The 72,089-nt window shown below is 42.8% G+C and overlaps 1 long non-coding RNA gene across 1 annotated transcript; it reads left to right on the forward strand.

Annotated features, from left to right (window-relative positions):
• The first annotated feature begins 15,970 nt into the window (after window positions 1-15,970).
• On the forward strand, window positions 15,971-47,419 carry LOC144584394 (uncharacterized). The gene is made up of 2 exons (XR_013538611.1): window positions 15,971-29,088; window positions 32,192-47,419. It is a non-coding gene; the product is annotated as an uncharacterized LOC144584394 (long non-coding RNA).
• Window positions 47,420-72,089: the final 24,670 nt, after the last annotated feature.

Below are 72,089 nucleotides of genomic sequence, written 5' to 3' on the forward strand. Positions count from 1 at the left end.
GCATATGAATCCTACAGCTGGTAAAGGAGACGCCACCGCCGGACCTACAAATTTCCACTTTCATCCAGACGCGGTCTGTATTGCCGGCTTGGAATAAGTGCGTGCCTGGAGAGACAGCGCCGCGCCTTGTCTCCCCCCCCCCGCCTGTGAACACTGGTGTCGCCGATGTTTGTTTACTGCTTTTACGCCCGAAAGCATTTCTTTTCAGATCCGTGCAAAAAGAAAGGAAAAAAGGAGTGCACCTTAGAATAAATTCTTTCCTCCTTGAGAAGGGCCTGCCCCAAGGTTTCTCGTTATTGATTTTGCAGCTCATGCAGGGGGGCAGCGGGAAGCCTCGCCCTGGCCCTGAAGTTGCCTTCACACCAGAGCCTTCCCGGCCCTGCCCACACCGTGGCTGAGGATGATGGGGGCAAAAATACGGAGAAGCCGCCGATGACCCACTTTCTCTGTGAGTTCTCCAAGCCAGCCGGATTTAGGGACAACGCCGGTCTGCCGTCACACGGTTTGGGAGTTAGCATCACAACCCTAGGCCTGTCTACTCGGGAGCAAGCCACGTTGCGTTCCGGGAGTGAACGGGGAAATCCACTGAATACCCGAGCAGAGAGAAATAGGCTTGCTCGCTAACAGATGAACTGATTTGTTTAAAAACTAATTTTCCAGCCGTACATATTGCTTATATTATAGTAACAATAACACCACTAACTACGCATTAAATTGGTCCTAAAATTAGAACGAAGCAATAGCTGCCCCCCCACGTGTTTGATCCACCAAGGGCCAAATATTTGAATATTTTGCTTTTCCTACTTTAGAAAAACGCTTTATTCGGGTGACATCGCCCCCACTCTAATCCATGTTTACTCGCAAGCAAGTCCTCCTGAATGCCTTGGAATTTACTCCCGAGTAACTGGACGCGTAGCCTTGCCACTGGCAGTAAGGAATGGAAAGCAAAGTCTAATCGCCGAGAGAGAAAAATTGAAGAAAACTCAAAACTTTCGTGCGCACGCACGCACGCACACACACACACAGAAACACAAATATTCTTGACGAGTTAGGTCTGCTCTTCTACCCTTCCTCACCTGGAAGTAAGTCCAACGGAGCTCAACCTGTCTTATTTCTGAACAGATCTATATAGGAATCGCTGTGTTTCTGTGGCGTTCACCTTAAGCCGCTCTGGGCACTGTTTGCATTGAAAGGCGACGCTGACCTTCCACAAATGAAAATAAAACGGCACAGGATCGCATTGGGCTTCCAACTAGAGCGAATGCTGATCCTAACCTTAAGGTCTTATTTCTTTCACCGGGTCTACCGCGGTTGGGGTTAACATTGGATGTTCAATATATATGCATAAATCCGAGAACGGTACACCCTATCTACAAAGGGTTTACAACTTCATCTTAAAAGCACAGGTTTTCCCGGTTTTATGGAAATCAGTCCAATTGACTTCAAAGGAAAAGAGTTTTAGGGGAGGTCAATAGGAGGCCGCCTCGGTTGCTTTTCCCTCCTGCGCCTTTTTGCTTCAAGTGTTAAATCTCCCATGGGTCAGATCCAGCCTAAATCTAAGGCATAAGAAGGGCTACGAAATGCCCATCCTTGGCCGCACGACTCTAACCTTGTTAAACCCTAAGAGTCACTCGGAGAAGCCCGAATTGCCCCCGTAGATCAGCCTGTCAACTTGCGCGGAATCCTACACGCGTGCAACCCCATCCACATCTGCCCAGGCGATCCCGCGCACGACTGCTCCGAGGTAAGTCCCGGTAAAAGTTTGCTTTCCTTTCTCCTGACTTGAGAATATAAGTCCCACTGAATTTCAGCAGGCTTACACTTGAGGAGGCTCACGCGGGCGAGGCCAAGGTAAAAGGCTGACTTTCTCACCCACATTTCAGAGGCAGCATCTCCGGAGCCCGAGGAGAGCTCCTTTCCCGAACTTCCAGAAGACCTCAGGGAGCAGATTTCCTGCGCAACTTTTCCAGGCCTGCGCGTCCACCGGGGTGTGTGTGTGTGTGTCCTTCTGGCTGGGGGATTATGGGGATTGTAGTACGCGAAGGCGTCTTCCCGAGCTCTGGGGAGGGGGCGGTGTCTCCTAAAGTGCCTGTTTACCTCTCATACTGTCGTCCAGTGTCGCCACCACAAATCGTGACCGGGTGCCTGCCTGTATTCACGGACTACAAATCCCATCCTCCCTAACTGGGGGCCCAGCAAGCTGGGGCTGACGGAGGCCTCTGGGAAAACCTAAACTGGAGAAATCTCCACGGGATGATGATGATGATGATGATGATGATGATGATGATGATGATGATGATGATTGTTATTATTGTTATTATTGTTATTATTATTATTATTGGGCCGGCTTAGTACCCCTCCCTGGTTTTTTTTTATGTGTGTTTAGTTTTGTTTTTGGGTCACAACAAGCACACCCAGAGTAGCTAAGCTTTTTGCAGAGAAGGGACGGCCTTTTCCCTCCTCGCTCGGCTCCGCTTGAACTGCGCCTCACCCTGCCTCTCCCCGCGCGCCCCCTCCGTCCCGTCTAGCCCCGGTGCTCGTCCCCGAAACGCCGCCTCCGGCCCTCCCTCCCTCCCCGCATGGACTCCGTTCCAGCCACTCAATTACTCATCTGTTGTAATTAACTTGCGTGTTCAAACTTGTACCCGCAGTTGTGCTCGGGGACGCAAACCGGGGCTGCTACTGCAGAATTTGGAGCTGTTGATTTATGTGTCTGCATGACACGCACGCACGCACGCACACACACACACACAGAGGGACAGAGTATTTATTGTTGATTTATTCATCTGTAAAACACGCACACACACACGCACACACGCTATGCAGGTGAATAAATCAACAATATATTCGTCTACACAACACACACACACAGTATTTGTTGTTGATTTATTCGTCTGCACAACACACACACACACACACACACACACACACACACACACACACACACACACACACGCTGTGCAGGCGAATTAACCAACAATTTATTCGTCAGCACACCCTTCCCCCCGCATATGCTGTGCAGGGGAATCAACAGTTCCAAATTAGCTAACTGTATTAATATCAATTATTTATTTCTATCAATTATTTATCCGCAGATGTTCCTTGTATTTATACACTATATAATGTATTTGTTTTATATTGCTATCAAATGCGGAGCCCCCATTTCCATCGCTTTTCCAGCGTATTTTTTTTCCCCCAACATGCATGCCGACTCATATTCTTTGTACATCTCTATTTTTATGGTTTTCTGTCTGTCCGGTTTTCTCCAGACTGTAAACGAGTGGCTCACGTTTGGTGGAAACTTTTTATTTTTTGCGTCCCCCCTTTCCAAACCCGGAGCGTACTCTTCTTCATTTTAGGTTATTTTCCCCCTCCTCCTCCCACGCTCCTTGGTTTATTTAAATTTTTAAAGCAAGAGGAGGCAACAAATAAGACAACGGAGAACAAGCCAAAGAAGCGAAGCGAGAAAAAACATATGTGACGAAGCTGCTCGTAATTCACCGACGCCCGCACGCCAAGAAATGTATTAGTTTTCGAAGTGCCGCAATATTTTTGATCTCCCCTCCCCCCCTTTTTCCAATAAAGTAATAATTCCTGCAGGCAATGGTGTGGCACTTATTTATCTGGCCCTTTATTTGTTTGTTTATTTATGTGTTTATTTATTGAGCGACGACATTCTCCTGCGCAAAGATTTCGCCTCTGCGTCCCCCCCCCCCCCCACCGCCGCCTTCCTTTTCTCTCCGCGCTCCTGCCTTGATGGCTACAAATGTAAATATCCACGCATTTAATTGGATCAGGTCCCGTGATGAAAGAGATAAAGGCTTCCCTTCTGCCAAGTTATTTTCAGAAGCAGGCGGTCAGGCGTAGAGGGAAAGTGAATGACACGAGGAGGAAAAAATAAAATAAAGTAGACTTAAATGACCCTTTTAGATCCAGACGGTTGCAAAAAAAAAAAAGCAGCGCGGGCTACTTTAAAAAAACAAAAAAGCAAAACAAACCTGATTGATTGATTGATTTGTAACGTATTTGAGTCGAATCATTGTTCCTTGTTGAGGAGAAGAAGCGGAGCCGGGAGAAAAGGAAGCTGGTAACTCCTTTTCGGAGGCAACAGTTCCCAACGCATGGAGGAATGCGTACCCGAGAAAACCTGCTTTGAAGCTGGCTTGGAGGGCGAATTTAAGAAGCCAGTTACTTGCCTTTTCCCCAAAATTTCCTCCAGGTCGTCCCTAGAATGTCCCTATAACATATAGTGGAACGCTAGGGGGCGCGACTGAGCCTTGGCTTCTGCAGCGTTGGTGGGAAAGGTTGTAATTCCGTTACTTCGTCAGGAACGGCGGGGGGAGGGGGACGGACGTGGAGGCTTCTAAAGCAAGCTTGGGCTGGCTCTTTACCAAAATACATTTCCCCCCCCATTAATCCTTTCTCACATGAGCTGGTGGGATCGTCCAAAGCAGGGGTTCCCCAACCTGGTTATCCAGATGTTCTCCCAGAAATTCTGTCCATGGTAAAGGCTTTGGGGAGTTTTAGTCCAAAAACACCTGGGGACCCCAGGTTGGGGACCATGGGTCTAGAGCAGTGGTTCTCAAACTGGCGTCGCCAGATGTTCTCGGACTACAATTCCCAGATGCCTTCACCACTTGCCGTGTTGGCCAGGATTTCTGGGAATTGCAGTCCGAGAACATCTGGGGACTCCAATTTGAGAACCACTGGTCTAGAGCACAGTGAAGCTTTATTATTTATAATCTTTCAGCTTTGGGCACTGCTGTACACTTCCTTTTAGTGTCTTTCTCCCACCTTCCTTTAAACAGTTAATTAATACTCCCGCCCACCCCTCCTTGCCAGCTTTCCCAGTTCTTTCCATCTTTTGCCTTGTTTCTTCCTCTGTTGTACATACTTGTGCGGGAAAAGCTAACAGATGGTTATTCATACAAACACTGTTTCTGTTGCTAAAGGCCCTCGCCGAAACAAATTTTGCCGGCTGAATGCCAATGTATGCACGTTGGCTGGTGACAGCTGATTAGGCTAATGATTTAAAGCCAAGATTCTCCCCTCCTTTCGCTCCCTCCCCCCTCCCCCTCTTTTCCTTGCCAGCCCCTCCAAAAAGAAGAAGGAAGGATCCTGTCAGAGGTGGCAATTTGGGAGAAAAAGATAAGACAGCCATACCCCGGAGGCGTTCTGTAAAACCACCCAACAAATCTAAACCTACACTATAAATACCTTAAACACTAGAGCAATCAATTGGTCGCAGATTAAATACAGTCCCTATTACGGCTTCCCCTGGTAATCTGTTACTCCTGACAAAAGCAGCCTCTAGATTTATGTAACCGCCCCTCACCTGTCCACACGGCTAAGGAGACATATATTTCAAAGCACGCCAGGAAGGAGAGATTGGTTGCATTTTGCTATCTTGTCCTCTTCCGCTGCCTGGCTGCTGGAATGAGATGAAGGTGGCAATGGCCCACGAGTAATTTCCACTTTGGAGAAGGTTTACACATGTGTAAGTGGAAAAACAGAGAAAAGAACAGAACAAGGCACAAAACTCTTAGAACTCCAGAGCCGGAAGGGACCCTATGGGTCATCCAGTCCACCCCCTCTCAAGGAGGGAAAGGGGAGGAATCGAACCCCCAACCTCTGGCTTTGTGGTCAAATGCCTAAACCATCGAACTATTCAGCACTTCATGAATGCCACAATGCTGGACCAAATGCGGGCTGTACATTTGAGTAGCAGAAGCTACCGGGTCTGAAGTGAGGAAGGCTGTGAATTGCCCTGTGTACAAATCTGAATTTTCGGGAGGATTACTAAGGTGTTAGCTGGCTGGAGAGCTCGGTGGTTTAGGTATCTGGCTGTGGAGCCAGGGTTCAGAGTTCGATTCCCCACTGTGCCTCCTGGTAGGAGAGCCAGCCTGTGCGGCCTTGGGTAAACTCCACGTCCCGGGGTGTCCCCAGAAGAAGGGAAGGGTAAACTCCTTCTGCGTATTCTCTATCTAGCCTTGGAAAAAGTCACCATCAGTCTGAATTGACTTGACCACACACAATCATTGTTATTACCAAGGTGTTGGATCTATGGGGAGATTGGGTTCAGCACCCGGGACAGCTCCTCTCAACCACAAGGTAAAGTCGGGAGTGGATTCCCCTGTCCTGCTGACACTGGAGCCAACGGTGTTTGAGCACCTTGTGGGCTTTGTCATCTGTGGTGGTGATGGGTCTGCCTGGAAAAACGAGGCATCTTGGGCTAGTCACAGCCAGCCCATTCCCACTTCCCTCTTTATCAGAGGTAGAAGATGGGGATCCTACCTGTGTTCACCTCCTGTTGTTCCCCAACCTCACTAGATCGATGAACCTGAATAACAGGGACGGAGTAAAAAACAGCAACAATATAATGAATATGAATAACAAACAAAAAATAAAATAAAGATGATGACCCATTTTTAAAGAAGTGCAGAATGAATGTGTGCATAACACGGGAATGTCTGCCAGCCAGTGTGTACAGATGCATGCATTGGGGGACAGGGGTGTACGTCCCTCATATTTATTCCTGGCTCTGCCCATCAAAGTGGCTTTGTCCACTGTTGGCTGCTACACCTTCTGCTCCCGCAAACCGCAAGGGTCAACCCCCACCAATGGTGACTGGCCTGAAGCTGCACACATTTTCACAAGCTTGGCCAGGTTTATGGTGTAAGTAGACCAGGAAACCAGAGCTGTCCACAAGGTTCCGACCGCTCCCATATTATTATGTGAATCAGCCTGTTTTGCATGGACGTGTGTGAGATTTGGAACAAAGTGGAGTGGCCGGAATGGGACAAAGTAAATTTATGAATGGATACCGAGCACCAATTGAACTGGATGGGGCATAAATTGCTTCTGCTTCTCTCTTTGTGAAAGGGATAGCAACATTTCTTTATTTGCATTGTTCATAGGCCATCTTCCTCCTGGTGTGGTAGGAAGTCCTCTACTCCACAAGCACCTTAAGCTAGTGGTGTGAGATTCAGATGACGTCACCCCTTCTCTAGGATCTATCATGCCAGCAAATTTCATATGCATCAGTGCAACAACAAAACAAATCCATGAGTAAATCTACAGCTGTACTGGTTTTGTAAGAAAAGTCAATGGGAGACTTACAATTTGATCCAGATCTAGGATGCAAGTTCAATCTAAGGGGGCAGAAATTGGTTCTGGACTATGTCTGGATACATTCAAAAGTCTTAAATGTCCCTTCTCCATGATAGCTCAAGACAACATACAGACAACACAACATTACAAATACTGGCTCTTCCTTGCTCCATTCCCTACCTGTATTCTGTCCCATCTTACTGGTGAAGTGACTGAGAGACCTGAAAGCTTTTACAAGTTTTGTGCTCTTTCACCATGAGACCAATTTTAGGATTGGTCCCATGGCCAACACAACCACTCTACTATTCATCATTCATTATTACACAACAAGTGTCTAGACAAGTGCTTTGTGATGCAGGAAAACTCACAATAAAATAAATGTGTTTGTCTGCAAGGTGCCACTGTTCCTCCACACCCCACACTCCACCTTCAAACACTGCAATGAGTAACAGGAACAATTTTATTTTTCAAAAGAAAAATTCCAAAGACTGCTTTAGGTTGGAATGGCTGGATCTCAAGTTGGCAATGAAGAATCACTCGCTTTCCAGAAGCTCTGCTCCTGGCGGACACGGGAGCTGTTACAACTTGTTTTGTGAATGCAGATCAGCACAGGTGCCTTATATTTTCAGTCTTTAGGTGGGCGGGCTGCCCAGCTGTCTTGAAGAGGTTTTTGCATGTCTAAATTCTCCACTCTACCTCTGCTTCCCATCAGCTATGTTGTATTATGGATGGGGAGACAATGATGTCTCCCTGGGGCTCCTCTTCAGATCACACATAACAACATAATGTATCAACTAAACAAGTATCTCAGTGATGGGAGCCAGTGGTTTTCTCCAACATCTGGATGTGGAAAAGTTAGGCCTTGTTGCCAGAAGCCCAATACCTGGAGTACAGCTTCATGCAGGTGATGTGGAATGCTTAAAGAAGATCAGAGGACATGTGGGAGAACCCACAAATCTGACCTTCTCCTCCTCAGCAGGTGAGTGGGAACTGAGAGTGTCAGGGACCCCACCATTGCTCGGTCGCTCATTGGTGGAATATAAACTTATGGAGAAGATTCTGTGTTCCATCACGAGCTTTTTCAGATAAAAGGACCAGAGAGCCATGGTGGATGGGGCAACACTGGTTGGTGGTGTGGCCATCCTTTGTGGAGGTGACTGGGGGCACCTCTGTCTCTCTTCCTCCCTCCCTCTCCTACCCTGGCCACACATACAGGCAAGCAAGGAATCGGGGATGCATACCTGCACACCCAGAAGCAGGTGTCTGCCTTTACCTGATGCACTCACCCCACAGTTCAGCCAAGTAACTGAAAAATACACTGTGTTCCCAAATTAGGAAAAGTTTCAACAGTTGCTGCGTGGTTTCAAAACTGGCAAGTTGACTTAGTCACTTTCCAGTTAACTAAGTCAACCGGAATGAATTTCCACATTCATTCTTTTGCTTTATTTCTTTATCCTTTCTTCTGTGCATGTGTGCGTGCGTGTGTGCAAACACACACACACATGGAGGGAGAGAGTACACCAAGGCAAAAATTTCAGCAGGAGGGACACAGACACACAACTGTACCTACCTTTGGTAAGGAGGCAGGGATGAGAGATCTGGCTAGGTGTAGGACCAAAATAGGCAGAAAGCTAGGTGGGTCTGAGACAGGCTTCCGTGTTATCGAAAGGCAAAGGTGGAGCTTCCTGCACCCGAGTTCCAAGGCTGGAGACGAGGAAAAGCAGCGAGGTTCACAAGGCTGAAGAAGGCCACCCTCTCTCAAAAGCCTGCATGGCAGCACGGTGAAGGTGGGGTGCGGATCACAGGCGCTTCCTCAGCCCCCTCTGACAACGTCAGTGGGACCCGAGGACAGGTTGACAAGACAAGAAGTTGGTCCCAACTGGTGGAGGGATGTGTGTCTCCACGGCTCGCCCATCCTACACTTGGCAGGGCCTGAGGGGAGGCAGATAACCAAGGACCCTCCCATCACTATTCCCCAGTGGAACAACAACAACAACAACAACAACAACAACAACAACAACAACAACAACCCTTTGCCAGCTGAGAAAATGAATTTTGGGGGGGAACAGGTACTGTCCGACCTATTAATTAGCTCTCTGTGTTCCCTTCCTATAGTGGGCACACCCTAGAGTCAAGCCCCATCATGATTGCTATAGACCAGGTTCTTCGCGCCAGCCTTGATGCTCATAAGAAACGCAGACAGAATTCTCCCACGCCTCTCCTTGTCAAGCCCAGGCCTCCCCTCTCCTCCCCTATTTGGCCTCAGCCCCTTCTTCACAAAGAAAGGTTTTGCCTGGCAATGAAGTCCGCAGCTCTGTTCTTCAGATCATCCTCTTTTGGGCTCTTTCCAGCCCGAAAAAAAGGAAAAAAAAAAGGAAATTAAATAAATAAATAAAAAAATTCCAGGCGGCAAATCTATGTGAAGTCATTGTTCACCCTAAGCTGTTCTCTGGTTCCGAAAAGACCTGATTTATTAGCTTGTCAAGGGGAGCATTGTTGAGGAAGGCAATCAGAAAGCACTTACTTCGGGGAAACTGAAATTACTGCCTTTTCACTGGCTAATTTGTATAACTCCCATGGAGGAACTTGGGGAGGGTTTGATGAGCCATAAAATGATGATTAATGAATTTATTGGCCCGTTGCTCATCAAATAGAGGTAGTATATCTTTCGCCTATTTGGGCGTCGGTTCCAGTGACTACGTGCAAGGCCAAGACGATATCACTGTACGTGCGCGTCTGTTTTTTCCCCCCTTTCTTCTCTTTCTTTGCTGGAGTCTCCCTCTGTTTAACCTAGCTGACCTGAAGAATACCTTACATGTAACAGAGGCAACAGAAGGGGAAGGTGGAAGACAAAAGGCCCGTTTGATTCGGGGCGGTAAATGAGAAATGTGCAGAAAAGTGGCTGGAGGGGACAGTGTGATCTCTCCCACTCAGTTTTCAATCACTTTGACTACTGAAGAGGAGAAGAATGCAGGAACCAGATCAGGTGTGAGAAGGGAGGGAGAAAGGGGGAGGCTGGAGGAGACAGGAGGGGAAAAAAAACCCCGAGAAACGAATTTTAAACTTTCATAAAGGCACCGGTAAAAAAAACCCAAACCCACACCAGATTGTCCCTGGAATGAAAGAGGAAAAGAAAGAAATGGAATTCGGTGCCAGCATCTCCTTTTTTCCACAAAGCTTATCTTCTTCGATGTCACACAATCCTGTCCAACTCTGGCTCCAGTATGGAGATGATGAAGGCTAGATTCGTGACAGCGAGGTGCTCGCGGATAGGAGCCCGGCTGCCTTCCTCTCCCATGGCTGGGTGCTTTAGCTCCAGTAGGGATTGGTGCCCTCATCCTTACCCCTTATTTTTGCTTGTAGCAGCCACCGAAGGCAACAGCAAAAATAAATAATAAGAATAATGGGCCATCCAGTCACTTCTGATCTATGGCAAACCCCTGCACCCCCCCTTTTAAGGGTTTTCCAGGTACTGTATAGTACTGCGAAACGCTTACCGATCATCAAAAAGCGATGTTTTGCCATTGAAAACATCGTTATGTGATCGCTTTTGCGATCGCAAAAACCTCATCGCTATGCGGATTTGTTGTTAAATGAATAGCTCGTTATGTGGGGCACCACTGTAATGTATAGACAAGACAGTATGGTTAATTGTGAAATTTTGACATAATCTATACACTTGTAAGTGTAGGAAAACCACAAGAGCATTGTTTTCCCTTGTTCAGTATTTTCTCTGTTCAGAATTTTGGTAGGGAAAGAACAGAGAAGACACAGTTACTTTTCTGGAATGCAGTTACCAGAATACCATGGCTAGTGTGTACGCTGGCTGAAATACTTTCCATCACAATGGCTCATAGACATGATGATGGAAAGAGTCCAAATCAATATGCATTGATCATCAGTCAACAAATCCAATTTGTAGGACTGTCATTTCATCTTTATCAGGTCTTTTACATTAGCCCAGTTTCAGTGATCAAATCCTGGAGAGATCTCTATATGTTCCTTGAACATCTGGCCTGCTTCTCGGAAGGTGGTCAGCCTAGTCCTGGATTATTCCACTTCAGAATAGAGGCATGCTCTTCATACAAAACAATTCTCTTCATAACGAGATGTGTCAGAGAAGGAAGGATTTTTAGACTACATTTGCCTCCTGCATGTCCCTGTGTATTGGAATCGGAACACGTTGCTGTACAGATAAAACATCTTGGTGAGAATTGGAACTTTTGTGCTACCATCTTTGTGCAGTGTGCCCATGAACTAGAGAGTCACAGAGAGGTAGACACCGTGCCTAAGCTGAGTTTGAAGGCTAGGGCTCCCCAATGCCCTTGGCACGGCCGGTCTTCATTCTTGTGTTATTGAGAGTCATGATTTCTTGCCATGTGCCTGAAGTGAGGCTGAAGATCTACCAGCAGATGTCCTAGTGAGACAGGAGTTGCAGACACTTCATCAATTCAGTGGTCCTGAATGGAAAAAGAGAGTCGGCTTGATCTGTTTCAGACCAGTCATTATGGGGTTTGTTTATGGCATTTTATCCATCCGCTTTCCTATTTTGTTCCAGATCCTCAGTCTTTTAGAGTGGCCAGATCCTCTACAGTTGTATGGCACTGGGCGGTTTGAAGTGGCCTTGTGCTAGTTAACTGGAAGCAAAGAGCACGCTAACAGACTAAAGGTACAAAACTTTATTAAGGAGACACTTCAACAGAAAGCATAGGCAGTAAAGTAGCAAAGCCGATAGAGACCTCACACCCTTTGTGGTTGTCTGAAGAGCAGTGGCACATGGGATTGGAATTGATGCAGTACCTCCCAGTATCTAGGTGTATGCTGAAGCTGTTTGAATTAATACACTCAGCCTTTATATATCCATGTTTACACCATAGCAGCAAGTGCACTTGTTCATTAAGTGTATCTAGCCGCTGCCAACCGTCTTGATGTTTACATTTTACTAATTGGCAAAAGGATAGCCGAGAATTTTACAAATGAACAAACTGGTAACAGAAGAAAACATCAAAGCATAAGCTGGGACTGACTAGCTTGGGTCCTCCTTATCATCCTCGAACTTTCATTCCAGAAGATATGAGGTAAACAAGAGACCTCCAGTCACAAGTCTGGCTTTTACTAGTCTCTAGCAATTGGTTCTTTTTCAAGGCAAACTCTAAGTTAATTGTAGTGTCTATCAGTTTCTCTTTTGGTTATACCTCAGTGTCTACTAGTTTTTAGCAACATCTCAAATATTGGACACCAGTTGTCTTCATCATGACAAAGGCCTCCACATGGACACTACAGCAGGGAACTTTGGGAGATGCCTTCAGAACTATAGAAATTGTTCATCAAGTCTAGGGCTACCTCTTCTGGCAATGGACTTCCATGGTTTCCCACACAACGTAGGGAGAAACTGTTCCGAACATATCCTTTTAGTAGGAGATACCAGAGACTCAAGCTGTAATTCTCTGCCTTCAAAACACATCTATCAATGGATGATGGTCCTTCTCCCAAATATTTTGAACATGTGGTTCCTCTTGTTCTGATAAAGTGTCTTCTATGTAAGCCCTACAAACACCTCTCCTCCATATTCAACAACAAACAAACAAACCCAGCATTTCATTGCCCTTTCATGAGTCCCCAAACCTTCCACCTGCTATGGGCACCTCTCTCTGTCTTGTGGCAGAATCAACCCTGATGATGTATTTATATCAAGGCCAATTTAATTTGGAGGCCAGTTTGGGCTTTAGAACAGTGGTGTCCAGATGTTCTTGGACTACAACTCCCAGAAATCCAGGCCAGCACAGCTAGTGGAAAAGGCTTCTGGGAGTTTTAGTCCAAGAACATCTGGGGACTTAAGGCTGGGGACCACTGCTTTAGTATATGTCCCAAATTGCTCTGGAACGGTGCGGGCCACATCCAGTGTCATTTGTGCCCATGATCAAACTCAGTCTATAGATTTGTAAAGTCTGGGCATTGGAAAAGCAAAACAACTGAACATTTTGTTTTGTTTTTGTACTGAGCTACATGGCATTTGGGGTATGATAGACCTTAAAAATGAAAATAAACTTGAAAAACATCAAGGTGACCAACATTTGGGGTTTGCATTCCAGGCATTTTATAGTTTTGCAATAAAATAAAATAAATAGAGTGATTTGTGCCCCATGCAATATACAGTGGTGCCTCGCTTAGCGACATTAATCCGTTCAGGAAAAAAAATGTTGCTAAGCGATTTCATCGCCAAGCGATATTAAAAAGCCCATAGAAATACATTAAAATGTGATTAATGCGTTCCTATGGGCTAAAAACTAATCTTTAAGCAAAGATCCTCCATAGGGGCGGCCATTTTTGGTGCCTCTAAAGCGAGGAAACACAGCGGGCGGCCATTTTGTTTTCCCGGTGGCCATTTTAAAACCACCAATCAGCTGTTTAAAAAGGGTCACTTTGCCATGATTGCTTCCCCGCGATTATCGCAAAGCGAAAAAATCCCATAGGGACCATCGCAAAGCGATTGCTTTTGCGATCGCAAAAACTCCGTCGCTAAGCGATTTCGTCGCTCAACGGAGCAATCGCTAAGCGAGGCACCACTGTAATTCATACTTTGGAGCCAAACTGATTTGCAAATTCAGTTCACATTGCCCTGGAATTGAATCTGTTTGTGCCATTTCAGTCCAGACCCCTCATGAATCAATGTGACTCAGGCCAATTTGATTCAGAATACTTGATAAGTCTGAATCCAGTACACAGCCAGGGTTTCTAGTCAGGAATCATGTACAATCTGAAATCAGGAAGAGCTGCTGAGTAGTTGAAGAATGAAAGAAGAAATAAGGAATTAAATCAGAGGAGAACTTCCATTAGAGTCTACTTGTTCATCTCATCCGTCCCAAATCTTAGAGAAAAGTCCGGACTGTACACTTATTTTGAACAAGATGGAACCAGCCATGTTTGTCGGTTATGTGATCTGAAGTTGCAAAAGCAGATATTGATTGAAGTATGTCCTCTCTCCATCCTGCCCCTCCATATCATGAGTGTGGTCTTGATGTGGTCACTTTTCATGTGAAAGTGGCCACAACCCTATTTGCATAATTCCAGCCATATTTTAGATGTTTAGTGCTCTAACTGCAACCGGCTGACTTACGATTCTCTTTGTATTGCTAAAAGTTACCAAGATGTATTAAAGAATATGGTGTCTGCCGCATTAGACAATGACAGTTTTGGGGTATAATTGCTTTAATGTGGGCAATTAAGACTAAGTGCATGCAATTTTAGCGTCTGCCCTACATTCCACTGAATGATTACAATGATCAATACACATGATTTGTAAGTCACTTCCTATTGATCGAATGGTAAAATGTTTGACCTTCCTTGGAGGAAGTAATTTGCTAAATTATGACACTGCGTAAAGTCTTTCTCAGTTCAGAGGTGAGAAGTAACGACACATTGGGCTGGTGCAGGGGAGTGTGGCAGCTTAACGCGGTGGGATGGGGGAATATATCATTTCTGCCCTTTCCCTGAAAGTAGGTGTACATGTGGCAATCAGGCAAATTCATTGACCTTTCCCATGCTAATGGTTGACCTTCATTCTAGCTGAGAACATCTGTTACAACAACCTTTGGCTGGGCACCTTACGTTCTGTTGTTTTTTTCCCCTTCCCATTTCATAAAACAGTTTCACTACTTGCCTAAACTGGTTTGCATTTTGGCAGGCAGGTGATAAGAGGCTGCATCACCATTGCAATGACGAAGTTACTGATCCCTGAGTCCCCGGAGTCAGATAGAGCCCGTTCCCCTCTATAGAGACAGCAATGCTAGGAAAAGTTGAAGGCAGCAGGAAAAGAGGAGATGGCTTCCATAAAGAAAGCTACAGCTTTGAGTTTGCAAGAGATGAGCATGTTAATGACGGGACCTTATAGACATCACTCAGAAGTGGGAGGTGACCTGACAGTACATAACACAACATAAATTAGCACAGAGATAGGAAAAGTTGCTTCTGGCCTCCCGGAAAAACACACACCATCATCGTGCAAAGCCATAATGTAAAATAAACAACCCAGCTGCTCTGCTTTTGGTTTTGCATGGTTCAAAATACATTATTCTCATGTTTATTTGTTTGCTAATCACTTTGTCTTTCCCCAGCTTCTTAAGTGTCTCACTTTGATGACTGTCTCTGTTTGGCTCTGCTGATGAGCCAGTGCCTTTCAAGTAAATGGTTATCGCTCATTTGCAAAGGCTTTTTGAATTATTTCAAAAACTTAAAGTGATGGAGAGCATGCATACATCCTGCAGTATGTTTTTGCCCCCTCTCTCAAAGTTTTGATATGGGATTAAAAATAATAATAATACGAGCAACAATGACATTTGAAGTTAAAGACGACATCTTGATTAAGGCCAGAACAAATTGCTTGGCATCCAGTCAACATTTTTCTTTTCATGCTTTTCCAATCTTGGTTGCCTCCCTCCTCCTCCAGTTCAGTTGCAGAAGCTAAAGCTCAAAACAGGAGGAGTAAAATCCAGCAGTATGTGTATGATGATTACACCTCTGGAAGTTAAGATGAACAGCAACTTTCACTCAAAAGGTAAACTCATCAAATTTCCCTATAGAGAAAATGTAGGTCAGCTTTTCAGGACCCTGGTTTTGTGGGGTGGGAATCTCAAAATTATTATTATTAACCCTCCCCCTTGCCTGCCTCGTAGATGATATTATTATTACATGATTATTATCATGTAACAACAATAATAAAAGCAATAAGGCATTAGATCAGGCATCCTTCAGTCTAGAGAGACTATGGTATTGTGCTCTGTATGGAGGACTTGGAACCGTCTAGTGTGGCTGAGAAGGCCAATTCTAGAGTGTCAATCCCTTCCACACTGAAGACAAATACAATCTGTCCCCTGTCCAGTTCCCTGATTTTGCTGGTTTCAGGACTGCCTCTTTGCCTCAGCCTGCAGAACAAGGGTCTCTGCAAATTGGGACAGGCCATGCTGCACTGCCTGCTTCCAGGCTGAATGCTCAGATGTCAACATTTCCCATCTGTTGAGGTCCATTCCTAAGGCCTTCAGATCCCATTTGCAGATGTCCTTGTATCGCAGCTGTGGTCTCCCTCTGGGGTGATTTCCTTGCACTAATCCTCCATACAGGAGATCTTTTGGAATCCAACCATCAGCCTTTCTCACGACATGCCCAAGCCAACGTAGACAACGCTGTTTCGGTAATGTATACATGCTAAACATTCCAGCTCATTCTAGGACTACTCTATTTGGAACTTTGTCCTGCCAGGTGATACCAAAAATGCATTGGAGGGAACGCATATGGAACATGTTCAGCTTCCTCTCCTGCCATGCACAGAGGGTCCAGGACTCGCTGCAGTACAGGAGTGTGCTCAGGACACAGGCTCTATAGACCTGGATCTTGGTCTATGCCGTCAGCTTCTTATTGAGCCAGACTCTCTTTGTGAGTCTAGAGAACATAGTAGCTGCTTTGCCAATGTGTTTATCCAGCTCGACATCTAGAGAGAGAGTGTCAGAGGTGCCAAGGTACACAAATAAGGCATTAATATGGTTGATTATACAGGGATTTATACCCAGATTTTTAAGAACTAACAGTAAAAGCTCTAAGCCTCCATGTTGCTTTAAAACCAGCAGTTTTTATAGTTCTTTAATTTACTTGTTTGCTAATCCCTTGGTCTTTTCCCAGCTTATTAACTGCAACACAGTGTCTCTGTTTTTCTGTTTTTATTTTTCCATTCCAAACACGAAGGAATTTGCAAATGTTTGCAAATTTTAAAATAAAAACAAGCAGAAACAAAGTTCTCTCCCACTCTGGAGTGCAAGGCCCTCTTCGTACTGACTCCCATCTTTACACCTCCCCTTTTAATGCTCTCCAATAAACATCGATTCCATAAGAACGGATAGCTCTCGCCACCAGCGCATTTCAAAAGAGGAACTGTGCTATTTCATCTTTCCCAGTGGCATCCAGTGGGTCGATCAAACTGTTGTCAAGTGCTCGCAACTCGAACATCCCTTCCATAGTGAAGTGAGTACATTGACTACTGACTCTCTAGCTGTTCATAAAGAGATATTATGTTGGTGAAAGAAACCAGGCTGAACAGGGCATGCTCTTGAGAGCTAAAGGGGCCTTTGAAGAGTCCGCAGTATTTTGCAGGGAGCTTCCTCCTCCTGGCTATGTCAATCCCCTCTCTTGCCCCACATGTAGACACTTGAAGCCCAGGGGCGAAATACCTCACCATTATCTCCCTTCGAACATGCACTAACTTACCATTCTTTCTGCAGGGCTGAGTTATTCCTGTCGGTGGAAGCCTGTCTGGGGGAACTGGAGAATATCAGAGAAGGGAGGGTGCCTCTCTTGCAACGAAGTCTTGTCAAAAAGCTTCTGAGTAATCAACCGAGCTTAAGTAAAGTCTACGATTAGGATGTTCTTTCATCTTTCTCTCTTTCCTTCCTCCCCTCCATTCCCTCCCCCAACTGGCTGCTGGTGGTGACCAACTCAACAATCTTTCTGCTCTGTTCCTGGGTCTTTCAGTTACTGGAAATACCAGGTCATTTTCCTTTGAGTAGAAGCTGTCCCTGAAAGGAGCTGTTTCGGTCTCAGATGGTTGGCCCAGATATTCCCAGGATGGAAAGGATCACCTCTGAGGATGAGCAGAGTGCCTTTGAAATGCCACTGAAAGACTGAAAGCAGCCATCATGCCGGGAGGATAATAATAATATTAATAATAGTCTTTGCACTGCAGAGCTGGAAGCGAGCCTATGAATGATCAAGTCCAGCCCCTGGTCAAAGAGGCAGAGTGGGGAATTGAACTCCCAGCCTCTGGATGCCTTAAACCACTGAGCTATCCAGCCGTGAAGTGGAGCAGCATCCAGACCTGCTTTTCTTTTAGATTTTCAGGAAAGAATTCTGCACTGCTTTGCAAGTCTATTTGGGCTGTCATTAAAATAGTAACCTAGTAAAATAGTAGCTCTATTTGGGAATCTTCAAGGTCAAAAAAAAGTTTGTGGCACCTCTGTGCCTTTAAGGAGGCCAGAACTGATTTGGACAGACTTCCTCAACTCGATGGAATCTTATTTATTTTATTATTTTATTTATTTATTTGTTCCATTTTTACCCCACCCACCTAGATTCGGGAATCTACTCCGGGCGGCTTTATCCAGAGTAGTATAAAGATAAAAACAACATTAAAATAACTTTCATCAAAGAGCAAAAATTGATAAAGAAAACAAGATCCAAGATGGGAAAAGAAGCTATTTAATGGGGGGGGGGGGAGGCCTGCCGGAAGAACCAAGTTTTCGACTTGTTTTTAAAAATTCCCAGCAAGGGTGCCAGTCAAATCTCCAATGGTAAGGTATTCCAAAGATGAGGGGCCACCTCTGAGAAGGTGCGTCTCTGATGTATCTTCCAGGGAGAACTACAAATCCCACCACTCCTAGTCTACATTTTCCTAGGTCTGCTGGCTGAGGGATGATGGGAACTGTAATCTAGAGCAATGGTCCCCAACCTTGGGCCTCCAGATGTTCTTGGACTTCAACTCCCAGAAATCCTGGCCAGCAGAGGTGGTAGTGAAGGCTTCTGGGAGTTGTAGTCCAAGAACATCTGAAGGCCCAAGGCTGGGGATCTAGAGGACATGAAGTTTGATTAAACCTCAACTGTTGGAGTCAGACATCTAGAGAACTCCAAATCCAAATGTTTGCTCCATCACAGTGGTCCCCCACACTGAATCTCCAGATGTCCCTGGACTGCAACTTCCAGAAATCCTGGCCAGCCAGCCAGTGGTGAAGGCTTCTGGGAGTTTTAGTTGAAGAACATCTGGAGACTTAAGGTTGGGAACCACTGCTCCATCACAAAGCTCCGTGGATGAGACGGGGCCAAGTTATCATTCCTCAGTCTTGCTAACCAGACATGGCTTTTGTCAAGACAAAACATGTTGTCACCCAAAAATGTTTGCGAGAACGGGTGAGCGTGCAGCTATGCAATCTATACCACCCTGTCGTTAATGGAAGAAGGACACAACAAAAGTCAATAATATGGAAGACCTGATTTTGAGGAAACTATGTGCAATACAACTTTGCTGTCAAATGTTCTGAGAAAGAGAAGGTATTTATTTCTAAAAAAAATAAGGGAACAATACAACAAGTCGGGGGGGCAAATTAACAACACACCAGGCAAAACATTGTTCATAATGTTTGCAAAAGGAGTGGGGGAGCAACACATTCGATTTTCGAGATGCCTGTGTAACACAGTCAATTGTTTTTGAAAATTCACTTTTCAGGTTTGGTACCTAGTTAATTCCTCATCAGGTGGCTTCTATAGAAGCAGCACAATGTCTCGAGTCAGTCTCGCACAAATGATGGTGGTTGGGTCAGAACGACAGCTCATCACTCTTCTGTTCTCTGACGCTCGCTTCCTGTTGGGCTTTGGGACACCTCCTTAATCCTTCTTTATCATACAGTTCGCCTGATAACAACTTCCTTGCTTCTTACGAGTGCTTTGAAGATTTATTGAGGACTGGCAAGATAGGGCTTTGAAAGGAAGAACTCTTTACACAGACTCTGTAATGGGAAGGAACCTCTCCAACTGGAAACCCATTTTCTCAATGTAAGTAATAAAAATGAATGAATGAATGAATGAATGAATGAATGAATGAATGAATGAATGTTGTTTTGTTCTTCAAGTGCTCAACTTCAAGATAATCTCAATGGCCAATAGGATCTTTGGAAAACCAAAGTGTGATTAAATCCCACACCTCGTTCAAGAAATTTTAAGGTTATCCATGAACAAGAGGGAGTATTTATTTTCTTACATCACCTGCTTCTCTTTTAAGGAGCAATACATCACTCATAAGGAATATGCATCAGACTGCACCAAGCTTCTATCTCACACAGCATTTTACGGATGTATACACTTTCTCTTATACATTACAGATAACAGAAAAATTGTACTGCCTTAGAACAAACAGCCAGCTTTCTGCTCCCACAGAGGCCAAATAGATGCCCATAAGAAGTCTAACTTAAATATAAGAACATTCTCCTTCTTGCGACCCATAAGTACAGTACTGGGAAACTTTGGGTGTGATCAGATGTCAGGAGAGAAACACTTCTGATCACACCAGAAAGGGTCACTTTGCTGGACATGATTTCCCTTAAAGTAACTTTTCTGTCCATTGGAGAATCAGTCCAGCCCACTCCTTGAAACTAGTAGCCTTTCCGCTGGGCCAAAAAAATTCCAGTTTTGGCACTCATGAGGGTTGGTTTGGACTGTTATTGCCCATACATCATGTGATTGCTGGGAAAAAGCTCCCATTGGATTGTGTCAAAGAGTCCAAAATACGAGCTACACACCTGTGTGATCACAACTTTACTGACACTTGGGTCATGATCCTCCTGCTAGTCGCAGCCAGGGTAGATTCAGTGGGATTTACCTAATTGTAGACTTCAGCAGTTGATTTTCATGGGTCCACTGGTTGGGATGAGCAAGAGGATTCTGGTCAATGATACTGGAGGTTAACCATAATGATGAACACCTATTAAGGCTGTTGGGTCAAAGGGTACCAATCAAAGGCTCAAGGAATTGCTAGACTTTTGAGAAGTGTTTTTACCATTTCCATCCAACCCCCATGGCAGATCCTGGGAACTGAAGTGTCCTGAGCCCTAGTCATTACTCTCACCCACATCACCATACTGGGCATCCCAATCCATCCTTAGCTATAGGAGATGTTTCCATACCAGGATATGGAAAAAATTACTCTTTATTCAACTATATCTTGGTAGCATGGTCAGGCTCACTGGGAAGATTCTATTTTTGTAGTCCAAAAATATAACTTTAAAAATATCATCCTGTTAAAATCCGAGAAAACACCACATGATACAACTGTGTGCATTACCATCTCAAGATTGGACATCTTTGCTTTCCTTCTTCACTGAGAACAAAGTCACCTGTGGTTCAAAGCTTGTCCCTCCACCACCCCAAATCTGGATAGAAAATCTTAGAATTTCTGTTGTGGACCTGATGCTCAATCTGTACGATTCCATTTGACCATTGCTCAGTGCACTGGAAGAACTGTGTCGAGATCCAACAGAGGTATAAACCTGCGCACGCCGTTTTCAGCACTCATGTTCAAATTACATGTTATATTCTTAGGTGTTCTTTATTTACCTTTGGGGAAAAGCCACTGTCCAAAGCCTTTCATACTGCTGAAATAGATGTGCATGCCTCTATACTTAACCTGTCCAAAATGGAAAGAAGGCTCTTACCAAGGCCGAGAAAAGTTATAATTTATATGCAGCAGAGCAGAAACCCATCTTTCATGTTCCTCTTTGTGACTGACTTCATTCCGTTGACCACAGCAGCTGCTTCTTACACCAGGAATATGGGTGTCGGAAAAGAAATAAACCTAGTGCCCCTTTTCTCCCAGCCTTGATTCTGTGAACTCTTCCATCTTGCATGGAAAACGGCATTTTCTACTTTCTCCTGAAATATATAAGAGGGATCGGTAATTAAAGGTAGTTACCGATTGTTGTCTACCTTTGAATACTCGATGGCCGGCAGTTGCTTGTGGGAATGGATTTTCTTGAAGATTACTGCATTAGCGGCAGAACTTAGAAACATTACCTCTTTGGATTCAGAACCCACACCCAACATGTCCGTGCTGTCTAGGGGAGTATGGGAACTGTAGTCAAAAATAAATAACTTCCCAAACTGCAGATTTATTGTCCATCTTTCTAATGAATTCCAGGCAAGGAACAGTAACTAAAACACAGCCCTTAGACAGTACCTCATCCCGGACAAGAACATACTCCCATTTTTGTCCTGCTAACCTATCTGGGTTATTGGGCTCTAGAAGAGAAGGACAGGGGTCAACCAGCCTCCTGTTTGGGTGTATTGATGTATCATTTATCTTTTCCACCAACGAGCTGAGAGTGGGACACACTTCCTTTCTGTTTGATATTCACAGCGAACTGACTTAAGGCCACATTGCAACTTCCATATCTCAGTGGATATTTCAACCTGATTCTTCGATGTCCTGATTCAATCCACTAACACCACAATGTCTTTCATACTGGGTTGGAAAACAACCATGACCTCCCTGGCTTTGATATCTTTCTTTACTCTGCCTCCCCAGCTCTTTACTGGCCCTCCTGACTTAATCCTGGCCCTCCAAGCAAGGTGGAGAGAAAAGGACGGATGGATCAGTGGTACAGTTCCATCAGATGGTGACAGGTCAAATTACACAACACATTTTTACACCTTTTTTTTACAAGAATGCTCCCCCGAGTGGTGAAAAGTAATCATAGCACATGATCGTTCTAGCAGGTAAGCTTCTTTGTCCATCCAACCTGGAGAACACAATATTGCCGGATGGTCTCCTATCCAGGTACCCTATACCCTGCTTAACTTTCAGAATTAGACAACACTGACTGCATTCAGGGTGGGTGGATGAAATACTCATGATTGCCAGGATTCCTGTATTTGTCATAGCACATGTTTTTTCCCCACTGTGGAGGGATCCTAGAGAAGACACACTCCCTCAAACATCTAGCTTGACCCTCTGTGTTCAGTGCTGTTTGGGGAATGGGTAAAGTTCACAGTCCAATATATACGAGGGTACTAGATTCAGAACATCTGTACTAGCAGTTTTTCAGAAAGCAAATTTCTGCAAGAACCATTATGTATATAACTACAAGAACTGTAATAAACACAGTCTATATATATCCCTCCCTCTCCCTCTCCCTCTCTCTCTCTATGTATGTGTGTGTGTGTGTGTGTGAGAGAGAAAGAGAGCACAATTCTGAACTTGCATACAGATGCTTGGTGCTCCAAACTTTGTTTTGAAAATGCAAGGAACATTTGTTGCTTATTATACCCAGAGATGCTCAAGGGGTAAAGCAGGTATTCTGGAATATTTCACAGATAATATCATGCCCTCACCCTTTAAAAAAAAAAAAAAAACCTTCTCTGATCTGTTAATCATGCATCACAAATGGGTCTGGAAATTGTCTACAGCGATATTGGAGGGAGCCATCCAGCACACTTTAAATTTTTTTAATATTTTAATGGCAAACACACTTCAGGAGGGCTTTGGCAGGGGCTTTGAAAAGCAAACATTATTTTACTTGGAAAATATTAATAACCTTTATGACACCTGCCTTTTGATCTTAAGAGAATCATTAGAAGGCTTCCATGGCTGAGGTCTGCGCAGTGCCTTCGGAGCAACAAAAAAGATTAATAGATGATCAGAGAGTTTCCTTGGCTTATCTAGCTGAACAGCCGGGAGGATGGAGAAACTTCCTTGGCTCGTACGTGCCTCAGGGATGTTCAAGAATGTGGCGGGATCTCTTTCTTCCGTCGTCCATGCACTGGTTCCTTCAACACGTGGGCTCTTGAAGTCTACCCTAAAACAAATCACTGAAAAGTGTTGGAATCCCTGTATACGTTTGTAGAGTTTGGATGTGACCTTGCGTTGATTCTACAGGTTAACCTGTTTGTCTGATTTGGGCTAGAGGTAAGAAGGAGAGAACCCTATGGATCGAGCACCTTGAAAGAAAGGTGAGCAACACATGCAGAATGACCCCAGACCAAATACAGTGGTGCCTCGCTAGACAGTTACCCCCGCATGACAGTTTTTTTCGTTAGACATTGACTTTTTGCGATCGCTACAGCGATTCGCAAATCAGTGATTCCTATGGGGGAATTTCGCTGGACAATGTTTGGTCCCTGTTTCGCAAACCGATTTTCGCTAGACGACGGTTTTGACAGCTCCCTCCGCGCTCACAAAATGGGTGTTTTCGGGACCTAAGCTTCGCAGGTCAGCGATTTAAACAGCTGATCGGTGGTTCACAAAGCAGCTTTCCTATGGCCGATCTTCACTAGACAACAATGATTCTTCCCCATTGGAATGCATTAAACAGGTTTCAATGCATTCCAATGGGGGAAATGCTTTTCGCTAGACAATGGTTTCGCTAAACAGCGATTTCAGTGGAATGGATTATCATCGTCTAGCGAGGCACCACTGCATTAATAAAATAAAATAAAAGGGAATAAAGCGACCATTTCCAATATACTAACAACTAAAATGGACAGTTTTATAATAATGATTTATCGGTCTACCGTTCCTCTTCCTCCTGCTTTGTAGTATATGGCTTTAAGCATCATCCTACAAACCGGAGCTTTGAAAGTGATTTGTTCCCATTATTTAGTGGAATGTTCAAAAATTATCCCACTATTCCTTGTTAGAAGATTGAAAAAAAGAAACCCAATGGCTGAAATCGAAGTGTAAACTATAACTGGAACAGGCCCTTTGAAACAGTGGGAATTTGGCATATCAGCTCTTCCATAGATTCCATTGATCCAATAGGCCTTCTCTAGTTGCAACTTACTACTTGAATTTTCAGCCATTGGGAATGCCTTACACCGTACATTACATTTCCATTCATTTTTAATTAATTAAAAAATCCCCTTAGGATTTATATGAGGTTGTCAGCAAACATTGCTTTGTTGCAACCTTCAACAAGCTATCTACTCACAGAAAACTACCTTATTTGTAATGTATTCATTCATTCCAAGCCCTCTCTCTCAAGTGCTACACCACCCATGTTTCATCCCGTTCTTTTGCTTCAGGTGACCTGTTTCCTTTTAATACTTTCCAAGTTCTAAAACTTGGCAGGAAGCCATTTCACGCCCTTCTCGACAAACAGGAAGACCATCCAATGAACACTGAAATGTTACAAGGAAGGACAAAATGGTGGGATTAGCGTTGAATCTGCAGACTTGAGGGCCACTGATCTGCTACTAAGCTACAGAGGAGCTGTTCCGGCTCTCCAGGCTGGTGCGCCGTCTTATTCCTTCCTGTGTTTCGACACATGGCATGACGTGGTCTTCGTGTCGCACACAAAAGAGGAGGAACTGCTCTGAGAATTGGACGGAAGCCACATGTTAAATTGCTTGTTCAGCTCCTGTTATTTGGGCACTGGGCCTTGCTTTCTTACTGTGATGGGAATATCTTAATCCAATCAGGCGTCTACTCTGTGACAGCAATTTCCACCCAATCCAAGAAGAAGAAGAAGAAGACTCAACAAACTGGAAAAGACATTGTATACATTTTTTTCCATTTTGTTGCTTTCCCTTCTCATTTTCACTATCCTAGTGTTGTGTTTCCATTGGCGTTCCAATGGACCATGCTATTCAAACCTCTCAACAGCTAGTCAGATTTACAATACATGTCCCATAGTCCTCTCCATCAAAATGGTCTTGGGCAAGTGCCTATCTTTTTCTATCTTCACCCATTGTCTAAGAGCGAAACTCATTTTTGTGTGTCTATATGTGCTACCAATAATAATAATAATAATAATAATAATAATAATAATAATAATAATAATAATAATAATAATGATGATGATGATGATGATGATAATGATAATGATAATGATAATGATAATGATAATGATAATAATAATTTATTGTCATTGTAAGTATATACACAGTATACCCATACAACGAAATTCACAGACACCCAGAGACCAGACACAAGCACACGCATAACATTCCCCAAACACTCCCCACCCACTAGAAGTCCCCCACTAAAAATACAAACATCTACACCGCAGGCCAAGTAACACAGTCCAACTAATTATTCACTACTGGTGGTCTTTAAGCTCATTATTAATTGCAATTATAGTTCTGGAATAAAACGTGTGGTCCGAGTCTTAATTGTTCTATATCTTCTGCCAGACGGTAACAGTTCAAAAAAGTTATAGTATTATTTTGTTCCCCCCCCCCAAACCTCCTGAAACACATTCACAAAAGGCTTTTTCTATGTATTCTGGAAGGCTTTTTCTATGTTTGCGAACGCATTCACCAAAGGCTGGTTCTTTCCCCCTTTCCCCTATTTTGTATTCATTTTATTGGATTTCAGTTAATTTAAATTAAATTTTGCCAGCACTAGAAGACGACACCAACACTTTCCACTGATGTAGATTCACACCAACTGGATTTTGCTCATTGCATCCTCTCAGTAATCCACAGTCAATAAAAAACCAAAACTGATTCACTTGTGTTTGTTTGTTTTTTTGCAAGCTCATTTTCCAATAGTGTTTTAAATACCCTAATGAGAGTGAGCAGAACTTCAAGAACAGCCGTGGAGGAAAGAGATAATAAACCAGGGCCGGAGTCAAATGCCACTCTAAGCTTTATTTTTCAAAGTTCATATTTTGAGCATGGAATGAGGTCCTTTGGTGGCTCTTTCATCCTTAGTTCAGGGAGAACGAGACCATCGGCTGGATCTATGGGCTGCTTCATGGAAGAGTCTATCAATATTTCATACTATTATTGTCTGGGCCTCCACTTAGCTCCCTCGTTATCTTGCACAATGAGGAAGGCGCAGAGTTGCAATAAGATACCTCAGTGGGAGAGAGCTTGAAGTGAAGTTCCAGTAGCAGGGTGTTAGGCTTCTGATGCCGGGAAACCTCTCAACCTTGACCTCCTTTAAGTGTGTGCGGCCTCTGGGTTGTATAATTAGAATATATAGATCTTCCTCTCACTGGCGAGGGAGTGGGGAAGGCTGATGCTTTGAAAAAGCAGCTGACATCTGAACATATCACCCAAAAGGCACAAAGTGGGTTGGAGAGTACTGAAATCACAAACATTCAAACACATCGCAGACACGTACAACCGGCTTACCCAACTGTCCATTGTGAGCAAGCACCACCTCCCTGTGAGGACTCTCCTTTCAAGAACCCAGGGGTATGCGTTTGCATTCAACATCAACAGAACTGAGATTTTCTTCTTCATCTCACTCCTGACTTTGTGTGTGTGCGCACACGCATGTGTGTGTCCCTCAATTATCTCCTTCTCCCCTCCCCCAAAAAACCCCACCCCAAAATAGAAACTATAAATCTATGTGACTTTCTCTTTGTGCTTTTGTTTTTCAGTGATGTTTCTTAGCAGTTTCCCGACCCGGTGTGGCTCACAGGAAGAAACGGGGTCCAGAATGTGCCTCCAGGTCCACTGAAACCACCCACCCCTCTTTTGGTTCTCAGTGTCCTACAAAATGACAGCTATGGCATTTCTCCCTTTTTAAAAGAAGTTCTGAATGTCAGAGCAAACTCACAGAAATCCATACAAATAGTTACAAAAAATATTCAAGCAAAATCAACTAAAAATGAACATAAATGGTGCATGGAAAGGTTACTTTTATGGATAGTTACAGTGGCTGCTACTGGCTGGATTTCTCAGTGGTTTAGGTATCTGGCCATAGAGCCAGACGTTGGGAGTTTGATTCCCCCACTGGGCATCCCAGAAGAGCCAGCTTCACAGTCCCAAGATGCCCATAGAAGAAGGGAAAAGGAAGCTACTTCTGAGTATTCTGCAACCAGAAAACCCGGAAAAGACAGGTCATATCTCAGAATTGACTTGACAGCCCATTATTATTATGGTGGCCATTGGAGTTCTATCAGAGATACCATCTCTCAATCTTTCCATGCCAGGTACAAATTGCTGGATGTAGCTTTTAAAGTCTTTGATGGCTGGGGAACCAGGTATCTAAAGGATCATGTCTGCAAATGGAGCACCTTAAGCTCTTCAGCCAAGCTCCTTCTTCCAGTTGCCTCTGTCGTCAGAGGCGTATGGGGAAGGAGCTACCAAGGAAAGGGCGCTCCAGTTACAGAATGTTCTCTGCAGAGTATCTTGCTCAAACTCTGCTCTGATTTTTTCCCCCCCAGGCCAAGCAAACCTTCTCATTTCCTCAGCCATTTCAATCTGTGGTACACGGCTTTTAGGTTGCTTGATGCTTACCCAAATTCTACAAATTTGGTAAAGGTGATGGGCGTTGACTGCCAAGACAGGGATAACTGAAACAAACATATCATGGGGGACAAAAATCCATCCTTCTTCTCCTTCTTATTGTGAGGACTGTAGATAAGCTGAGAGGGAATGGAAAAGTCTGAGGGAGGTGGGAGATGACATCACCCTCATGGTTAACCAAAGACTCCTGTCAGTTGTGGCTCAAACACCTCATTAGTCCCTTGAGAAGCAAATTATACACTATACTTGATTATATATGCTTACTGCTTTGTTGATAGCATCATCCATTTCAGTTTTGGTGGCACAGGAAAACATATTTCTTGACCTTTTATGTGAGTACAGTATCTGTTTAGGCAGTGTCTTAAAAAAAAACATTTCAGCTGAACTTGAAGTACCATCAGCCATTGGGAGAAGGTGGGCAAAGAGTGGTTGTGGGGAAACAGAAGCCAGAATGATGGGCTGGAGATGTTTCATACCTCTTGAGGTGGACCAAGGACTGAGGGTCCTGGAAAAAAACCAAGGTAGTTGATTCCGCTTCAGGAAACTTTGGTGCGCCTAACAAAATTTCAGATCTTTTATTGCCAAATCGGAATACTTTTAATAGCCCTACACCATTTCAAGTTGTATAATTTAAGGCTCACCCCACTTAAAATTTACCACGTTTACATTAAAAGCCTATTAAAAGGTTTCAGGAACAGCCACTATCAGCATAGTTATAAGACTTCCCAACTGGGCATAACCAGGGGATGATTGACCCAACCTGTAAATCAATGCCCTTGACTTTACCTCTGCACGTCAATCAATTATAGTCGTCAATCAAGCCCAAGTACTGCCTGCCTCAGCAGGTCTTACTGCTTAATCATATCACTGTTGAGCTAATACTGTTCATATTTTCTGGCCTTAAAATACTCCTTTAGGAATTCTCATCCATTATTGCATCAAAATTAACGAGATCTTAAAGTGTGCACTATATCATTTGCAACATAATACTCTGCTAAATGGAAAACATCAAAATTGAGCATAATTTATTGCTATTTACATTTGCTTGTTCATTAGCAGTTCTCAGGAATGATCAAGTAATTGAGAAGAAAGGTTTTCCAGCCAAGTTCATGTCTGGAGGCAGATGCTGGGGTGTGTGGAAGGGATTCATCAATGTGCCTTCAGAATGAAACAAAAGGTTTATGTTTTCAGGTAATTTTAAATGAACACTGTTGCTGGAGATCCAGAAATCGATTTGCATTTTTAATTTTATTTTTTAAATCTGCAGACAGTATTTCTGAAAACTCTTCTGGTGTTTGGAGACACCACAGTGAAGATCAGCTTGTAGACGTGAATTGAAATCCCTACCCAGTTAAGAAGGCATACCCAATTACCTTTGGATGTTTATTCTATCCAACCTGTTTACCTCACAGGGTTGTTGCGAGGGAATACTGACCCGATCTTCTTAAAAGAAAACTGTGTATAAAATCACTTCCACAGCTCATTGGTTCTTCTGCTTTGCAGAAGAAATGATATATGTACAGTACTGATTGGTCAGTTCCTGTAACGTCATGAGCCCCAGTGCTTGGAGCAGTTTTAGATCTTAAAATATAACGGTGAAGAAGCTGACCTCAGATTGCACAAGAAATGGGCCTTCTGATGTCAGTGACATAAAAAAAATCATTGAGAAATCATTTATTAGTGATAATGTGCAAACAATGCCTTAAAGAACACCTGGGGGATGTGAAAAGCATGGAGGGAGAGGGCAAGACAGACAGATGAAAAACTGAGGAAATAATAGGTATCAAAAACAAACTCATCCTCCAGAGTTTCTTATGTACCAAAATAGCACTATCTGCACACAAAAGTTCCTGCATTTAAGAGAAGTAGGTCTCACCCCCCCCAATTAAAATGAATTAAAAATCAACCCAATGAGCATTTTCATTAGTTATGAATTGCTAATGGACAGGAAAAGCTATAGAAAACCAGGGCTTAGGGCTTAAAGTAGATACTAGTATATATCTTTACCAGCTAGCTAAAGAGCACTTTCCTTGGGGCACCTGCTTTGAGAGGGGGCTATAACTCGGATCTCCTAAATCCAATCTTCGCCAAACCTTGAGAAGCTGGAGAGGAGACTTGGCCCAAGAAATGGTCCAGATTTGGTGAAGATTGGATTGGGGTTTTCCAAATGATCGCTCATGGTGCAAATCACCATTGCCAGTCATAGTTTGATGCTTCATTTTGTTCTGGGCAGAGGCGTTTTCCCAAAGCCTCCCCAAAACGAACCACGAAACGACCCAATTTGTGTGTGTGTGTGTGTGTGTGTGTGTGTGTGTGTGTGTGTGTGTGTGTGTGTGTGTTGGCTTCCTGGTTCATTTTGTGTCCATCTCTAGTTGTGATCCATGCAGCCTTCTTCCTTTGTCTTACCAGCGAAGTGTCTTTGTAGCTCAGAACTAGGGTTATTCTCCCCCTGTCCCAGAAGCAAAACTGTGCTTTTGAAAGGAATATTAAGCATTGGTTTTGTTTTCTGCCCTCAACACACACAAAAACACACACACACATACAGAGAGCGCAAAATCTTGACACATTTTCATGCCGTCGGGTGTACCTGTCTAACTGAGGCATGCCGTAACAGCTCACGTTTCTCTCTGTTTTGTCTGTTAGCATTAGAAGCCAATTGTAGTAGAAGGTTTAAATGGAGAGAGAGAGAAAGAGAGACTCAAATATGAGTTTATACGCCGTGCCAGATTTTGTTAAGCACATGAGAAGGTCTTGGTGCCAATGTATTACTAAGTGTCCCTCCTGGCTGTGTCTGTTAGTCTCTTTGGAACAACCCACAACCTACAGATCACTGTAAACGTTAATCTTCTTATACTTTCAGGTATCAAGTTCTCTTTGATGTTACCCAAAACATGTTGACTCCTATCTTGGCTGAGTGTGCAATCCAGACATAGTTAGCATTAATAATGTTTTGTCTACATTGTTCGCACAGAACAGCTAACAATATAGGCTCTGCTTCCCAAAATCTTACTTCACTTTTTTTTTTATTTTATTATAAAGCTATGTGGATAAGAAACCCATTTTTATTTTCCCATCTATTCTATTTTAAATGAGACACACACTTTATTCCAATGTTCAGAAAAATTCCTTTGGGGGAACTATGATTCTCTTAAGCCCCCAGCTAGGCACAGCCAATAGCCATGTGGGGGATTCTGAGATATGTAGTCTGAAAACAATGTATTTCACAGGATCTATCCCCCCCCCCCCCCGTGTGGAAATTCTTAGTCTGTCCTGGACAACAGTCCTATACACATGCAACTTATTAAAATCCACACTCAAATAAACTCCAGTGTGAATTTTTTCAAGAGGCAAAAAGGGACAAAGTTGAGACTGTTGTACTTGGGGGGACATGAAAATAAGACTTGTGAGAAAAGACAACAATGCTAGTCACCCTCATATGAGGTCCATAAGAACATAAGAAGAACCCGGCTGGATCAGGCCAAGGGCCCATCTAGTCCAGCTTTCTGTCTCTCACAGTGGCCTCACCAGATGACTCTAGGAGCCCACAAAATGAGATCCCTGTCTCCAGATACCACCCCCCCCCCGCATGTGGCATTTGGAGGCATCTTCCTTCTAAGCCTGGAGATCTTACATCCCCATCGTGGCTTGTCACCTGCGATGGACTTTTCCTCCAGGAATCTGTTCAATCCCCCTTTTAAGGAATCTAGGCCAGATGCCATCAACACATCCTGTGGCAAGGAGTTGGCCACTGGTCCTCTAGATCAGAGGTCCCCAGATGTTCTTGAACTAAAACTCACAAAAGCCTTCACCACTAGCTGTGCTGGCCAGGATTTCTGGTAATTGTAGGGTTAGAACCACTGCTCTAACTCCCAGAAATTCTGGCCAGTACAGCTAATGGTGAAAGCTTCTGGGAGTTGTAGTCCAAGAACATCTGGAGGCCCAAGGTTGGGGACCACTGCTCTAGAGGGTCAACATTACAGTGGCGCTTAAGTTGTCCAAAAGGACCAGCAAAGCCACGAGACCCCTGAAGTCTACAAAAGCATAATGATCAAATAAATTATACTACAAAAGCCTGATTTATGGTTAGCGAGACTTCTACCTTTTTGAACAACGTGTGAGTGAACAGAGGTAAATACTTGTACATCAAAGATTAAAATGAACAGTAGGATGTTGAATTAAAAAAAGATCAAATATCTTAGAGCGCCATCCTATGAAGGTATGCTTATAAGTACTTGTACAGGACTGCAATTAAGCTTGATGTCATGAAATATTGATTTTTGCCATCTTTTCACAGATAGTTTGTGCTGGTATCATCCTATGAGAGAAGCAGTTTCACCTCTGCAGATATGGAAAGGAAGGGTGTAACAGTGCTCTGTAATTCTCGGCAGTATGAATGTGCATAAATTTACATAGCAGGGATTCACAGTGAGAGTTTATGACGTACCTCGGTGTAAACATGAACAGGAGCAGATTTGGGCTTCTGAGATTACACACTGATTGAAGAAAACCTTCATGCCTTTGGGTTTGATTTGTCAACAATGGATCCAAATAGCTGGAAAAACACGATATCCATTTCTCTTGCCCCTCCTTTACAAAGCATGATTTATCTCTATTTTTTTTTAAAATCATATTCACAAGAGTAGTTAGTACACTCCCACAAGATGCCTCTGACTCTCTTTGGCAACTCTAACATTAAAAAAAATTAATATAACCTTGCTTGATACACAGTTGCTGGAAATTACCACTCTCCACAAAGATAATTGGCAATTAGTTAGACAACACTCATTAAACTCTTTTCTCCTGGCTCCGGCTGGTACCCAGTCAATCTTCCAAAATTTAAATTAAAGAATACTTTGTGCAAACTTGTCTCTCTCCACCTGAAACAATGTGCTCGGAAGAATGCAATTTGCATTATCCTTGAAGGCAACAGTGATGGAGCAGAAATGAAGCTCGCTAATGCATCTGGCTTCTGAGGCCCAGCTGGAAGAGGAACTGTTCAGAGATGCAGCCAAAGTGAGGAGAGATAAGAGACAGAGTTTTGTGGGTTGCCATTAGAATAAGTTGTCAAGGTTAATTGATATTCTCCATATCCCTCCAGAATAGGCTGGTGTTTTGCAAGCTTCCTATCCTTAGGGAACAGTTTCATATCAGTATATCTACCACAGGACTCTTGTGCATTGCTGACAATGTGGAGGCATGTTTCTAGTTTGAGGTAAGTCCCCATCAAGGCCTATCTATCAAGCTAACTTGCAAATGTCTTCTGACACTCACACAATACTCTTTTAGTCTTCCTCAACCACAAATGCTTATATCCTGCACATCACAGTTATCCAGGGATGGGCATCTTCATGTCCTTCAGAACTTCTGGATTTTGGTTGGCATCATCCTTGAACATTGCTGATCGGATGCTGGCCCTACCATTAAGCAGAGTGCCCCAAATGTGTAGAAATACAAACAGACCCACACTTTACGGAAGTACAACCCTGACTGCTCCTCCCCAGCACAACTGAATGAGGACTGAGCATGCTCAGTTGTCACCGAATGCTGATTGGCTGTTGGTGTGAAGGGGAACAGAAACAGGGGTGAAATGGAGTGGAAAACGTCCAACTGGATTTCTGAACGGAAGCTCTGGACTGGAAAGTTATCTTGTGAGTCTCACTGCTCTTGTATCAAGGTGGGGAAATGGGAAATCTCTCTCTCTCTCTCTCTGTGTGTGTGTGTGTGTGTGTGTGTGTGTGCATTTACAGTATATGCCACCTTCTCCCCATAGGGAGCTCAGAACAATTAAAATAATATACTAAAGACAAGTTTAAAATACTATATATTAAAAAACAGATAAAGATGGGTCAAGTTTAAAAACATTAAAAAAAGTTTTTTTAAAAAAAATTAAATAAAATATCTTTATCTTAAAAACAGAGCTTTCTCATAAAACCCCCATTATTGGTTAAACGTCCTGCCTGAAAAGAAAGGTCTTTGCCTGATGATGGAAGAACTGGAGGGAAGGGGACAACCTGGATCCTTGGGGCAGCACATTCCAAAGCCTGGGAGCCACCACCAAGAAGGCCTTGAGGCTATCCGCATATTTCCACTATGTCTCATCTTTGGCTATGAGGACGGGTTTGGCAGAAGTTACAGCCTGAAAACATTGGACAGAGTGCTTATTTCCCATCCACATCTTAGATACCACTGACATCAAATAGCTCAGGGATTAAAAGGATATATAACGGGCAATCATTGTGGTTAAGGGCATAGTATTATAGTATTATTTATACAAACCCCATTCATTGGTAAGCCTGAGATGGCCTCCAAAAATTTAAGACGACAAATGGAGGCTTGGTCTGTTCAATCCCAAAGTTTTGCAACGGTGGTATAAGAAATAGAAAAGGAATGGCAGATTACTATGCAAAAGATAATTATAACAGGGTTTCAGCAAGTACATGAAGGTCTTAGCAAAATAGAAGATCTGATGAAAGTGACGAAAAAGGGGACATTAGATGCCAAACAAAACTGAAATGAAGCTGCGCAAACTTTAGAACCGTCTTTATTGGGCATGACACCTGGTAACATAGATGGGATAGAGAGTTATCCAGTGACCTATGCAGCTTCCAAAATTAAAAAGCATTATGTTAAAAATCTCAAGAAAGAGACACTGAAACAAGAGAATCTTATTGTGAAAATATGGGAAGTGACAAAAATGGATATTCTGTCAGATGGGCTGAAAGACTGCTCAATTCAAAAGGAAACTGAGCGATGGGATGTATTGTATAAATGGCTGCAGTTACCAGATATTGTTGGAGTAACATAGACTTAAACTAAAATTAAATGATAAGATGAAAGCAGGAGGGTAATCAAACTGTGAAAAAGCAAAAAGTTGATCTGTTATTGTAATATGAATTGATTGGATGACGGTATACTTTGTCTTCTCCTATCCCCCTAACCTTCCCCCCCTTCCCTATTCCCCCTTACTTTTTGTATTCCCTACCCTGTCCTTAAATAAATACTTAAATTAAAATAAAAAGAAGGCCTTGAGTCTATCCGCATATTTCCACTATGTCTCATCTTTGGCTATGGGGACGGGTTTGGCAGAAGTTACAGCCTGAAAACGTTAGACAGAGTGCTTATTTCCCATCCACATCTTAGATACCACTGACATCAAATAGCTCAGAGATTAAAAGGAGATATATGCCCTGTGCTCCTTATTCACCTGCCCACCCTTCAAACGTGACCACTGTGTGAACTTATCCCCCCTCATATTTCATAAGCAGGCTATCCTTCACATATCAATAACCCTATTCCATTTAGGGTTCCTCCTGGCCATTCAGATGAGCAGGTTATGGAGAGATGCCCCAAAGCCTTTTCATAAGCATGCCACTGTTTGTGACTGAGAGCTGAACCACCATCCAGTGGTGTATTTCTTTCCTACGTAAAGGAAGCTTGGGTAGCAATCAACTTCTCTTGATACCCGTGATAGACATCTGTCCAACAGATGATACAATATTCCTTTCCCATATACCTTACATTTAGAATTTTTTGGACTGCGATTGGTCAACGGAAGGCAAACGCTAAGTCAACTGATTTTAGGGCTGAGCCTCTGATATGCCTCTAGGCTAACCGATGGTACTGTAACGAAGGGCATAATGGGTCTCGACAGAATTTAGCTGTTGAATTATTCTGGGGTTCCCACAATAATTCTAAACAAACAATACTCAGAGGCCATATCCCAGCATTGTCTGAGACTATCTTGCAACCCCGTAGCTAAAAATATGCACAACATTTGATTTGGAACAGGATAAATCAACCTGATGTTTCAACTTAAGCATGCTGAACTGTCTGAAGTCTCCCTCTACTGGTTAACTAACACTATTTTCAGCTAGGTTAATTGTGCCTAGTTAACTCTGAAACTTTGACAGCAACAATAAATGAAAAGCCATTTCCTCTCTTTCTCCTTTTTAAAAACAACAACAGTACAAAGTTTGGGGTTCAGTTCCTCCTGCTCAAGTCAACTGTAAGGAGCAGAGAAGATAATGCACGACTCCATGATCCAAAATGTGAAGATATGAAATGTAGCTAAATGTAGGAATTAAAAAATGACATGAATTGCAGGCTGCATTTATGAAATGCTTGGATAGCTCAGTGGTTTAGGTGTCTGAGCTGAGGCTCCAATACTTTGGCCATCTCATGAGAAGAGAAGACTCCCTGGAAAAGACCCTGATGTTGGAAAAGAGTGGAGAAGGGGTCGACAGAGGATGAGATAATTGGACAGGGTCATAGAAGTGACCAACATGACTTTGACTCAACTCTGGGAGGCAGTGGAAGACAGGAGGGCCTGGCGTGCTTTGGTCCATGGGGTCATGAAGAGTCAGACATGACTAAACGACTAAACAAAAACATCTATCTATCTATCTATCTATCTATCTATCTATCTATCTATCTATCTATCTATCTATCTATCTATCTATCTATCTATCTATCTATCTATCTATCTAATATATATAAGATCATAGATAGATGATCTATGATTATATATAATCACACATACGCACACACGCACGCACGCACGCACGCACGCACGCACGCACACACACACACACACACACACACATACATACATACATACATACATACATACATACATACATACATACATACATACATACATACATACATACATACATACATACATACATACATACATACAGCTTGTTTTTGTGATTCTTCCAGAGCAAGGGCTGGGAACATCAGCATTCAGCTCCAGCTCACCAAAGGCTATATTCTTTTCAAGATAAACCGAGCGAGACGGTCTCACTGGCAACACACTAAAACCACTGTTAACAGAAACCTGGAATGTCTGTTGGAAGTGTCAGAACAGATGACATCTGCTCAGACGTGACTTTCCGGCTTTGCTCCTGAACAGCTCCTCTAAATGCACGCTTGCAAGGACTTCAAAGTGTTTACATACCTCCAGCCTTGTTCCTTTAGCTTCCTTGACTGCGGAACCAAAGAGCGCATTTTTCCACCTGGTGGGCCAACACCTTGAAGCAGTATGAGTTGGCCAACGTCTTGCATGTGGGAGGACATAAACACTTTGTTAAGAAGTCAGTTTACATTTCAGGTCTCAATGACTTTGCTGCTGTATGCATTTTGTCATCTCCCATGGACATATGCTACCTTTATTCCATCCTTTTAAGAGCTTTTGTGTTCAGAGCCCTGGCGCCTACTCTCGGCCGCAGTTGTTTCTTCCAGAAGTTCTTTCACTTGACTTGGGAGATGAGAGCCCTGGAGGAAAACTCAGAGAGAAGATCAGGTTGAAAGCATGTGAGGGGAAGGTGAATATCTACATTGGAAAAAACAAGCCCTTTCCATTTTCCTAGACTCTTTTAGGTCCAGCCATGTGTAAAGAAGCAATGAACAACCAAGAAGTTCCAAATCAATTCTCTTGGTAAATCAGACTTCCCACACTAGAGGAAGTGAACATGGTCAAGAAACTATGTAAAAGATCCCTGACCAATGCCTTGGGGCTAGCTATAGTCTCTGGTGGAGTTATGTGCAATTCCTTGTTCAGTACAGTAATGAATGTATGTAGCACAATGTACTCCATGAGCAGAGCACAGAAAGATTACAGAGTGAAGGTTGGCCGGGGACATGTCAATATGGATCTGCTATGATCAAAAGAAGTTGTCCCCCGTGAGTCGGAGATTGGGATGGGCTGAAGGAAAAAAGGGGAGGGGTGACGCGAAGTGCTTCTGAATGTGCTCTCTCTGTATTCTCTCTTTAAACAGAAGAGTTTCATCTTCCTTTATAACCTGCTTTCCTCCATAAGGCTCTACCGATAAATATTTCAAGATTTTTTTTGTGTGTGTGTGGGGATGGTACAAATTAAAGGAAGGGAAAAAAGCCCTTGCCATCTCTTGTGCAATGTTGTGGGCTGTGGGGATGTACACTAGGGGTAGAAAAGGAGCAAACACGACTTCAGGCGGCAACACAATTTCCCATGGATTCATATAAATCCCTGAATTTGATGTTACCGTTTCTCCCTGACCCATGAGGGACCCAGGCTATGAGAGGGAGAGGAGGAGAATGGGAGGCAGGAAAGGAGGGGAGACAAGGTGTCGGGAGCAGAGAGAAGAAAGGAGGAGGTGAGTTTGCTTTGTTTTTGTGTATGGTTCCATCCACAACTGGATTTTTCCTCAGCTGAAATATTGCTCCCAAGAAAATGTGGTCTTGGATAGAATAAGATGCTCACCTGACCCCACTCCTGTTCTTTGAGGTTTAACTGAAAGAACCAAGTTGGTTAATTAGTTATATGTGCCATTAAACCAAAACTGACTTAGAGTGACCTTAACAAGGGGGTTCAAGGTAAGTGAAGTATTGAAGGAGTGTGTTTACTGGTTCCACTCCCCTAGTGAGTTCCCATGGCTAAGCGAACCCCAGTTTCCAGAGACCCAGTTGGTCACTCTAGCCACTATACCATATGGGTTCCCAAATGTTGAGCTTCCTCCCCATTGTTTAAAGTTAGTGCTTTTGAAAAGTATTCTGGTGCCAATCTGTCTCTTCTGGAAGCCAATTCCATTACTATGAAGCCACAGCTGAGAATGACTTCCTACATGGACTCCCTAAAAAAAAAATATCATGGTTATAATGAAGAATTAACTGGAAGACCTTATCTCCTCATAGGAGCATTCCTGGTTTGCACAAACTGTTGGTTTATTTTGATGTGACAAACAGCAAAGCTATCACAGGTAGTCCTCTGGAAGGAGTGTGGAGTGAAATGTCTACAGGATTTTCATGCCCAGTGTCAGGGCTTCTGGTGCTGCTTCTGCTTCTCTCAACAATTCCGAATAATGCTTCCTGGTCAGAAGTTCACTATGATTAGTCATTTGACGGTTGCTTCCAGAAGAAAGAAAGAAAGAAAGAAAGAAAGAAAAGAAAGAAAGAAAGAAAGAAAGAAAGAAAGAAAGAAAGAAAGAAAGAAAGAAAGAAAGAAAGAAAGAAAGAAAGAAAGAAAGAAAGAAAGAAAGAAAGAAAGAAAGAAAGAAAGAAGAGAAGTGAAATAAAACAAAGCTGGGAATCATAGCCAAGAGGCAGGGAGCTGGTAGGTCAACAGTCGGCTAATCACCTCACAACGCAGGTGACCTCAGCTGTGGTCCTTGGCTGGCATAAATCAGAGCAGCTTGGCTGATTTATAGAGGCTGAAAGTTTGGCCGTTTGCTCTGATGGAGCTGTGCCAAGGCCTAATGATCTGTAAATGTGGCTACAAATCGGAGTCACCCACAATGTTATTACAGCCTTCACAGACCATCCACATTCTTCATACTGAGGATCACAGCCATTGTCCTAAAACTGAGCTGTACTTGACTTTTTGATGCATTTTTTGATTCTTCTCCTGTCCTGCTTTCTTGTGTGTGTGTGTGTGTCTCTCTGTGTGTGTGTGTGTGTGTGTGTGTGTGTGTGTGTGTGTGCTGTGCCATCAAGTCAGAACCAACTTATAGAAACCTTAATAGGGCTTTGAATGTGAGATATTTAAGGAGTGGTTTTACCAGTTCCCCACCCCCAAGTGAGTTTCTATGGCCAAGTGGGGATTTGAACCCTGTTCTCCAGAGGCCTAGTCCATCACTATCCTCTACACCACATTGGGAATCAGTGATTTCTTACTTTATAAATCATATCGTGTTCTTCTTTCCTTCAGAAGGCATCCTATGGACTTCCTCATCTCTATGATGGTTCAACTCACACACAGCAAAAAAGGGGAAAAGCATCGCAAGAAATTTGTCGTATACAGAATCATATCAATGGCTCAGTCCTGTCAACTTAGACTGTGAGTGTATCTCCTGGGTTTCAGACAGGATTCATCCCCTCTACCCAGGATGTCTCTAAGTGATACCATTCAGCTTTCCCCTTCTCTGAACTATTGCAACTTGATAGATTAATAGGGATGGGGTGTTTATTGAAAAATGGAAATACACAAAAGAGGCACTTTCATTTTTATGTCCTTTTGGTAATCCCTAAAAGATGACCTGTTCAAAACAAAAGAAAGGTACACAAATACATGGACATTTCACTTCAAAAAACAGCTACATTATTCTCTTTCATAATTTTTTTCCCTTTAGCCCTTGTCCATCAAATCGTGTGGGATATTTTTCAGGGAATCGTGTTGCGAAAGATGCTGTCAGTAGCCATTCAGAATGACCAGGAAAGGGAGGAAAATTTTGAGTTTGATAAAAAGGTCTAGATTGGTCAGATCTTGGCGAGGAGGAATGATGCTCCCCCCACCCCCGTTTTTGCTTCACTAGCATAAATGTATTGCCTGATTGTTTGTGATTGATTCTCTGTTGCCTCGCCTCTGCTTTTTGGACTAGTAGTGCAGTGTAGTGAAGAACAGAAGAAATGATCAGTTAATGGAAGAAATGACCCCTAGAAGAGCAAGGAGTGAACCAGCAGGAAATGTGCAGCTTATGGCCAGCCTGTGGGGTGGGGAACTAAGAGAGAAAGAGGTAAGAGTGGTCTCTCGCTTTTATACTTTCAACTCTAAGAGCCTACAGAAAAACACTGTGGGCTCTTACACAGACAGAAAACACGGTGCAAGAAGGAATTCCTAACATTCTGTCCTTGGCTTGTTATACTCCTTGCCCCATAGTGAGCTACTCTGGGCATCTGTGGTATTTTTGCAGGTTATTTAGGGCTTTTTTGAATGCTTGCCAGAGAGAAGAATGGGGAAAAATGAAATGATAGGATCAGAAGGAGCTTGTTCCTTTCATGTTTTAAAAAGGACTGGTGCATGAAAGGTGCAAAAAGGAAAGAGGCACCTCTACCCCCCATGAAATAACTCAAAAGGAAACAATAGCAACCTTTTTTTTCAGTGCACATCCCTACAAATCGAACACGCAAGAAATCTTTTTAGCTGTCTCCTCCTGAGTCTCTTCTGCCAGTTCAAAGTTGATCTAAGGGATTCCACAGTGCCTGAGATAGATTCCGCCAGTTTCTCAGAGGAAATCCTATAGTGAATCCTAACCTGCTTGGGATGGCTAGTGAATGAGCACCCAACGCTTTTCAAGGGTGGATTAAATTAATTTTCCCCCCAGATCTCTTGTTGAAGGAACGTAAACTTCTCAGTAGCTACTGACTGTTAAGCGTGCTTGTTGCTTGTGTTACTGTGTACGTGTGTGTGGATATACCAAGACATGGCAACTGTTTCATGTACAGTGGTGCCTCGCTTAACGATGATAATCTGTTCCAGGAAAATTGCGGTTAAGCGAAAACATCATAAAATGAAATTAAAAACTCCATTGAAACGCATTGAAACCCATTCAATGTGTTCCAATGGAGGTGAAAACTCACCGTCCAGCGAAGATCCTCCATATGGCGGCCATTTTTGCTGCCTGTATAGCAAGGAATCCGTCCCTAAACACAGCGGGGAGCCATTTTAAGCACCCAGCGGTCATTTTGAAACCACCGATCAGCTGTTAAAAAACACATCGTTTTGCGAAGAATCGGTTCCCAAAGCAGGGAACCGATCATCGCAAAGCGAAAAAAACCCTATTTAGCAATTGCGATTGCAAAAAGATCGTCGTACAACAATTTCATCGTAATGCAGGGCAATCGTTAAGCGAGGCACCACTGTACTTATAGGACCTGGAGGTTCCTATGAACCTCACCTGCTATAGCCCTGCTCAGTTTCCATATATGCCTAATTACATTGCACTGCCGTTACTTTGATAAAATTGAGGGAACACAACGTGATCAAATAGCTGCTGCATAGTCAATGTTGGGTAGTGTGAGATCCTTAATTATAATCTCATGCTCTGGAGGGGAAAATAAACAAATAAAAAACCCCAATAGTAATTCAAGGTTGCCAGTTCCCTCCCCCAAGAGAGAACCAACCACCTATGAGCCACATATTAGCATATACTAATTAAAGCACATACTAATGAATGCAAATACCTATTTACATACCTGTTGCCTAATATGGGGATATAGACTCTTATTAATTAGGGCATATTTACTCAGGCAAATTTGATGCTCCATTACTTAGTATTGGAACAGTCACACACCAAAAAATTAATTAAAAATATCTGTACTGGATGGTTTCAAACTGGCCAGGTATCAATGCTTAAATAGGCTTTGATTATTGCTCAGAACTGGTAACACCACTTTAAAACAGGAAACTTTTTCCACCTTGCAGAAAATAACTCTTTTGCATGTATTTGCAGTAAACCCTGTTAGCTGGAACAGCCCTGCTCCCATTTTGCTGATGTTATCACTGAGGGCGAAAGATGGCAAAGAATCCAAGGACACAGAGCTTAATCGTTTTTCTCAAGTTCAGCTTGTCATCCATCCGGCAAGAAGGTTTTGAAATCTGGAGGGTGGAAAGTATCCTAATCAATATTTTTCAAGCTTTGAAGAAACTCCACTAACACCTGAATTCTTCTCCCCCCGCTTTAAAAAAAAAAAATCACATCAGAGCATTACACAATTTAAAATTATGGACATACATGAAGCATAAAGTTCAAACAAATTTGAAGTGTTCAAATGATTTGACCTTTTTTTTGACCAGCAGTGGGCTATTTTGATAGCGTTCACTCAGCCGTTTACTAGATCTTCTTTAATACAAGTGGCGGGCCATAAACGGCATGTACACAAATACGGCATTGATTGCATTTCTCCACATTCACAGGAAATGCGTCCTGTATCCAGGCAGCCTCATTTCACTTGATGATTCTTCAGTCTTCCTACTTTGCTTCGAAGACTGTCAAGTGACTTCCAGATGGTCCAGCCAGAGTCTCGTCCTGGTGGGAGACATTCTTCCCCCTTGGGTAAAATGTGTTGGATTTGTTCTCCGTTGATTTAGCCTAGCCTCTTCCGGTTTACTATGTAGAGCTTGAAAGCTGTGCAGAAAACTTTCCCCATTGTCTACTTTGGTTAACGGTAGATCTCACGTAATATATTCCTGTGAAATGGTATGAAGAGTGTAACACCAGAATAAGAAACTTAACATGATTTTTGTAAAATATAACTGTGATTGGGGGTCAAAAAGAAAGATTCCTCAGGATGGCTTTTCCATGATGGCAGAATGTGCTCCTCCATGGCTGGCTTGTAGAACTTGGCCTAAATCTTATTGCTAAGTATAATTGAGACCTATTTAATCAACTGTCAAAACCTATGTAAATACCATGGATTCAGTAGGTCTTATCTCTTTGGGCTAACAGTTGAATTTAGGCCTTTGTGCTCAAGCTTGTAAGGGTTCAGTAACTAAAATGTCATCCGGTATTGTCAGTATTTATTGCCATGTATCCCACCATACAAATGACAGCACCCCGTCTGAATGGATCCTCTGTTTTAATGGGTGTGCAATTCAAGGCTCAAGCTAGATGAGACACTCAGCATGGAACTAGATGGAGATCTCTCTTAGATTTTAAGATTTCCCCCCCCCCAGAAGACAACAGGGCAAGAAATTAGTGCTTGGGGATGAAAGCCAAGCTCCTGGCCCCTCTGGTGGCCAAACCAGGCCCAGAAACAACCCTAAATAGCCATTTTTAAAAAGAAAAAAGTGGACAGGAAATGCCCAGAAGGACACTTCTGGTTTATTTTTTGGGGGTAGGGGAGTCCCAAGGCATATGGATAGAAGCCTACTGTTGTCAGGGTCTTATTTGGCAAAATAGACCATTCGGCAGGAAGGAGGTAAAAATCAAAAAAGGGATTAAAAAACCCCCAACAACGCTGAAGAATAGCAGAAATACTCACTCACCCAATCTACCAAATGTGGCCATGTGCAAATAACATGCATTTAAAGTAAAGCACATCATGAGCATACAGAATTTGTTTTCGGTTTCATAAATGAATTGAGTGCACATTGCTTTCCTGCAGAAATCCACTCCTGGCTATTCCATTTCAGCAGCTTAATGTAGGTGGCTAAATCCAGTTTCTTATCTAAGCTAAAATCAGCCCACTGAATCAATGGGCTGTACATTAAGAGTTGATTTATCACTCAGTAGCAGATGTAAGGGGTCCCACTGAAAGAGGCAATTCAGCTTTAGGACATTGTGTTGCTGCTAAATGCCGTTGACCTGCTGCAAAACATCTGGAGATCTACCAGTAGATCCCAACTTATCTTCTGCCCACCTGCATCCTACAACTGATGTGAGGACCGAACAAGTTTGTGCCGTCCATGTTCTTGGGTTAACTTTTTCCTCCACCAGTCAAGTTGTTATATCTCTGGACAAACCTCCTGATCCTCTTGCTAACCCACTGAGATCAACAGTTTCTTAAAGCTAAAACATTTATGGGAGCCACCAAATTACAACAGGCAATGATTGGCTTTTTTGATGTTTACTTCTCTGGGAGTGCGGCAGGAAGCTTTTCGTGTTTTCTTTTATGCCTCCATTTTTGGCCTAAAGCAAGACATGGATTCAAGCCGTCTCACTCTAACGGGACCCTCTGCTTGGCTAGGTTGACATGACTTCATACCCTATGCTCTTCTTCTTTTTTAAAGAAAGCTGCTGCTGAAGTTGATGCTATGGGGCTAAGTGACTTGGTTCACAACATCAATGGTGCAACAGTCTTCTTTCCTTTCCTGTAAATGAAAAAAAAATCTATACTTTAGATGTGAAAGGAATTATTTTGTTCCTTTTTTGTTTTACAACCTGATTTCAAAGCTGCCAGAAAGCCAAGGACAGGTACCCAATTGATTGAAACCTCAAAACAAGGTGCCTTACTGGGACAATTATTTTCAACTGTGAATGTCAATACGCCTCCTTAAAGAGACATTGGCCATATTGGCTTCAGTGGCTGAGTTTGCTGAGATTTTGTTAAGGCTGACTTAAATGTCAGATGTCATTAATTCTGGATCCTCAAAGACTCCTCTGGTGCCAGAGACTTCCACAGCCAAGGGTGAAAGGGTCACAAGCTACACATTGCCAAGAAATAAAAACACACACAGACTACTGTACATTGTGTGCTTAGGAAGTGTATTTCGCTATAGCATGAAGTGGTGAATATCAGGCTATCGAGATTCACTGTAACGACATATCAAGAACCAGCCGTGGATCTTGAAACTTATAGCTAACACCATTTGCTTCCCTTACAAATTTCTTTTACTCTCCTTTTTTATTACTCTTTCCCCTACCCACAGAGCCAAGTTACTCTCCAAGTTCAAACCCCTGTGTGTGTCTTTGAGGATAAGAAAAATGAACTATTGATCAGGCAATTGACAAATGCAATAGAAATTTTATATGGCTCAAGAGAGACCCCTGAATAATTTAGAAGTGTGCCAAATATGAGTGACGGCCAAGTGGGGGGTATTGATTACTTTAAAAAACTGAGAAAGGCCCCATGCTGTGGGCTCGGAGGATGAAGAAGAGAGGTAACAAACAGAGAGGGGGGAAGAAAAAAACCCAACGAGCAAAGCCATTAAGGACGCCGTGCTACCAGACACCACCAGACACACGGAAGTTGAAGAGACTGTCAGGTTGAGCGTCCTGGCTCTTTCCCTTCCCAATCAATAATTCCATGTCAAAACATAAAATGCAAGATTTTGCTCTTAACTAAAATGTGTCTTCAGATTTTTTAAAAGCATTGATTCGAGATGGATCAATGAAAATCCAGCCACATATATATATATATATGTGAAAAAAAAATAAAAAGGTAGAGGAAATTACACTGGGTACATAATAGCGAAGCCAAATAGCTTTTCCAAGACCTTGTTAGAGATGTCTTGTTTATATTAGCAGTCTTTCCCCCTCCACCCTTTGGCAGGAGAAGCTAAGAGTCTCACACCAAAGGATTCTGTATTGTTTCCAATGGGAAGCCCGACATAAAACTAAAGGGAGAAGCTAGAATTGTGATCCAAGAACATCTGGGGACCCAGTTTTGAGAACCACTGGACTTCACTAAACTCTTCAGATGGAAAACCATCCTCTATAAGAGAGGAAACATGGCCGCCTGTGTTGCTGATGAATTTCCTTTGTTCTCGAAGGAACAGGTGCTTAGCTTGGGAAGTGAGCTTACATTTTTATTGGAAATCCATTTGGCCTTGGTGTCTTGAAGAACCTGAGCTGGTTTTCCAGTCGTCCCCATTCCTTGGCAGAACCGCTCAGAACAAGCACCGCAAGCTGACCAGGAAAGCAGTTTTAGGAAGTGATTTATAAAGCAAAACTTTGGAACCCTTCCCTCTGATACACTTCATAAGCGTCTTTAAAGAGGAAGAATAAAGAAATGGCACAATACCATGTAGTACCAGCCTAAGGATTTGCATGGCCTTGAAACTTGGAAACAAAGAAGTACAAACTCTTTGCCATCAATAAAATATATTCCCGTTTGCAAGCTCCTGCTGTTCTCCTCATTGGTTGGAGGGGAACTGAAAAGGCACATGAAAAATAATTATTTTTGCTGCACTGAGGTTTTCATTGTTGATAGGAATCGGAACAGCAGACTCTCCCGAAGAGACATCTAAGAGAAACCTTGTCATTACATCTTTTGACCTGGGTAATTAGGCATGAAACCAGGAGCACCTGCCTCCCAATTGGTGAAATGCGAAGCATAAAAGTGGAGTCCTCGGAGGATTTCCCCACCACCCCCTCCTCTTCTCTACGTGGGAGTAGCACCACTTAAATGCAAGGGTTGCAGAAAGGGAAAGAGAAGCACTTAGGAAATCAGTGCAGCAGAAGGAAGGAAAGAGTGCCCCAGACTGTCAACGTCTCTACGGCAGATTTCGGCAGGACGGGCTCTATCATTAAACAAAGTGAGGCCACCACCTCCACCTCTTGCAGTCTTCCCCCTCTTCTTCCAGAGCCCCCTCCTTTGCCCCTCTTTTCGAGGACATTGGTGAGGGCCTCACACCAAGTTGTGGAGTTAAGAGTTACACATCTATGGTTATCTACCAGTTACTCTTGGGAGTAAGAATATTGTAGTAATGTTATTTTTCAGAAGATGCATGAGAAAAAGGTCTGATGTAATGAGAAACCCCCAAAAATGAATTTTAACGGATATTTAAGGACTTTTACAGGCATTTTGACACAAACTGCCCAATGTTTATGCCACCATCTTATTATAATAATGGCCATCCTTGGAGATGGGCACAAAATGAACCACAAAACAAAACAAAAATCCCAGTGAACCGGGCTGGTTCAGGGTTCATATCCTGACCTAGTTTGAGGATCCTGTTTTGCTGAAATAAAATGAAATGCTGATTCCCCCCCCCCTTTTGGTAGTTTGTTTGTTTTGGAAAAAGTATTGCCCATCCAACCCTTTCCCGGTACCTCCATTGCTTCTGCCTACCTGCTCTTGGTTAGCTACAAACCACAAACCATCACAAACCACATTTTCCAGTTCGTTCCCATTGCTAATCATGATCGTAGAACTGCAGAGTTGAAAGGGATCCTATGGATCATTGAGTCCAGCCTTTCTCAAAGTGGCACTGTGGGGAATCAAACTCCCAACCTCTGGCTCCACAGGCAGAGACCTAACCCACTGAGCTACTCAGCAGTTCTTATGAGTCCTCGGGTTTTTGCCCACCCAAATAGAAAATAAAGCAACGGGAAAATTGCATGTAGCAGAAGTCACATAAATGGTTCAACATTATAGTGAGTAGGAATTTGAATCTGCCTGGAACCATGAGAAATTGAAAAATTCATCATTGTTGTTGTCATCATCATCATCCATCAACAATCAACCTCAAAAGAACAGAGAGTATAATAACTGCAAAGTAACAAACATAAGGCAAGAAATTGAGAGGATATAGAAGTAAGATCAGATCATCATCATCTTTCCTGTACTAATTTCAACAACTGGAGTTATACCAAAATTTTAGGTTACCAGGTTAGAACAACCGCTAGTAGGTGCTAATTTGTTTCCTGGAATTCAAACTTCAGTGAAAACATGTCACCTCTTCTTCAGATACTTCGCCCATTGGTCTACCCACTTTGGTCTACCCAACCAGCGATGCCAAGAAACAAACAATATAATAATAATAATTTTTAAAACATAAAATACAGTGGCAAGACGGCACAACTCCCTTTTGCTAGTATCTCAGGACAGTTTATGGATAAGGGAAGTCCAAAACATTCAGACCCAAAACCCAATGAAATCAGACGGCATCTTACTATTGTTTGCCATTCTGTACACGGTGAGGTGTGTCGACTGGAGCTCTTAATGCCTTCTTTGTTGCTTTGTTGGCGGGATGGATCATCTGTTTAATGCTGTCATCAGTCGGCTTCCTCTGTTATGCATTTTTTATATTTAATTACGTTTTTAAACACTCTGTCTCCCCAGTGACTTGAACAATGGGCATCTGCTTTTCTAAGTACTCACATTAATGTTGGGGTTGTAGCTGTTAGGTAATTTGAAATGCCTTTGGTTTTTCAGAATCGTCGTACACTCATTTCAGTAATAATACATGGTGTTTAGAAAGCCTCATTCCCAGAGCACTTAAACTAATTACAACTCATAATATCCCTGAGAGACAGGTACAATGTTCTTCTGTTTTAGAGGTGAAGGAAAACTGAGACAGAGAAGCAAACAGCTTGACCAGGTCAGCTTGGAGACTGGTGGCAGAAAGAGTTGACATGGGATTGGAGATAGGAACCTTCCCCAAGCTGCTGCCCTCTAGTGGTGCTGGAATGCTACCCACCTCTTCCTCAAGCAGCAGGGCCATAGCAGCTGAGAATGATAAAAATTCTAGTCAACCACAAAGAGAGCATCAGGTCAGAGAAGATTTCTCCATATCAGTACTCCAATCATGGATGGAGAGCTTGGTGGACAGAAAGGGAAGGTATGTGCCTCCAAATGTCTTTTGACAGCAGCTTTTGGCTAGGGTTCTAGCCTAGGGCTAACTGGGATTGCTGCTCACCAACATCTGGGGTGGAGTACATTTATGCCATCTTTCCACCAAACCTTGGATTTCTGGCTCATCACAATAGAATCTGGTGAGTTCAATTTCAAAGGTTGATTTTCAACTAAACTTTACAGAACTATCCATGGTGCTGAAATCTATCCATTAAATAATTTCAGCACCTTGGACAGTACATTAGCTCCTTCAAAGTTGTAACTGAAACCCAGTGCAGACTCACCATTCCATGACAATGAACAGACCCAATTGGCTCACAATTGGCTATCCATATGTTGTATAAAGAGGTTAAAATAAACACACAGGAGGAAGAGAGCTCTGTCCTATTAGAGCTATCGGTGTGTGTGTAGCATCTCCACTTGAAGGGAACCTCTGTTCTCCATGCTCACCCAAGGATTTAGGATCATGTGATGATGTTGCCTGGGTAGAACCAGGTCTAGAGACGGGCATGATCCTGGATCATTAGATCATGCCAGATCATCATCATGTCATTCCCATCCCCCACTCGCTGGCCAGATTCCCACACTCACAAGGTGGTGGCTGCTTCTTTTCTGCTCCTCTTTGGATGTTAAGGAGTCATGGCAGGAGAGCAATCTTCCCTTCTCCACCTCCTCCAGCAGCTGGCTACTCAGATGAGGAGGTAGGGCAGGGCTTGCTGCTACGCAGCCTTTAAGTGGCCAGCTGCTAGAGGAGGTGGAGAAGGAAAGTCCGTGCTCCTGCTACAACTTGTCAAACAGCCAAAGAGGAGTGGAACAGGAGTGCTCAATGCCTTGTGAGTGGGGAGAATCTGGCTGGGGGTGGGGTGGGGGAAGGGTATGTGTTGCACCTGTGGTGTGTGACAATGATCCAGCATGATCCAATAATCCAGAATTGCGCCCATCTCTGATCAGGTCACCTTCACCGATTTAGCTCTCTCTATATGGTGAGTTAGGATAGAGAGAATCTGTGAAGGGGATCTGTTTCTACCCAGGCAGAAGAATCACATGTTCACAAATCCTTGGGTGGGTATGGGGAACAGAGCTTCCTGTTGTGTAAAGATGCTGTACACACAGATAGCTCTAAATGCATCAACCTCTCTTTCTTTCTGTCTCTTTAAACAATATATGGATAGGGCTATTGTGAGCCAATGATCTGGGTTTCAGTGACAACTTAAAAGGAGCTATCTAACTATCCAAGATGCTGAATTTATTTCATGGAGATGGTTCAGCATCATGGAATTGAAAACAGGCTTCCACGTATGAGATTTTTTGCCAACAGCGGCATGAGGCATCTTTTTATTCGGAAAGGAGGAGAAGCTGTGTATTTAAAATCATTGATAGTTTATTTTTAGTTTCAGTCGTCACAAGCCATCTTGGGTCTCCTATGGAGAGAAGGGCAGCATATAAATAAATAAATAATCTCTAATCTGAGGCACGTCTTCCTCTCTTAAGCTGACCCTTTTGAAGTTGTCACTTTGCCAACACACAGTCGGTCGAAACATCTCTGACTTTACAAGGGCTGCCGATAACAAAATAAGGAATGTAAGCACAGTTAGATAAATTAATTTCAAGGTCAAACATGGTGACAATGGAAAAAGGATGCACAGAGCAGGTAATAGAAGGGAATTCATGTGCATACTGATAACGCTGTTAAAGGCAGATGTTACCCGATAATTGAATCTGAAATGTAACTGATGTTTTTCCCTGCCCTCTTCCATTAAAAGAATTGTCGGAGATGCAAAAATCAAAGATTATTCAAAGAATTAGGATATGAAAAGCATGTTAGATCACTAAACTCCAATTAGTTAAATTAAATTGTATACCATTATCTACCTGTAGCTTTATTGGTGGCTAGCATTAGCACTCAAGCTGGCACAATAATAAAATTAGGGAATAACACTTTAATTGAATTGCACTTAAAAGGATCACACTTGACAAAAACGATTGTTATCTGGGTGTAATGCACACCCTTTCTTCCCCCCACCCTTTTTCTCTCCTCTTTCCACCCTCTCTCCTTCCGAGCAATTATTAAATCCAATGAAATGAAAGTCGCAGGATCTCAACAGCTTTCTGAAATAATTCGTGAACTGGGCAGGATTTGAAGAGCGTCTGATCAGTTTAGGGAAGCCTCATTAGGGTTTAGTGCCTAAGAAAGATTTATTAGAAAAGCGAAAAGGAAGGAAGGAAGGAAGGAAGGAAGGAAGGAAGGAAGGAAGGAAGGAAGAAAGAAAGAAAGAAAGAAAGAAAGAAAGAAAGAAAGAAAGAAAGAAAGAAAGAAAGAAAGAAAGAAAGAAAGAAAGAAAGAAAGAAAGAAAGAAAGAAAAAAAGAAAAAAAGAAAAAAAGAAAGAAAGAAAGAAAGAAAGAAAGAAAGAAAGAAAGAAAGAAAGAAAGAAAGAAAGAAAGAAAGAATGAAAACAGGAAGGAAGGAAGGAAGGAAGGAAGGAAGGAAGGAAGGAAGGAAGGAAGGAAGGAAGGAAGGAAGGAAGGAAGGAAGGAAACAGGAAGGTAGGAAGGAAGGAAGAATGAAAACAGGAAGGAAGGAAGGAAGGAAGGAAGGAAGGAAGGAAGGAAGGAAGGAAGGAAGGAAGGAAGGAAGGAAGGAAGGAAGGAAGGAAGGAAGGAAACAGGAAGGTAGGAAGGAAGGAAGAAAGAAAACAGGAAGGAAGGAAGGAAGGAAGGAAGGAAGGAAGGAAGGAAGGAAGGAAGGAAGGAAGGAAGGAAGGAAGGAAGGAAGGAAGGAAGGAAGGAAGGAAGGAAGGAAGGAAGGAAGGAAAATTAATTGAAAATCAAAACAATTCATCACAGACTTGGAATAGCCTTGATGTAACCAAGATGTGACTCTGTGTGCATTTGGGTGTGGGTGTGCATGCATGCATGGACATGACCCCATGTGCTTACAAAATGCAATCCAGAATTCATAAATCAGGCCCAGAGTGGTCCAATGACAAAGTTTAGTTTTCCCCAGCTTCTGCTCCTAATAGCTGTGTCGCTTGCCTTCTTTGATTCTCGGGAGTCAAGCTGACTCCATGAATATGTGCTTGATAATTAGATGGCTGGGCTCTGACCACTCCCACTGGCCCTTGGCTTTGGCCAAGGCAAGGAAGAAAGTTAGGCAATGACAGGACCGAAGCTGAGATCACTTGGTCGGCATCAGCAGAAAAATAAAAGAAACCCAAATTAAGAAATTCCCTGGGAATCCAAACGGGATAAAGATTTTATGAAGGATCTCTTTCAGGCAATAAGTCTCTCCTCCTGCTTTGCCCCCATTGCTCTGTCACTGTTTCCTCTTTCCAATGGCAGCTCATACCAAATGGCCTGCTTGGATGCCAATGCTTACACAGAAAGCAATTTGAGCTGGGTAATTTAGCAGATTAATGAGACCAGCAAATAAGCATTTAAAACCCAGACATATCTGCAGCACTCACTCTCAGTCTGTTTAGGCAGCCTGGGACGTGGCCGATCACCTTTTCCAATATACTTTTCCCCGCACACGTGATAAATCATGGTCTCTCACTCCGGCTGACGGAGCCCCATGAGCTCGGCTGGGCCCAAAGCCTCGGCAGATAGAGCAGGAAAACAGATGCAACCTCAACTCATGATTTCCATTATATTTAAGTAGCAAGTCTTGCCACTGACCTAAGCTCGTTTGCTTGCTTGCTTTCTCTCTCCCCCACCAGCTGTGCAGCAGGTTCAGAAAGATCTCTTTGGTGCTGAGAATCCATGATGCACCTGCTGATTTTGTTTGTTTGTCACACAGTTGTCAAGGGTATAGAGTGATGTTCTTCCAGCCATGTTGTAGTCCGGAGGTTCTTGGACTACAACTCCCAGAAATCCTGGCCAACATAGCTAGTGGTGCAGGCTTATGGGAGTTTTAGTCCAAGAAGAGATAATAAGGGGAAAAGGGAAATCTCCAAATCAAGAATCAATGCAGTTTTGGAGAAGAGGACAATAGAAGAAGACGAAGACGAAGAAGACGAAGAAGACGAAGAAGAAGAAGAAGAAGAAGAAGAAGAAGAAGAAGAAGAAGAAGAAGAAGAAGAAGAAGAAGAAGAAGAAGAAGAAGAAGAAGAAGAAGAAATATATGGCAGGAGGTGGGGAAAACAGTTAAATTGTATTTGAGTTTATATGTTATATGTTTTTGTTTATGTTATAGTTATAGAAAATAAAAAAAAATATTAAAAAAAGACGAGATAGTGGCCAACGTATTTTAAAAGTGCATGGGAAGCATTATACAAATTCACTGACTTTCTGAAACTTGTTTTATGTTAAAAGTTGGCTTCCTTATGACTAGTTGTTCAGGTACCACCAGATATTTTTATTGGTTCCAGCCAACAAAGAGAGAGGACGTGTGGAAAGCAAAAGCCTCTTCCAGTCATCAGGCCAAAGTTCTCAGTGCAGAACATCAGCACCACGGCTAAAGAGAAAGCTTGCTCACAGCCCTTCAGCTTCCTGCCTCCTGTGCCTATAAAGTAGCAATAGCAGCTGTAACTTTGAATTAAAGCACCCTGGACACATTGATGGTGAAGACTTTGATGAGTCCTATATTCTAAGAGACAGTTAAGAAGTCCACCAGATTTATGGCTCATTGATCATACACTCAACCAATCGGTGGCCAAGATTTAGTGGGGGTAGATTCATAACTTTCCTTTGTGTTCTTAAAACAATCACCTACACAGCACCCAGAGTGGTTTGAGCCATTTTATGGTCCCAAAGAGCACTTACTGGAGACCTGAGGAGAAAGGGGGGGGGGAAGTGTGCGTAGAGGGTCTTCGGTGCACCCAGTAACCTTGAGGCATCAATTAGACTACAGTGGTTGTCTGACACACCATCAGAAGAAAGTTTTCACTGCAAAGGGAAGAGCTGGTGGTGCTGATGTCAGACACATTGTTTTTGGGAAGTTACTTTTTGAGACTTAGGCTACTGAAAACTTGACTCCCCCCCCCCCAGCCAACATGCCATTTGAGAGTCTCTGGGCATTTTGTTGAGGTTTGCGTATGGCCAAGTTGATTCTGACCTTAATAGGGTTTTAGAAGTAAGAGCATCTTGACAGCATCTTAAAAAGCAGAGACGCCATCTTGCTGACAAAAGTCCACATAGTCAAAGCTATGGTTTTTCCTGTAGTGATGTATGGAAGCGAGAGCTGGACCATAAAGAAAGCTGACCGCTGAAGAATTGATGCTTTTGAACTGTGGTGCTGGAGGAGGCTCTTGAGAGTCCCCTGGACTGCAAAGAGAACAAACCTATCCATTCTGAAGGAAATCAACCCTGAGTGCTCACTGGAAGGACAGATCCTGAAGCTGAGGCTCCAAGAGTTTGGCCATCTCGTGAGAAGAGAAGATTCCCTGGAAAAGACCCTGATGTTGGGAAAGAGTGAGGGCAAGAGGAGAAGGGGAGAGACAGAGGATGAGATGGTTGGACAGGGTCACTGAAGCAACCAACATGAATTTGACCAAACTCCTGGAGGCAGTGGAAGACAGGAGGGCCTGGCGTGCCCTGGTCCATGGGGTCACGAAGAATCAGACATGACTGAACAACTAAACAGCAACAACAGAATTAAGAGGGATGCTCAAGGAATGACCGTTTCCAACCTTTAGTGAGTTTGCACGGTTGAATGTGGATTAGAACAGATTTCTTGAGTCCTGATCAGCACTCCAACCTCTGCACCATATTGGATATCTGGGAGAGCCAGTCCATCCTTAAAACTTTCCAGATGACATGCTTCGTACAGTTTCAGTGCATCCGATTTTTAAAGCCTGTTTCTGCCAGAGACTTATAGCTGAAAATGCCACTACATTTCTCTTTGTTCTGTGGCTGAAAATCAACAGGATTGTGAAGTGTGGGCCATCCACAAGTGAAATGTTTTGAGTGCCAGGTTTCTGTATTTTGTTAATTTTTCCAATTTTTAATTTTCAACTCTGGCATCCTTTGGAATTGAAATGTCAATGATCCACTACCATGTCGGGTGTGTTATGTTCAAGGTGTCTATCCATGTGTATTCAGAAATTCATGGTGATGATGATGGTGATGATGATGTCCAAGATACAGTATTTGACTGGTATTACATAACAAATTCAAGTTTGACCCAAAAACGTAAGTATCAGTTACACATTAGTGTAATTAGTTCACTGTTCCTAATATTGCCATTTTCTACTGGTCTGTTGGTGTTATTTCAGAAATCTGCAACTGATTATAATATTTTATAAAATCCCAGGGCATTGTTTCCTATGCCCTGATGACCGTGGGAGCCACATATATTTCATCCAGAAGCAAGGATGATGATGATGATAAAATACCAGGCATAGTCAATCAAAATTGTAAAAAAACATTGACTAGTATTATATAACAGATACAAGTTTTAATCAGAAACCTAAGTATCTGTTAAATATAGATAGGTGATATATGCTGTTCCTAATACTGCCATTTTTCTTTTGTAGCTCTGATGATGTTATTTCTGGAATCTGCAGCTTCTTATAATACTGTGTGAAATTACTATAATTAGGGTTATGGTGACTATTACTATTATATCAGTGCTGCTCTGCAGACAAGAAGACCATGTGATTTGGAAACCACCACCTCATCCTTTGTTCAAGGAGAAATCTGAAAGAAGAAGAGTTTTTTGCATGTATTCCAAAAGAGAATATGAAGTCCAGATCAAAATAAACAGCAATAGCGCCAGAAGGCAAGTAGAAGGATTTGCTTCTCATTTTTAAGGATCAGCGGGGAGTGACTTTCAGAGCACTGATTAAATAACTCAATAGACATTGAGTCACTCAGCAGACACCATCATGTTTAGCCCCCTGCTGTCTGTCAACAATTGACGGGCTGGCACATGTTTACCCCAATATTGAGAGACCCTGCTATTTTTGCAGGGCATCTGGTCCATGCAAACTAAGGATGTATATTTGCACTTTCCTCTTTCCATTTTTTTTGTAGATCTCAGTGCGGCTTCTCACACTTGCAAGAACTTTTTTTTTTACACGAACTGCAGAACTGGAGTTGACTAGGAGAGCTGCTGCCTAGGCGTATGAATTTTTTAAAACCAGGAAGAATCAACATGGCTGCTTGTATCTTTTGATAAATCAGCTACTCCTTCTATACTCCCTGTGTGTGCTTTGCCTTGTGAAGGGGAAGGACACTAAATTTGTGCAAAGGGGTTTTGCTCAAAAGGTGGGACCTTCAATGTTAGGAAAGCGCTTGTAGTCCCAGGTCTGAACTGGGGGACGGAGACTGGGCATAGCACTGTGAGGGGGTTACCACCACTGCTCTGGGCAAGCGGTTTGAGGCCCCTATTAGGCAAGAGGGAAGGATGATAAATGCCAGCAAGGGAAATGGCAGATGAGGGCCACCTGTGAGGTGGGGAGAAGACGAGGTGGAGGCCAGGAGAAAGGAGAAAGACCAGAAGGACATGAAAGGTTTCCTTTAGGGGAACAAAGGGAGAGACAGAGACTTTAAAGGAAGATACATGGAGAAAGGCCATCAGGATTTGGGATCACTTTTCTGTGCCTCAGCTGAGGTGCTGAACGACTAGGAATAGGAACCCCGAACTGATGTCCCCAAGCATGCTTGAATTTTGGCCGTTGTACAATGTTGCAATACCTGGCCTCAATATGTGAAACAGAAAATGTGTGCACTTTTGGAAATGCGTCCTGCGATGTAAAAGGGGCCTTATATATTTATTTTAATCCATTCCTAAGCTGTTGAAAGTGAGACAAGGCAAAACAGGGGAAGATGGGCAAATGATCTGCCAAATGATCTTCTCACCTTGGCTCAGGTCAGAAGATGTGTTGATCAAAACCAAAGGTGGGCCACATTCAGCCACCAGACCATGAGTGCCTCCACTTGTTCTCTTGCCCTCCATGCAATATTTTCTTCTTGCAATCTCATTTTATGTAAGCACGTATTGTGTGCCGTCAAGTCGATACTGACTTATGGTGTCCTTTTCCAGGATTCTCTAGCTAGAGAGCATGCAGAAGTGGTTTACCATTCCCTTCCTCTAGGGGGCACCCTGGAACTGTGCAGCTTGCCCAAGGCTACCCAGGCTGGCTCTTCCCCTTGGAGGCAGAGCGGGGAATTGAACTTCCCAACCTCTGGATCTGTATCAAGAGACCTAAACTACCGAGCTACCCAGCCAGCTAAACTAGTTTAAGAGGCTGCAAAACCCCAGCAGAATAGGAAACGTAACAAACCATCTTGAGAGAACATCCTCTATTATTTCTCATTTCCCCATGTTGCCATTTTCTCAACTTCTCGGGTGACATCTGGAACACAAGCACCAGTAAGCAAAATCCACAACAGGAAAGTGTTTAAACTGGGCCTGACCCATCTCTATGACCTTTGTGATGATGGTGGTAACCAGTCTGAAACGCCACAGCTTTAGAGTCTAAACATAGGTGTTTAGAAGGACTTTCCTTTCCAAAAAAAGAAAGAAATGAGAACTGGAAAACATCAACTCTCTTAAAAAGCCAGGGAAGGGGAAAATGTTGGGTGGATACAATACTTAAAATGTCCTCAGCATTGTTTAGAGCTTATTTATTTAGAGACACAGCTGGCTAGCGTAAACATACATGTTGGAAATGTTTCCTTTTATAAATACATAGCCATGAATTTAGTATTTGTGGCTAGAGCCAGCCAGGTTGATTGTTTCAGAAACCTCAATCCTGAGACAAGACGGAAGGGCATTGAGAATGTTTTTTCAGACCACAAACTTAAACATGCTTATTAGAGAGTAACTTCCAGGCAACTCAGAATGATGATGCTCTCCTGTATGGATGATGTGCCCAGGTTAGCTGTGTTTAAGGTTTGTGAAGACCAGCAGCTGGTGTCAAGTTGAGAAAGTAAAGTCAGTGAGGAGAAGTTACCTAAAGAACATCTTAGCTTGCGGCCTTTCAGCATTTGAAGCATAACTTATTTGACGCTATCATCTATGTAGGTTGTTTGTTTGTTCATTTGTTTACATTTCTATCCTGCCCATCTAATAACCGGGTCTTACTCTGGACAGCTAACAATAGAAAAACATCATCTGCAAGGACTAATAGCAGCAGCAACAATAAAATAAAATAAACCAAACCCAGAGGCAGGAGAGAATTAACATCATCACCGAACTCATGGATCCAGGAGGATGACAAAGGGAGAGAATGTTTCTAAAGGTGTCTTCAGACAACACAGCTTTAACATGTTTCTTGAAGGGCACAATGAAGGGAGCCTGGATTTATATCAGGGGGCAACACATTCCAACAAGTTGGGGCCACCACTGAGAAGGCCCCGTTCCTGGTAGTAGTTTCCCAGGTCTCTCTAGGGATGACCACCCGAAACCTCTATTTAGGCCATCTTAAATAGAGATACTCCAACAGGTAATGAGGTCCCAAACTGCTTGCAGCCTTTTAGGTTAGTGCCAGCAGTTTGAATTCGGCACAGAAGCAAGCAGGAAGCCAATGGAGGCATGCCAAGATCGGGGAGATGTGATCGTACCTCACTTCACCTCAATTCTGCTTCACCTTTGGCCCTGGTTCCTGTTTTGGCCCATGATCCTTGGCTGCTGATTCATGCTATCTCCTACCCGTGGCCCAGAGTTGACCTCAGTGTCAGCTCCATAAATTCTGACTCTCCATTGCAGTATTCACTGATATGAGCTCTTCATGTTCCAGGTATATTGGGAGAGAAAGTCCATGCTGCTTGGAATGATCCTCCTCTTGATAGGAGGAGTTTTCTTACGACTTCTGACCCGATATGGAACCTCAGTCCCTCAAGGAGAGTATATTTTTTCAAAGTGAGCAATTAGTTAACTGCCAATATGTACCACTAGTGCTTGTTCTAGGCCTTAATAGCAGGCTTTTTAGGAGATGGCAGGGTCAAACGCGTTAGCAATTCATTTACGCCAACTTGGTTTAAAAGGATAATTTGCAATAGAGCAAGATCTGGGCTATTACAGACCTCTTCTGTCATGCATTCATCATCAGAAAGATTCCCTGAATGCTTATTTCTAAGATCAGTGGAAGTAAAAACTGACAGTATTGCTCAGTGTAAAGAGTCCCTGAACGAATGACATAATCCTCGTTCAAAAAATGGCCCCCTTTAATATTTCCGTGGTTTCCAAAGTTAATTCACCATCTTGCCCGTGAGGAATTTCAATATTTCTTGCCTGTTTTAAGTGCATCTCTTTTCCCCTCCACCAATAGATTGTTGAGGCTAAGGAATAATTCATAGGATTGTGGTCATGAACATCAGGTCCAGGTTTCACCTAGTTAGTCCAGCAATGTCTTCTAGACAGAACATAATGTCAGGGGGTTAAAAAAGAATGGTTTCCAGGAACTGAGGGAATCGGCACTTCTTAGTTATATGATGATTGAAGGCAGGGCTGAGTGACATTTATTTCATAAATTAGATTTATAATCCACACTAACCCATGGGATCAAGGGGGCTAATAATGCCTTATCTGCCCAATAACCTTATACAGGAGGAGTGCTTGTTAGCTTCACTTCATGAATGGAGAAAAGCCAGCCATGGATGGACTCAGAAAAAGAACAGGGGGGCTGGTGTGTTGCCTGGGTGAGGAAGCGAGATCCATTGCAAGTACAAAATCCTGCTGCTGTTAAAGGTGGATGGGGGGGATGTCAAAATTTGAATGCGATGAAATCTTCTCACTCTCGTCATGTTGAGACAGTCAGTCAAGGAAATACTCGCTCCCCCAGGAGAATGTGATATCAGTCGAATGGGTAGTCCCAACTAAAGACCTGGCTGTTGAGGGCCGGACGTTTTTGGATATTGCTCAAATCACAAGGTCATCATCCACTGAAAGTGACTTGACAGCACATAACTTCACTACAGCAACAACGTAAGCACATAACCTAACTACAGCAACAACATAACTACAGTGACAATTTAAGATCATTTAATTTCAGTGGGTCTGACTCTAATCTCTGTTCTGCCTGGATCTAACCGTAAACTTGGATCGAAGGTGTTGATAATCACTTGAACTTTTTAAGGCTGGGCCTTGAGAAAAGAAGACGATAAAAACAAACACAAATATTGCCCTGGGCAAACTATTAAAAGTATTTATCTAATTCATCCATGTAAAATATTTACATGCAGCCTTTCTCCTCCAAAGGACCCATGGTGGCTTACGGTATTAAAAGAAACAAATATTAAAAACTCAAACAATGTGTTATCAGGACATTTAAAAAATAATAATTAAAGAAATATAATATTAAAATGATTGATTTAAAATAATAACAATAAAAACACAACAGCCCCATTTTAAGAAACCGCCCTTAAGCAGCCACAGAGAGGGATAACCTGCCTATAGAGAGAGGTCTACAACAGAGATGTGGCCAGGCTGGCCTCCAGTGGCAGGGAGTTCCAGAGTCTCTGGGAGCAGCCACCGAGAAGGCCCTCTTCTGAGTCCTCATCAGATGCTCCTGCGACAGTGTCAGGATTGAGAGAAAGGCCTCCCCTAATGATCTTGACACCTGGGAAGGCTCATAAAGATGTGGCCCTTCATTTTTTGGCTTTGCAGTTGTGTTTTACATGCACTGCATCCCATTGATGTTTAAGAGTTTTCAAGTGGGGTGAGAGTTACAGGATCCATTGGTAGCATATTACCACCAAAGCTTTAACTGATTTATTAATAAATAAATAAACTCCTCAAATGCACCTGTGAGATGAGTAAATAAAGAAATCTACAAACTACTACAGTAAGGGATGGGATCAATTCCTTGAAATGCTGGGGGAGGGACAGCAATGCCTATCATGCACAATGACGTTAAACAGGCTTCTTCAGGGCACAATGAAAATCGATGATAAATATACGCTTATTAAGATGTCATTTCCAGTTCAGTGAGACTCTTTTCCATTTGGATTAGAAAGATCACAAAAAGCAATGTTCTATAGAGATGTTATGATTGACTCCAGTTTTGCTTCCAGGCAGATTTCCTCCCTTGACTCTGAGTAAACTAGTAGTAGCCATGTATGTCTTTAATTCTATATTTGCAAGACTCCAAAATAAAGGTTTTTAATGTATTATTAAAATCCTCGCTCAGAGGCAGCTGCCAGTACACCTACTATCATTTTAATTGTAGGTTCCCCATTTTGTGTGTGTTTTGCTTTGCATGATATTATGACAGAATACAAAGTTGTAATGAATACCTCAGTGTATTTTCCGGTGTTACGGCAACAGCTTTTGTTGCATGGGGGTAATGAAATGGTTACGGCACAGCAGGGTATTTTTAGTTTTATAGAAGAGGTTTGGGAAGAGGTTGTGCCAAATAAAACAGATGTGGTTACTAAGATGCAAACGACTGGAAATTAAATTAGAAGTTGTGAAGGGCAGACGCCGGCACAGAAACTGGAAGCTAACTTCCACACAAAGTCAATGAGGCGATGCCTGACCCTTTGGTAGCACACAGCTCGGTCTGGTGTTTGGGAAGTTACCCTTAGCAGTAATTAGTTACCACTCTACTACAATCTCAAAAGTAGTTGGCAGAATCATAGAATCATAGAATAATTGAGTTGGAAGGTACCTCTAAGGCCATTGAGTCCAAATACCTGATCAAGGCAGGAATATCCAAATCAAAGAGCACATCGGACAGATGATTGTCCCATTTTCTCCTCAATGCCTCCAGCGTTGAAGCACTCACTGCCTTCCAAGATAATATGTTCCACTGTCGTACTGCTCTAACAGTTAATAAGTTTTTCATGATATTCAGCCTAAATCTAGCTTACTGCAGCTTGAGCCCGTTATTACATGTCTTGCATTCTGGCATGATCGAGAACAGATCCTGCCCTTCCTTTGTATGAATATCTTACAAGTCTTCGCAAAGTGCTATCATATCTCCTCTTGGTCTTCTTTTCTCAAGGATAAACATGTCCAGTGTTTTCAGTCTTTCCTAATTAATTGTTGTTATAATTTTGCTTTTAAATCTATTCCCCCCCTTTTTTAAAAGTACCAGAAATACTAAGTAACAGCTGAATGCTACATGGTATTGGCCTTTGAAGGGGAAAAATACACTGTAATTCCATTCAGCCCTTCAGCACCTCAGTACCCACGACACAGCATCAGATAACTGCAAGTAACACATAAAACTACACAGGGACCATGTCATTTTCCTTCTCCCTCCCCTGTCCAAGTATTCTTTACTATTATTTTATTAATTTAAAATATATTTACCATGCCTTTCTCCTTAGAAATGATTTAGGGCAGCTCACATCATTAAAGGACAGTGTTTAAGGCTAACCATGATGAGCAGAGAAATGAACCACGAATGAAAAAGTCTGACAAACCACACAGGTTTGTGGTTTGTGTCACAACACAGTTTGAGGATCCCATTTTGCTGAAGCAAAGCAATGCACCGATTTTTTCTCCCTTTGGTGTTTTTTTACTTTGGCCAAAGGGGATGGCCGTCCGTCCCATTCCGACTGCCCTATCGCCTCTGCTCACCTGCCCTGCCACCACGGCCATGACTTCCTCCTTCATCCTTGTACCATCCTCAGCGGCAGCAGGACTGGTTTCCCTGCCAGGAGCCTGCTGCTGTCTCTGAGCATACCCTGGCAGAAAAGGGAGAGGCAGAGCTGACCGGAGCAGGTCGCTCCCCTGGCATGAACCACGGGCAGTGGGTGGTGGTTCACATTTAGCCACAAACCATGGAGTGTCATGAATCACCATTTTCTGCCCATCTCTAATGCTGAGCAGTCAATTAAAGGTTCCCCATGACATGTAGTCCAGTCGGGTCCAACTCTAGGGTGCGGTGCTCATCCCCGTTTCCAAGCCACAGAGCCAGCGTTTGTCCGTAGACAGTTTCTGTGGTCATGTGGCCACTACCGTGTGGCTAAGGGTCACTAAAAGACCCTTAGGTGACTCTGCTACAAGATGGAGGAAGTAGACCAAAGTAAAGTTGCTGAAGGTTTTATTCCTCCTTAAATTAGTTTCAGTTGCTGTTAGATTTGCCGATTATTCAGGCTTAAGGGCCAAAGCATTTGCAGTACTGCCTTTGTATAAAATAAATATCCTTTGGACAGAAATGGTGTTGCTTTGTTAACGTGCCATTTTTCCTAAATGGCTGTTTCTAATTTCAGCCACTTTAAATTTAAACACAGTTCACCTAGTCTCTCTCTGTATGTGTTTAGGTACCAATGTTACTGGAAGAAACAAGCACAACAGGATATTATAGAATGAAAGGAAGCCTGATTTTAAAATATCATGGCCCAAAATACAGTGGAAAACCTTCAGATCCCAAAAATACAATTCTATGTGGTTGAAATGATCAATTTACCTCACATTTTGAGCTAATCTTCAAGCCTTGTCTTTAATATACTACCATGGCCACATGGCCCACAGACAAGGTACTTGAAATTAAGAAGACTGCTAATATCTGAACAATGTTCTTTGGTAGTTTGGGGGGAAAAAAATCTTCCTGTCTAACAGCCTAAGCAGGGGCAGGAAATGAGTTGATGCCAAACCAAAAGTCTGTGTGAAATAAAAGATGATTTGGAATGAACAACTCCCACCGGGCGACCTTCATTTGGATGGTGATAGAAGAACATCATCTCATCATCTGCTATACCTTTCCATTTGTCAGTGTGAGCTTCTATGTTTTCCTTCCTGACCCTAGCAAAAGAAGAAAGAAAAGAAAAAAGAGGTCCGTGCTTTGTTAGAGTTCTGGCTTTTGGGGAAAGGTGGTGGAGGCACCTTAAGAAAATGCCTCTTCAGTTTTAGAGTCTCAGGAGGCATCGTTCTGGGTACCCCTTTGCTCAATGGTGGAGAAGACTTCACTATATCTCTAAGGTAAACTAGGCATTAGCAGTGCTGGAACATTCATGGAGAAGTGAAAGGATTTTGATTGCTTCTCTGATGCCACTTCCTGGCATCTGTTGGATTAGCTCTGTTCCATTTTCCAGAAATCCAGTTCCTTCTCTATGTGCAGTGCTATGTATTTGGTCAGAAACCGATTTACTGCTTGTCCACCAGTTCCCCACCCTTTATCAGAGGATTCTGTCCACCCTTTCCTGAGGCATATGTAAAGGTAAAGATAAAGGTTCCCCTTGACAATTTTTGTCCAGTCGTGTCCGACTCTAGGGGCTGGTGCTCATCCCCATTTCCAAGCCATAGAGCCAGCGTTTGTCCGAAGACAATCTTCCATGGTCACATGGCCAGTGAGACTTAGACACGGAACGCTGTTACCTTCCCACTGAAGTGGTCCCTATTTATTTACTTGCATTTGCATGCTTTTGAACCGCTAGGTTGGTGGGAGCTGGGACAAGCGATGGGCGCTCACTCCGTCGCGTGGGTTCAATCTTACGACTGCTGGTCTTCTGACTCTGCAGCACAGGCTTCTGCGGTTTATCCCACAGTGCCACCACATAGATAAAGCTGAAGCATTCAACACAATTATGAAGGTACATTCCCAACCCAGAGGACTCAGTTTCTCTTCTGTTAGGTATGAGCTGAGAAAGAGTACTGTTTATGAACATCATACCAGCCTACCACACTTCTTCTAATTTTGATAGCAATGCATGGTTAAGGCCTGGTAATTTGGTTGGTAGGCTGAGGAAATAGCACAGCCACCTCCCCATATAAGATTAAAACAAAAATCCTGTTCTGATCCATGGGAAGTTGCTGATGGCCAGAGTTGACCATACCCTTAATGAAGGGATTGCCAAGCAGCTTCTGATGTCCCTATATACTTAGCAGAAGCTGATCTGCTAATCCAAATACTTTAATGAGTGTCGGCGGGTCTGTGTGCATTGTTTTATCAAATGAAAAGATGAAAACTCTTAGGTAATATCTTTCTCTGAACTTTCTCTCTCTTCTAAAATAGCATCACCCCACTGCATCAGCCTGATGGATCGCAGCTCCTGCCACTTGCAGACGGAGTTCATTCATCAATTAAAAAAAAATGCCTTCAAAATAATGTTTCAGGTTTGGTCACCTCTTCTTAGTGGCTGACCATGTTGGCCACCATCAGCAAAGCATTCTGGGACATTTCTGCTTTGTTTAACACCGAAGAGAAAACATTGTTTGACATCGATGTTACGAGTCGGGGGAGGGATGCCAACACGAGTGATCAACAAGCATGTCTTTGTTTTAATCCCAGTGAATGACTTTTTCCTAGTTAATTATAGGAATTTACAGCCATTTATGTAAACTCGAGAAAGCAGAAAACATTCATTTGTCATCAGGCTAAGTGCAGAGTGGGAGCAGCCCAGATGCATCGAGATGAAGGATGCGTCTGTAGTGTGTTTGCTTTGTTACGCACAACTTTGCTATGTAAATCTGACCTCCGTCGAGTCCCTGCTTGGCATGACAGAATACATAATTAGAAACACACACAAGCCCCCCTGGAAGAGCACGCTTTCACATTATTTCTTTGTCACATATCAGTTAAATATAAGGGGTGCAGAGAAGACATCCTTTAATCTGTAGCAGACACCAGGTCTCACTTCTGTTGGGCATTTGTAATCATGCAAATATGGTTCAACACCCATCCTTGTACACTTTTTTTCCTTGTTTTGTTTTAATCCACATTTTCAGGAAGAATTCAAAATAAATTGAGCTCGACTCATCGCAACCCTCCGAGGAGCTGAGCATACAGAGGAATGTTAACTAACAGAAAGCAACTCAAACAAAAAAAGCAAACCCCAAAGACATCAATGGAAATTCATAAGCAGGGGAAAAAAAACCCCACAAAGGCCAATAATGGCTACCATTGTGTGCAATTCGTAATTATCTCGCATAATGAGATGAGATGGGGCAGGAGGAAGCTGGGAAACAGGGGTGCCCTCTTTTTGAAAGTCTTTCTGTCCATCCACCCTTCCCAATAAAAACAGCAGCCTTCTTCACAACACACATTTCACCTTGTATTCAGCATTGGAAGAAATGCTAACAAATATCTCTTACATAAAACAATGATCTCCGTGATATTTGAGGTTCATACCCACCCGGATAAAGAGTTATCATATTTAAAGGGCTGAGGAAAGGACCAAGTTGGGTGATTCCATGTGGATTTCTCTCTTGCTCCTGTTGTAGATGATAAACTGGGAAGACACCATTGCTGATGGCCAAATGATACACCTGGGAAAAGGAACAAATGCACCATTACAAGATGGGGGATACTTGGCTCCATAATACTATGAACGAGAATTGGAATTGTTGTAGACCACAAGTTGCTTTCTGTTAGTTAACATTAATATGAGCCAACAGTGTAATGCAGCTGCAAAAAAAGTAGATGCTATTTTAGCATTCATTGAGAAATACAGTCTCCAGATCTCATGAGGTACTAGTCCCCCTTTATTTGGCACTGGTTAGATCTCATCTAGAGTACTGTGTCCAGTTCTGGACATTGTTCTTTAAGAAGGATGCAAACAAACTGGAGCAAGTTCAGAGGAAGGATGATCAGGGGACTGGAAACCAAATACTAGGAGGAAAGACTGAAAGAACCGGACATGTTTAGCCTTGAGAAAAGAACATTGAGTAGAGAAAGGATTACACTTTTTAAACACTTGAAAGGTAGAGGTACAGAGGAGGGGCATGATCTGTTCTCAATCGTTCCAGAGTAAAGAACATGTAATAATGGGTTCAAGTTATAGGAAGCCAGAGCTAGGTTGAATATAAGCAAAAAAATAAATAAAAAATTCTTAACTGTTAGAGCAGTATGACAATGGAACCATTTACATCAGGAGATAGTGTGCACTCCAACACTAGGGGCATTCAAGAGAAATTTGAACAACCATCTTTCAAATCTGCTTTGGTTTGGATTCCTGCATTGAGCAGGAGGTTGGACTTGATGGCTTTATAGGGCCTTTCCAACTCTATTATTCTATAATTGTAGGATTGTCCATCCTAAGTATGGAAGACTGGACTAGCAATTGAGTCTTTCTTCCACCCTGCAATGGGAAACTTTCCACTGCACTTGAAGGGAGCAGAGACACAGTTATGTGGCACAGGACTGCAGGACACACAACTGTGTCATCTCATCCCCATCGCTTGAGATAACATTGTATCTCATGCTTGGGCCAAGCCCACCTAGAGATGGAGAGCCATTTATTTGCCGCATGCTTATGCTTCCAATAGTTAGGTGAGCATGGAATTCAGAGTTGGAATAAATCTTAACATGGCAGGATGAGAGAGTGTGTCTGACCTTGAACTTTATGGTGGAGTGAGGTTTAGAATTCAGGTCTTTGTCTAGCACTTTAACCACTACTCTGTGCTATCTGGGTATGCCAATGCCTTCCGTTCTCTTGTTTGTTTTTCATCTGCCTTTCTTATCCAGTAAAAAGATTGTAACCCAATGTATAACCCATTGATTCCAGGCTGGGGTGGGGAGAGATGAGAGGACCCGAATCAGATGTTGCTGTAGTAATTGTTACCAGGACAGGTTGAAAGACAGAGAGAATGCAAACAGAGCAATTCCTGTTGCTATAAACCAGGAAAGGAAGTGATTCCTGGGTGGAAGCAGACGTGATGATGGAGATGCAACCTCTGCAAAAATATGTACAGTGTTTTACTGTCTTCTCTCTTCTGCAGTTTTAGTAATGAAGAAACTGGGCATTAGCCCCTGAAGGTTTCCTGGTGTCGCTTTTTAAAATGCTTATTATCTTTATGCCTTCTGTCTTGTGTACAGATTGTAAGACACCGAAAACTTGCTGCTTATGCATTGTGGAAGGAAAAGTACAGAGATTCCTTTGGGCCATGTTTTCGTTTCTTTTCTAATTTGTGTAAGTTTATTTTCTTTCTTTTTTCTTTTAATGCTTTCTATTCCCAGAGGGAAGGGCAGAAATTTTGAATTCCTTGTGAGGTCATCTATCAAGAGCTGAGCTTGTCATTAGTCGCAGAGGTGGTTACCGAAATAGGCCTGGGTGCACAACAAACCAGGGAAACGTTAACCACAACGGTCTCCGAATTAGAGCAAAATGACACAGGGGAGTGTCACATCCCCAGAAAAGAAGAGGAACGGCGTGGAGAGACAATGAGATGGGTTATAAACAGTGCCACTGAATGCATCAGTTTTGATGCCGAACATCAGTTCTGAAAAACAAACAGGGAGTGCTACCCTCAATTAATGCTGCTAAAATAGGACAAAGCCAAACCAAAGAAGGTTCACCCACATGAGGACTGGAAAAGAGGGCCCATCATCTTTAGAAAAAATGCAAAAACATGATGTGAGATGTTTCTTTTCCCAACTAGGAATATTGACACCACCTAAGGTAGGGTGTAGAGGGTGGGAGCAGTGGGGAATATCTTAACCTTCATCCTACTGTTCTTTTTTTGTTAAAAGAAACTTTTAAAGGTTTTTTTTTTCTCCCTGTTTCACCTTATGGGAATGTTTTAAACCTGCTTTCCAGGAACACTTTCAACCAACAATGGGTGCAAACCAGAAAACCATTGCGTCTCCTTTACAGGAGCTGGCCACGATTACCCATAGGATCCTCTCCACATCTTCTAAGATTATATATACTGTATGTATGTATGTATGTATGTATGTATGTATGTATGTATGTATGTATGTATGTATGTATGTATGTATGTATGTATGTATGTATGTATGTATGTATGTATGTATGTATGTATTTATTTTTCAGTGTATAAGACGCCCCCATGTATAAGGTACCCCCACTTTTCTAATCCAAAATTAAGAAAAATAGGTGGGGTTTAGCAAGTGTAGGGGGAAAGGGATCAAAGCACTGCAGGATTGCTTTGATCCCTGCTTTCCCCTCCACTTGTTTTTGTTCTCTTCTCAGCTTACCTTCATGTATAAGATGACCCTCAATTTTTAGTCTAAAGATTTTAGACAAAAGTATAGTCTTATACATGGAAAAATATGGTATGTATGTACCTTGTGTGTGTGTGTAAAATGTGCAGCTAGTTGTGCTCTCCAGCTTGTTTGCACACTTGGGGCAAACGTTTTGACTCCTTTGGGCAATTGCCTGGTTTATTTCTAGGTTTGCATTTACAGACTAGAATACCATGGAGCCCCTTCTGGCCTCCCTTAGCCCTTCCCGCTTTCATTCACAATATCTCACGATGGTCTAGCAAATGAAATCCAGGTTCTTGCATTTTTGCAGCTACCCACTGCTTTCCTTAATCATCATCCACCCCATTCATAATGATGACGACCATTTCTTTTTCAAGTGACTCTCAGCCTTCTCTCTCTCTCTCCTACCCCCCCCCCCCGGGCCGCCCTCCCTCCCAACACACAAGCCCAGGTTTGCTGAGATCTTTCCTCCGTTTGGTGGTCGCCACCTCTCCTGGGGCAAAGCACCCCTCCAGATCCTGTGGCGCGCCTTCCTTCACAATAACCAGCTATTCAGCAACTCCTGGCTACACTTCAAAAAGCTGGAAGAGGAACCCAGCATGGTAGCTGAACCGGCAAGTTACAGCAGAAGTATTGAATATATTATATATTTTAGTCCTCCGTGTGTGTGTGTGTGTGTGTGTGTGTGTGTGTTAAAAAGCACCACAGATCAGAAATCTTTGTGATAGCTGGTAGGTAGGCCTTTTGTACGGATTGGATATGTCTAACCTAAATTTTTAATCTCATTCATTTTCTTTCTCTTTGGTGCTGGCTGGAAAAAAAAACACGATTCCATCCTTGACACCGTAGGAGACTCTTCGCAGTGGCTGCAGAGGAAGGAAATCGCCTTTGAATAATCTGAACTTCTGGTCCTATTTCACTTCTTTATTCACCCTCTCCACATCAAAACGGCTGGAGCGGCTTTGTGTGTGTGTGTGTGTGTGTGTGTGTGCCTGTGCCTTTCCTTCAACATGGACACACGTTCTGTATGCCTGCATTTCTTTTCCTAATGCATACCTTTTTAGAGGCATATTTTGCACCAGATGATCTGCCAGGTTTCTGACGGAATCTGCCGATGTTGATCATTCCCTTAAATAAATAAATAAACATGAGCCAAAAGGGAATTTTTTACAAGATTTTTTTTAATTCTCATTATTTTCCCCAAAGGTTTATGAGGACCAACAACTGAACCAAAAAACAAAACAAAACAAAACACACACACACACAAAACACCCTACCCAGCTTTCAAGGCAGACAAAAAAGGGCTTATTGAAAATATTCCTTTATTATTATTATTATTATTATTATTATTATTATTATTATTATTATTATTATTATTATTATTATTATTATTATTATTATTATTATTATTATTATTATTATTATTATTATTATTATTATTATTATTGTTGTTGTTGTTGTTGTTGTTGTCGTTGTCGTTGTCGTTGTCGTTGTCGTTGTCGTTGTCGTTGTCGTCATTGTCGTTGTCATTGTAGTTATTGTTATTGTTATTGTTATTGTTATTGTTATTGTTATTATACCCCGCCCATCTAGACTGGGTCTATTCTGGGCGGCATTACAACAATTAAAAACAATAGAACTGATAAATATGTACAAATCCGAGATGTATGGAATTTGCAAATAATAATTTCCTTCAATCGGTCGATCGATCAATCAATCAATAAAAACGAGGCAAAAGAAACCTCAGCTATGGTCAAAAAGGCTTCCATTTTTGCATTTTTAAGCCCTTCCTTGCTGTAAACGTTCGGCCATGAATCACACAGAAGCCTCCATTGTTGTAAGTGTCACCTAGACCAGCCCTAGAGAGGTTATCCACGGCCCTCCAACTTACAGCTACAAAGCTCAAATAGACACTTGAAATACCCAGCAATCTTTTTGAGGTCAAGGCAGAGGTGGAAGTGCCGATGAGTCGGGTCTCTCTGCCACTCAACAACCAAAGGCAAGTTAATTTTATAATAAGCAAAGAACCATCTCCCTTCTTTCCTTTCAGTTCTTCACCCTGTCAAATGTGTCATTAGCACAGGGAGGGCTTCACAATCCTTATCACACTCTTCTGTTAAATTGTCGTATGCCTAGACAGCTGTTACGTGAAGGGTTTTTTTTTTAATGGAATAGATAGGTTTCTTTCACTCACAGGATGAGGAGGTATGTTTATCTGAGGGTGACAGCACTGTATTAAACGGAACAACAGACACTCAGAACTTGCCTGACTGCTCAGTTCACCTCAACCCTGTGATGGCAATTAATAGAGGAAATCATGTGGCAGGTCCTTCCTCTTCTTAGGACCAATGAGAGCAAAAGAAGGAAGGATGGCTCCTTAGATAGTGACTAGATGAGAGGCCACCCCTACCATTGTTATTCTGTGCTGTTAAGTGAGTTATGACTGGTGACAACGCAATGAATTAATGAGGTCAAAAAGATCCCATCAGATCTTGAAAGCTGGAGGACATCACTTTATCTACTGGGCAAATTCACCCCAATGTCCATTCTTCCTGTTTTCCTTTTGCATTCAGCTTTGCTAGTATGATTGCCCTTCCCATTGATTCTTGTCTTCTCATGAAAGCAATCGATCATCCTTCTTGCAGGCTAAAAATCTACAGAGAAAGTGATTTCTTTTTGTTTTGGCAGCGTCAAAATATTTACAAAAAAGAGATCCAACATCAGAGTCTTTCGTCAAGTCAGTTCTGACAGGTGACCCCTTTTTTCAGGGTTTTCCAGGTGGAAACGGTGACTGCAGGTCCAAAAGTCTGTAGGTCGAGTCTCCATTGACCTACAATGCATTGAAAACTGATTAATGCCATAACCGGCCATTTTTGTTTCATTTTTGTTCCGTTCCGTTTTTTTTTTTTTCCTGGTCTGTAGGTTGATTCTCCGGCTGCAAGTCGAACCTAAATTTTGCAGCCAGTCTGTAACTCGAAAAGTCTGTAAGTCGAGCTGTCTGTAAGTCGAGGGTCCACTGTAGAGGATACTCAGAAGTGATTTACCCTTCCCTTCCTCTAGGGGGCACCCTGGGGCAGTGCAGCTTGCCCAAGGCCACCCAGGCTGGCTCTTAGAAGGCACAATGGGGAATTGATCTCCCAACTTCTGGCTCTGCAGCCAGATATGAGAACCACTGAACTATTGAGCAGCTTATAGATACATAAGTACAGAAGTGTCTCTCTCTCTCTCCCTCCCTCCCTCTCTCTCTCTCTCTCACACACACAAGCTGAATTGACACTTCTTATTCAGAGCAGTTCTGTAGCTTTACAATGATTTGAAGAAATCAATAGAGACCTGGAAAAGTGGCGGCAGTCTGCCGAATCCTCAGCCTTGTCATCGTGGCACCACCGCTTTAGAATACCACACGCTTGCTGCGTAGCCATTAGATGAAAGCGCGATCACCTGTCAAACAAACTGCTAGAACTGTGATAAATTAATGATCAAATAGCAGAGGCTGATGTACAGTAGCAGGGCTGAGGCTACTTACAACGGAGGCCTTGCGCTTTAAAAAATGTAGCTGACATTAAAAAAAAACAAGCACCAGCCATTAAAGAAAAAAAGTCACACCCTTTCTTTCTCTTTCCTTCTTCTTCTTC

The sequence above is a fragment of the Pogona vitticeps genome, chromosome 10, assembly GCF_051106095.1.
Source record: "Pogona vitticeps strain Pit_001003342236 chromosome 10, PviZW2.1, whole genome shotgun sequence".
In the NCBI taxonomy this organism is placed as follows: Eukaryota; Metazoa; Chordata; class Lepidosauria; order Squamata; family Agamidae; genus Pogona; species Pogona vitticeps.